Below are 72,089 nucleotides of genomic sequence, written 5' to 3'. Positions count from 1 at the left end.
GAGAGACCGTCGTTGAGAGACGTATCGAAATCATGGCCGAGGGCAATAAAATTTGTAGAGGAGAGACCCTTGGGAGGTTCTTGGATACAGGTCGCCGTTGCTAGGCGTGTCGATCTTTGGGTAAACATTGGACGTTCGCATCCGTGGTCAATGCTTTTTCAATATTCTTTCCATTTTTCATTTTCAAACCCCATTTTTGCTCGAACCGCCCTTTCGGGTTTTCGATTCACCGGGAGTAAAGTTCTTTTCATTGCCCCATTTTTGCTCGAATTGCCTTCATAGGTTGTCAATCGGCGGGGTGCTCATTTTTGCCTAAGCCGCCCTTTCGGGTTTTCAACTTAGTGAGCTCTTCACTTTCATTTTTTCAATTTTTCATTTCCATTCTGTTTTTTCATTCTTGCCATTGACCACAGATCATCTGGGGAGTAACTCGCTTGTAACATGTATTGAAATGGACATTGATATTCATTTATTCATGCATGTTTTATTGAAATGTACCCTATTGCTCGGGTTTGCTTTCAAAATAGACATAAAAGGTTTTTCAATTTTCAAAGATGTTTGTTTCGGACATTGACGTTATCAAATAGAAAGAAAATATTTTGTATATAGCATTGAAGGTAGAAAGAAGGTAGAATTTCAAACAACGAAAGGCTCAAATTGATGTAGAAGAGTGAAAGTCGCCCAAGGGCATGACTTCACGGATTTACAAAGCTTGGAAAATGGTAATTTTATGGGTTGGTGATACATTGAACACGATGACCGCTACATTTCATAGAAATTTTGAATTCACAAGTACGAAGCCTCGATGAAGACGATCATTGACGGTTGCAGATGCCCCAAGGGGTGATGGTGATTTGCCGGATATAGTTACTTGTCTTTTATTGTCAACCTCATTTTTGCATGAACCGCCCTTTCGGGTTTTCGGCTCATCGAGGCGCTCATTCTTGCCCGAGTTGCGTACAATCTCGGCGAGCTCTTTCATATTCATTTTTTTGTCCCTAACTTTTGCCTGGATCGCCCTTTCGGGTTTTCGATCCACCGGGAAGCGCATTTTTGCCTAGGCCGCCCTTTCGGGTTTTCGACCTACCACGCTGTTCTTTTCTTTTTAGACAAAGTATTTCTTGACTATATCGGCATTAACGGGATTTGGGAGTTCAACACCATCCATGTGTGTAAGAATCAAAGCACCACCGAGAGAAGGCCTTCTTGACAACATAAGGACCTTCGTAGTTAGGTGTCCACTTGCCCCTTGGATCGGGTTGTTGACTTATCCTTCTTTTCAATACAAGTTCGCCTTCCTTGAATTCTCGAGGTCGGACTTTCTTGTCAAACGCATTCTTCATTCGCACTTGATACAACTTGTCCATGAGTCATGGCATCCATACGTTTCTCTTCAATCGATTCAATTGATCATACCGACTTTGACACCATTCGGCCTCGGTTAACTTTGCTTCCATGATCACTCGAAGAGATGGAATCTCCACTTCCGGAGGGAGAACTGCTTCCATACCATATACAAGAGAGAAAGGAGTTGCCCGGTTGAACCGCGCACCGTAGTACGGTAACCATGCAAGGCAAAAGGTAGCATTTCGTGCCGGTCTTTGTAAGTAGTGACCATTTTACGAACAATCTTCTTGATGTTCTTGTTAGCAGCCTCGACCGCACCATTCATCCGAGGTCTATAAGGAGAAGAGTTGTGATGTTCAATTTTAAATTCTTCACATAAAGCTTGCATCATGCTATTGTTCGATTGGAACCATTGTCGGTGATGATCTTGTTGGGAACACCATATCGACAGATGATGTTATTCTTGATAAACTTGACAACCACTTGCTTGGTCACATTTGCATAGGAAGCAGCTTCAACCCACTTGGTGAAATAGTCAATTGCCACTAGAATGAAACGATGTCCATTGGAAGCCTTCGGTTCAATTCTTCCGATCATGTCAATGCCCCACATAGAGAAAGGCCATGGGGAAGATATAACATTGAGAGTATGTGGAGGTACATGAATCTTGTCGGCATAAATTTGACATTTGTGGCATCTTTTGGCATGTCTGTTGCGGTCACGTTCCATAGTTATCCGGTAATAGCCGGCTCTTAACGACTTCCTCGACATAGCGTGACCCGAAGCATGGGTCCCGAAAGTACCGTCATGTACATCATACATTAACTTCTCGGCTTCTTGTTTGTCAACACATCTCGGCAAGACCATGTCATAGTTCCTCTTGTATAGGATTTCTCCGTCCGAAGGAATTTACTAGCCCATCGTCTCAAGGTCTTCTTATCTCCGTTGGAAGCACCGAGTGGATATTCACGATTCCGCAAGAATTGTTTGATGTTGTAATACCAAGGCTTTTTGTCATTCACATCTTCATTAGCTTGATCCGGCATATTTTCAATAGTAAACACATGAGCGGGTCTATCAAGACGCTGCACTTTGATTACGGGCACATCATTCCAATGGTTCACCCGAAACATGGAAGACAAAGTAGCGAGAGCATCGGCCATTCGGTTTTCATCCCGAGGGATGTGGTGCAGTTCAACCTTTGTAAAGTATGTCAACGGACGTCTTGCATAGTCACGGTATGGGATCGGCTTCTCATGATGAGTCTCCCATTCACCCTTTATCCGATTAATAACAAGTGCGTAATCTCCATAGATGTCAAGGTGCTTAATTCTCGGATCAAGGGCCTCTTCAATGCCCAAGATGCATGCTTCATATTCAGCTATGTTGTTTGTGCATTCAAACGTTATTCGAGCGGTGAAAGGAATGTGGTGCCCCTGCGGAGTTACAATAATGGCTCCAATCCCTTTGCCGTAAGCATTAACGGCACCATCAAACACCAATCCCCATTTGCTATTGGGATCCGGCCCTTCATTGATCGGGGGTTCTTCACGGTCTTTTGCTTTCGGATACATGATCTCTTTATCGGGGAAATCAAACTTAATTGGTGGTAATCATCAAGAGGTTGACAAGCAAGATGCTCAAGAAGGACACTTCCTTTGATTGCTTTACGAGCTTTGTACACAATATCATATTCGGACAACAACATACGCCAACGTGCGATCTTTCCAAGAACGACGAGGCTTTTCAAAGATGTACTTGATTGGATCCATTCGGGATATCAACCAAGTTGTATGATTCACCATGTAATGACGCGGGCGTTTGGCAGCCCAAGCTAAAGCACAACAAGTTTTTTCAAGCATCGTATACCGAGTCTCGCGGTCGGTGAACTTCTTGCTCGGATAGTAGATAGCATGCTCTTTCTTACCGGTCTCATCTTGTTGACCGAGAACACAGCCCGAATCGTCTAACACCGACGGATACATAATCAAAGGCCTCCCTTCCCTTTGGCGGGACAAGGATAGGTGGTTCCGGCGGGTATTCTTTAATACTATCAAAAGCTTCTGACATTCATCATTCCATACAACAAGCCGATTCTTTACGAGCAATTTGAAAATTGGACCGCAAGTAGTAGTCATGTGAGATATGAATCTTGAAATGTAATTCGGACGTCCGAGGAAACCTCGACTTGCTTTTCGGTTTGAGGGGCCGGCATCTCTCGATGGCCGGACTTTGTCGGGATCAACTTCAATGCCTCTTTGGTCGACAATGAAACCTAGCAACTTTCCGGATCGTACACCGAATGTGCACTTGTTAGGATTCAACCGCGGCTTGTACTTTCTCGGTCTTTCAAACATCTTTTTCAAATACACAACATGCTGCTCTTCATCACTTGACTTCACAATCATATCATCAACATATACTTCAATCTCTTTGTGAATCATATCATGAAACAGAGTGGTCATACCCCTTTGATAGGTAGCACCGGCATTTATCAAGCCGAATGGCATCACTTTATAACGAATGTTCCCCACGGAGTAATGAAGGACGTCTTTTCTCTATCTTCAGGTGACATTCGTATCTGGTTATAGCCAGAGAAACCATCCATGAAGGAGAATACTTTGGATTGAGCAAGATCTTGTCAACAAGCACATCAATATGAGGTAGTGGGAAGTTATCCTTTGGATGGCTTTATTCGGATCTCTGTAATCAACACACATTCGAACTTTCCCATCTTTCTTTGGTGCCGGTACGATGTTGGCAATCCACTCGGGGTATTCGAGTTTGTCATGAGGAAGCCCGCATCAATTTGCTTTTGTACTTCAGCCTTGATCTTAAGAGCCATGTCCGGACGAGACCTTCTCAATTTGTTTGACGGGAGGACATTCAGGTCTTGTCGGTATCCGATGTTCCACAATACGGGGATCTAGACCCGGCATATCTTCATAAGACCATGCAAAGACATCTGGATAATCATGGAGAAGCCGAGTAATCTTCCTTTTCACCTGGCTCAAGTGCAGCACCAATCTTGATCTCTCGCTTGTTTTCTTCGGTACCCAAGTTGATAAGCTCAATCTCTTCTGGTGAGGCTGAATGGCTCTTCTCTCTTGCTCAAGTAGTCGAGTGATCTCATACGGTATCTCTTCATCATTATCCTCATCTTGACTTCATATACGGGGAATTCAAAATTTGGAGGAACCATAGGGTCACTTTGTGTTCAACGGGTTTATTATGGTTCAATGCATAATATGATTGGGATGATTTTAGAAAAAGTTTTTCATGCGAGATTTTTGAAATTAATAAGAAAATACGGATGTTTTGGTTTTTACGGCATTACCATTATTTCCAAGAAAAAGGCACTAAAAAGTAAAAAAACAAAGAGTCGTGAGAAAGACGACAACTTTTATTGATAACGGCAATGCCGAAACAAACGTGCCCTTACAATGATATCACTTTCGCCTTGGGCGAGAGCGAAAGGATTGTTATTTTGAAAACAAGAAACATGAGCAACAAGACACATTACATGGAAGCATGCATGACTAAAGGAACATCAATGGCTTCCCAATTTCTCACGGTGCCTCTGGTATAACAAATGCGAGCACGTGACCACCTTCGACGGCATCTTCGGTAATAGCATTGATGAACCCAAAGACCGTAGAAAGTTCCCTTTGAAACAACGGATGTCGGGGAGAATCCAAGGCCCTCTTTACGCTTGTTTTCCGAATGCGAATCACTGCGCGGCCTGCGGCTTGCCTGCTTGAACGGCCTTGGGCATCTTTCGGTGAAGCCATGCTAGCACCGGCCCTCCGGGGTTCTCGCACCCTCGACGGTCAATCCTTGAAACGACGTCCCTTCGGCGGACCTGCTTCAACACAAGAGAATGATGATACCTGGCTAACTAGATATGCTTCCTCACCATGCACGGTGACAATCTTACCATTCCTCATGAACTTGAGCTTCGATGCAAAGTGGAAGTTACCGCTCCGGCGTCGTGGATCCACGGTCTTCCGAGGAGACAGGTTTGTAAGAGGCATTGATATCCATGACTTGGAAAGTTATTTGAAATGTCTCGGGACCAACGGTGATTGGCGAGTCCACTTCCCCGAGAACATCCTTGCGGGATCCATCAAAAGCTTTAACCGGATAGCTGCTACCCCTCGGGGAAATTCCATGATGGCTCAATTGTCTTAGTGTGGATTCGGGCATTACATTCGAGATGATCCGGTGTCTACCAATACGTTGGATATCATATCGGACCCACAAGGCACCGAGATATGTAGAGCCAAGTTGTGGTGCTTCCACAGCTTCGGGAGCTCATCGTCACCGAACCCTAAGTTGTTGCGAGCGGTAATATTACTCACTATCCCATCAAATTGATCCACGAGACCTCGTGGTCAACATAAGCTTGCTCGAGTATCTTCATTAACACTTTCCTATGAGCCTCGAGCTCATGAGCGAACGAGGATGGATATCTTTGAAGGAGTACGTAGCAGGCGGTCAACAATCTTATAGTCACTTTTCTTGATAAGTCTCGGGATTTCGTCCAGATTGGACTCTTCAATAGATTGGCTTTCTTTGGGCCGGTGTTCTTGTCAACGGGAGGAGCAGGCGGGTGGAGTTACCGTGGCAATAGGTGTCACCACCTTCTTTTGAAACAAGGGTGGACGGACTTTTCCACTTCTCGGAGTTGTAACTTCACTAGCAACATTATCAACCGTAGCCGGGGATACGAGAGGCACCTCCACTCCGTTCTCAATCATGGTTGCATTGTATTTGTAGGGAATTGCTTTGGTAGAGGTATAAGATACCGGACCGAGGTAGCTGATCACCAAAGGCTCAACATTCTTTACCCGAGATACACTTTCAACGGGAGAGTCATGGAATACGGCACAATCACACATACATCACCGGCAATCAAGTACTTGTCATCCATCGGGCTCTGGATATCATTACGCACAACACAACAACCCATGGGATTTTGCGGACATTACGAACAAGAATCATGATCATGTTTGAACAAAGAGGCACAGCGAGTTTGACATGTAATGGCACCAAGGGAGTAACGACATTGCGGACATCCAACATGGGATCCTCTTGAGGAACGGGAACCCTTTCAAAGGCCTCAATCATATTGACGGCGGCATGGTTTGGAAGCGGGTTGTCAAGGACGTGAGGAACGCTATTCTCAAAAGTCAACCGTCCTTTTTCTATCGGATCTTTCACAATATATTTCGAGCAAAACAACCTTCAACATCATGGCCTTGAGCACCACGATGGAATTCACATGTTAGGTCTGTCGGAACCCGGGAGGCAATGGATTAGGCGGAGGCTTGCACAGTGCAGTGACGCAAAGGTGTCCCTTGGCCGATAGAGTTGGGAGCAGCTCACCGTACCGCATTGGTATTGTTGGAAAAGAAGGTTTGGGTCGGGGACCTGTTGTTCTTGCCGTTGCTTTGTTGAGCGGGGAGGCTGTTGTTGTGTTTGCCGAGGGATAGCATTGACGGGCATTGGTGGTTGACCGGTGGCGAGAGGATATTGTTGGTAGAATGGTGGGAAGAAAGGATGTTGAGAGTATTGCATGTATTGATAGGGCAAAGGTAGTTGCATGGCTGCTGCAGACGGGTTACCGGACACCATCCCTACATCGGATTCTTTTCTCTTGTGATGACCATTACCGTACTTCTTTGGTGCACTTTGGTTGATGATTCACCTTTCTCGAGGACAATAATACCATCTCGGACAGACCTCTTCTAGACGGGTTCCCATTGTAACCATATCGGAGAAGTTGTTAGGAGCAGAGACTATCATTCTCTCCTTATATTCCTTCTTCGAGTCTTCGGGAATGTCCGTGTTAACTCTACCTCATCAAGTCGAGGAGAAACACGGGCAGCTGCCCCTCTCCACCTTTGAGCATATTCACGGAATGTTTCATCGATTTACGAGACAAAGCCTTAAGAGAGTCCCTGTTTGGCCTCGGACGGGTATTGAATTCATATTGACCTTCAAAAGCGACGGCGAGTTCTTCAAAAGTATGGATGTTATCTTTGCTCGGACTAGTGTACCAATCTGTTGCATCATCGTCGAGCTACTGCGAAAGCAGGTGGATCATCGGTGCATCATTGTCGGCATAGTTAGCCATCTTTCGGACATACCGGATAACATGGTTATGTGGGCAAGAAGTCCCATTGTACTTGTCAAATTCGGCTCTTTGAATTTCTTAGGAACCTCAAATCGGGATACCAAGCATAGATCACGAGCTTTAGCGGGAGCACTATTGTTTCCCCGGCTAGCCTTGACCTCACGGAGTTCTCCGGCCAACTCCCTCAACTGTCTCTTCATAGCTTCCATTGCGGGATCTTGTCCACGCGGAGTGTCGATATCAATCACCTGTTGCACGGTGTGTACAATAGGGTCGGTAACAACGGTAGTTACTTGAGGCATAGCGGTAGACACAGGGAATCTGTCCTTGACCGGCAAAACCGAGACACCGGCGGCGGTATTAGGAGAGTAGTAAGCCGAGAGGCCATAAGGACGGCCGTTGGGCATAACAAAACGAGCATCGGTAGCCACGGTAGATAGTGGGATAGAGGGAATCACCTCGGCAAAGGGATTTGGAATAGAAGTGGCTGGCTGTTCTTGTGAAGCCATCATAGCGGACATAGCGTCATGAGCCTTGGCCAAGTCTTCTTTCATAGCGGCCAATTCGGCACGGAGTGAGCATTTTCTTCTTCAAAATTAGCCATCATCCTTCTCTTGTGAAATCTCGTTTGATGAATTCTATCTGGTTGGTAGACTTTGCGAACACGAGCCACTTTTCGAACTTGCGGCGGAAAAAACCGGGAGGCAATGAGCACGAGAGAAGTTTTTGTGGTCAATGAATGCATATGATGCATGAAATGGGTAAATGCATATGCAAAAAGACTCTTTTTGTGTTACCGAAGGGTTTTAGACAAATTGTGAACTTGTGAACATTACTAAACAATAATTAACGTAAACGGGAAACAAACAAACAACATATGGTTTTACAAGGCAATTTCAACATAAACAAATGGAAATAACAACGGGAAATGGAAATCCTCAAGCATAGGAAGTGGAAGCGTCGTCCTCGGACTCGGACTCATAGTCGCGGTATCGTGCATAGAAGTCACGGGCACCCCTAGCTCTCTTGGAGTCCCTCATAAGCAACCTATCTTTATCCTCAATCTCTCTCCTAGCCTTAGCTAACTCTTTCTTCGGTGTCAAGACCTCATGAGTCTGCTGCTCACCCTTTCCATCCAAAGTCATGATCAAGTTCTCGGCCTCATAGTATCTAGCCCTCCACCGATGCTTCTCCCGACTCTCCATAGCTAGATGCTCTGATACATCTCACCCGGGTAGGTGGGAGTAGAGGCAAAGGCATGGTAGGAACAGTTGCGGACACATATCTCATGGAGGGGTAAGGCATACCAATCTCCTCGGCTTGGTTTATCACCCACTTGTGTATAGGCCTCATGAGCGATACCGGACCTTACACCCATATGCTTCACCTCTTTCCTCCGAAGCTTAGTCCAAGCTTCCATGAAATCCTCTCTTATGCCTGTGGGAGCATTGGAGTAGTGGAAGAAGTAAGGAGCCGTAGCAAGATTGATGGGCTTATCTTTCATCGGGAAACCAAATTGTCGCAAAGCAAGTTCCGGGTTATAGTTAATTCCACCCGGGTACCAAGAAGAGGTACATTAAGAAACTTTCCACCACCAAAGATAATTTCCTTAACCCTAGAAGCGGGAGTGAGCCAAACCACTTCATTAGGAGTGAGAGCCATAATCTTACTGTGAAATAGACCAATTCTCCGGATTGTCATGGAAAGACTCGGAAGGTGCGAAATAAACCACCTATAGAGGAGAGGCACACAACAAAGAATGTACCCACGACCCTTGCCGGATCGATCATGTATAGCATGGTATGTGTCGGCTAGCAAAGTAGGAACCGGATTCTTGGAGTGGAAGATCATAATAGCATTCATGTCCACGAAGCCATCAAGATTCGGAAAGAGAACAAGCCCATAGATGAGAAGTGCAAGAATAGCTTCGAGAGTGTCCCGACAAGTGGTATTGAGGTTGGCTCTCCCAAAAAGATACTACGAAGTGAACCCTCGGATGCGTGCCTTAGTGACAAGATTCTTGGAGACATCGGTGGTCTTGAGATAGAGATCTTTAGCAATAACCAATGGAGGAGGAGGATTTTCAGGTCTGAGAAAGGTATCCCCTTAGCAATAGATAAACCCATCAAGGAAGAATAAGCCTCTAGAGTAGGCACCAACTGAAAGTACAGGGAAAGTAAAGCACCGATACTTCGGATCATAGAATTGCACTAGAGTGTGCACAAGCTTCTCATCCACATTAGTATGGAGAATAGGAAGTAAAGCCCCGTAACGATGTCGGAAACCGGTCGGATCCTCAATCTTGAGTGCCAAATCTCTCAAACTAGCCAAATCCACTTCCTTGAACTTGTAGGACTTAGTCATCTTCATCCCTACAATGTTTACAAATTCAACTTGTCTAAGCCCTTCGATAACAATGCATGACAAAAGGTTTATGCATGAATGCATGTATGCATGAATGCATGATTATGTTCAAGTTCGGAGAAAACATGGTGGGTTGAAGTTTCAAAGTCGAGGAGTCATGGGTGGACACGGCGTCCGGTGAATCTAGGGCTTTAGGATATAGTAACCGGGTTCTAAAAAGGTTCCCAAGTTGCAACCTCTCCAACGTATTTCATGGTGTCACGAGACAACACTCGCTCCATGATTACACGTGGAAGGTCTAGCTTGAGTGTAGTATCGCGTGACGACTAAAACTCGAGACAACACTCGGTTTAGCCTCCGCACTACGTCCTAGAAAAATGGCCAAGGATGGGTTTGGTTATCTACGGTTCATAGCGTCATAGAACAATTAGAAGTAAAGTGCCTAAACGCGACAACACGCGCCGACAACATCACCCCCAAAATGCCTCGGCTATGTGGGATTGATCGCATAATCCAAAACACGAGGCAACCCCCGGAATGAATTGTCGATTATATCCCTCCTAAATCCTAAGTTCACTCAGCCCGGGTGCGGGACTTTTGATATTCTCACCCCACACGTTTGCAAGAATTTAAACATTTATTCACATAGGAAAGCAAGTAAAAGAAACAAGTAAAAATACAAGCGCAAGCGTGGAAATAAAGACTAGGCGTAACTCTCGAATCTCCCCGGTGAAGTCGCCACTGTTTTATCTTGGTTTTCGGGTGTCAAACATTGATTACGTTTGAACCTTTTAAACCGGTGATATCTCATTTTTTCTTGGGAAGGGAAAAAGTAAGCAAAACCCTTGAGAATCGAGGTCCGGGAGTTGTTTTCGCTACGGGAAGGTGTTAGGCACCCATAACGACTATAGTAACCTATAGGAACCGTCTTTAATTTCTACGCGCGCGCTTTATTTTTAAATGCTATTTTGAAATGTTATTTACACCCAAAAATTTCCTAAGTGAAGAATTGGAGGGAGAAGAATGTTTTTTGAATTTTTATTTTAGTTGAATTGAAGGAATTTTGATTCCTTGCCTACGTACCCGATTAAGGGATCAAATCCACCGTAGTTCTCTTCCAAAAAATGTTTTTGTTTTTGTTGGTTGATTTTAAGTTTGAAAATGGATTTTGAAGAATAGAAAGAGGCCTCAAGGGCATGAGATTAGGAAATTGTGAGGTTTGATTAGTGATTTGCAAAAGGAGTCAAAGTTTGATTATTTTCATTGAAATTTGATTAAGAAAATGGAAAAGAAAATGCAATGGGATGTTGGATCCCAAGGTTTATTTGGAAAAGCTTTGAGTGAAGTTGTTCACATTTGTTTGGAAAATTGGTTTTTTCTAAGTATAAACCCTAGGCATTCATCTAAGCATACAATCCTAAACATACATCTAATCATGCATATTCTAGATATATTATAGTGATGTGTGTGCATGTGTCGGTGTTTGTGTCGGTGTACATCATTAGAGTCCATTGTCCTTTACATCATACCCTAGATACATTCTATGGCCTCTTTGCCAAGAAAATTAAAAGCATGAAAGTAAAATATTACAAAAAAACTCCTAAATTTTTACATTCTAAGTCTTGGTACAAATTTCAAAGTGTAAGAAAATACAAGGATGAAAATGTGAGATGGAAGATGAAATGCTCATGATGTATGAAATAATGAACAAATGGTTAGTAATATAAAGCAAAGAGTGGTAGAAGATGTAAACAAGAGAAGTACTAGGAACAAATGCAATGTTATCAAGCAAGGAAATAAAACCTAATCAAGAAAGAATGGTAAAATGTGCCTAATACTCATTACAATACCAAGGCAAGGCTATGTCCTATAATTCTCATGTTGTGACAAGCTTTTCAAAAGGTGTATTTCAGCCACAACATGAGAACTACAAAGCCATATCAAGCTCTTAAAGATTATGAATCATCATAAGCCTACTTTACCATTTATTCACATATTAAAGCATACACATAATCTTGCATCCCAAGAAATCAATCAAATTGCATTCTCTAATCGGTAAAGAAAAGACCATTCGAAGCTAACATGTTCACCAATTTGCAAACCAACATCCATATCAATTTAACAAAGTATCATACGAAACTATAGCAAACAAATCACAAGAAAAGTAAACAAAACACAAGTGACAAGTATACACATTTTTTACCAATTTTAAGATGTAAAACACTCACAAAAATACCAAAAACGCCTTGAAAACACACAAGAATTTTAGATATTTCTATGAAAAGATTTTTTTTGAGTCAAAAGAGGTGTGAAAAGCAAGAATAACGTGCAAAATAGCAGGAAACATGGAGGGGAAACAATGCGCGAAGTCCAAACCTAGGCCCAAAAGGATATGGACCCTGGATCATCCAAACGCATCGAAGCGTTGGATTGATCCAGTCCAACTAAACCTAGATACGATGGTGGAAAGGGGACTTAGAGCGAACCGGAGTGAACCGGTCCGGTTCGGCGGCCTTTATAAAGGCTGGACGGCCGGTCCAATTCATTCTGCAACTATCTTTCTCTCTCTATGTTGTTCTAGTGAGAGAAGCTCTCACTTCTCTCTTCCTCTCTCGTCGTCTTCTCCGACGGACACAACGGAGGAGGTGCGGTGGCTCGCCGGTGGCGCCGCCGCACCGAGCACCTTTTACGAAAACTTTACACCGTTGTGTTCGTCTTGACTCTCTCTCTATGATTCGATGCGATTTTTCAAAATTAGGCATGGATTCGAACAGATCTACACTTGAACTTACGACTTAGGGTTTTGAAAATTTCTTCGATTTCTTTGAAACTAAACCCTATCTGGCTTATTTTACATGCTTGATGATGAATTCATGCTTTAAATCGAAGAACAAACGGTGAACTTTCGTGATTTTTGAAATTAGGGTTTCGTTTTCACTTTTTCGAATCTTTTCGAAGTTTTCACTTCGATTCACCGTTCAAATTCACTTTTAATCCTTCGATGATGATGACAAACTAAACGAGAAGGATTTGCGTACTTACCCGAGTTGATTTGGAGATTCGGACGAACTTCTTCGGAAAACTTTGAATCTTGGATGTTCTTGATGCTTCGGTAAGTTCTTGCGCGTAAACCGAAAATAAATCAGATTCTTCACCTCTTCTTCTTCAGCGATCGAACTCAATCTTTGATTTCTTCGTCTTTCTCCACCGTGATCGTGTGGATTTGCTACTTTGGTGGCGGATTCACACTTTGGAATTCGGTGTTTCTAGTTCGATGATGAGGATTCGGTGATGAATCTCGAGAACTTCATTGAATTCACCTCAATTCTTCATTACGGTGAAGCTAGGGTTCATCAATGTTCTTTGCGTTCTTTGTTATTTCGGCTTTTGATCGTAGCGAATAGAGAGAGAAAGAGAAAATCGTTTCTGTGTGTTTGATGTGTTGGCAAATTGTGAATGGTGATTCGACACATTGCGGTGAATGCTCCTTTTATAGGGAGCCATGTGGCCTTTGACCCTATGAGTGGCCGACACGTGGTATTGGACCGACTTGGACTGGATTCTGGACTTGTTGTTTGAGGGACTAATACGCAATTTGCGAAAATTGGAGGAATGACTGTAAAATAAAAAAACTTAAAAAGAAAAAAAACCTGGACAAAAAGGACTATCTTGCAATATTTGGGACTTTGGGACTAAAGTGCAATTGACCAAAAACTTGAACGAAGTTTGACCTAAAAAAAACTTAAAATAAGATGAAATCACATGAAGGACCAAAGTGCAATTTTTAGGAACTTTAGGACTTAAAAAAACTAAAAATAAAATTGGAATAAAAAATGGTATTTTGACTAAACGTAAAGTGAAACGTCTAAAATTTGACAAAACGGACTAAAACGAACCAATGGTCTAAATGAGGTACTTTAAAGTACCTCTGCCGAAATTTCGTGTGAAATGACCAAAATGCCCACAGAGTGAAAACGACTAAAAATGTCTCGGATGCATTTGAAAAATGGATTTTTTAACGTAGAACTTGAAGCAAAGACTCATACAAGCAAGATAAGAAGACTCAGAGACAAGTTTTAGGATTTGAACAGAGTTTTGACACTTGAAAAGACTAAAATGCCCCTAGGGGCAAAAGCTGACCTAAAATGACTTCAAATGCAACTTTTGAAATGGATTACGACATGGAATGAAGCAAAGACTTATTCAAACTACTTGACAAGACTTAAACAACACTTTGAAAGACTGGGAGAAATTTTGACATGGGAAATGACTAAAATACCCTTGCACGTAAATTTTACAAATAACATTGAAATAAAATGCGAGAGAAAGATGCAATTGATCGAGACATATCAAATGGCTTGAAATGCAAGATAAGATGAATTGAGTTGGTATTTTTAGGTCCAAAATTAGGGTATAACACCGGGTACCAAGAAGAGGTACGTTAAGAAACTTCCCACCACCAAAGATGATTTCCTTAACCCTAGAAGCGGGAGTGAGCCAAACCACTTCATTAGGAGTGAGAGCCATAATCCTCTGTGAAATAGACCAATTCTCCGGATTGTCGTGGAAAGACTTCGGAAGGTGCGAAATAAACCACCTATAGAGGAGAGGCACACAACAAAGAATGTATCCACGACCTTTGCGGAACGATCGTGAATAGCATGGTATGTGTCGGCTAGCAAAGTAGGAACCGGATTCTTGGAGTGGAAGATCATAATAGCATTCATGTCCACGAAGTCATCAAGATTCGGAAAGAGAATAAGCCCATAGATGAGAAGTGCAAGAATGGCCTCAAGAGTGTCCCGACAAGTGGTATTGAGGTTGGCTTTCCCAAGAAGATACTGCGAAGTGAACCCTCGGATGCGTGCCTTAGTGACAAGATTCTTGGAGACATCGGTGGTCTTGAGATAGAGATCTTTAGCAATAACCAATGGAGTAGGAGGATTCTCAAGTCCCGCGAAGGGCACCCCCTTAGCAATAGATAGACCCATCAAGTGAGAATAAGCCTCTAGAGTAGGCACCAACTGAAAGTCGGGGAAAGTAAAGCACCGATACTCCCGATCATAGAATTGCACTAGAGTGTGCACAAGCTTCTCATCCACATTAGTACGGAGAATAGTAAGTAAAGCCCCGTAACGATGTCGAAACCGGTCGGATCCTCAACCTTGAGTGCCAAATCTCTCAAACTAGCCAAATCCACTTCCTTGAACTTGTAGGACTTAGTCTTCTTCATTCCTACAATGTTTACAAATTCAACTTGCCTAAGCCCTTCGATAACAATGCATGGAAAAAGTTTATGCATGTATGCATGAATGCATCATTATGTTCAAGTTCAGAGAAAACATGGTGGGTTTGAAGTTCAAAGTCGAGGAGTCATGGGTGGACACGGTGTCGGTGAAACTAAGGCTTTAGGAAATAGTAACCGAGGTTCTAAAAAGTTCCCAAGTTGCAACCTCTCGACGTATATCACGGTGTCACGAGACAACACTCGCTCCATGATTATCCGTAAGAAGGTCTAACTTGAGTGTAGCATCGCGTGACGACTAAAATTCGAGACAACACTCGGTTTAGTCTCCGCACTACATCCTAAAAAATGGCCATGGATGGGTTTGGTTATCTACGGTTCATAGCGTCATAGAACAATTAGAAGTAAAGTGCCTAAACGCGGCAACACGCGCCGACAACATCACCCCCAAAATGCCTCAACTATGTGGGATTGATCGCATAATCCAATACACGAGGCCACCCTCGGAATGAATTGTCGACTATATCCCCCCTAAATCCTAAGTTCACTCAGCCGGGTGTAGGACTTTTGATATTCTCACCCCACACGTTTGCAAGAATTTAAGCATTTATTCACATAAGAAAACAAAAAAGAAGCAAGTAAAAATGAAAGCGCAAGCGTGGAAATAAAGACTAGGCGTAACTCTATACCCCCGGCGGAGTCGCCGATTTGTTTTATCTTGGTTTTCGGGTATCAAACATTGATTACGTTTGAACCTTTTTAACCGGTGATATCTTATTTTTCTTGGGAAGGGAAAAAGTAAGCAAAACCCTTGAGAATCGAGGTCCGGGAGTTGTTTTCGCTACGGGAAGGTGTTAGGCACCCATAACGACTATAGTAACCTATAGGAACCGTCTTTAATTTCTACGCGCGCGCTTTATTTTTAAATGCTATTTGAAAATGATATTAAGCCTAAGAGTGTTCTAAGTGAAGAATTGGAGGGAGAAGAATGTTTTTGGATTTTTATTTTATTTGAATTGAAGGAATTTTGATTCCTTGCCTACGTACCCGTTTAAGGGATCAAATCCATCGTAGTTCTCTTCCACAAAATGTTTTTGTTTTTGTTGGTTGATTTTAAGTTTGAAAATTGGAATTTCAAGAATGAGAGAAAGAGGCCTCAAGGGCATGGGATTATGAAATTGTGAGGTTGAATTAGTCACTTGCAAAATGTGGTCTAAGTATTATTAAGATTCATTAAGATTCTTGTTTAAGAAAAGAAAAGGAAAATTCAATGGGATTTTGATCTCAAGGTTTATTAAGAAAAAAAATGTTTGAGTGAAGTTGTTCATATTTTTTTGGAAAATGATTTTTCTAAGTATAAAGCCTAAACATTCATCTAAACATACAATCCTAAACATACATCTAAACATGCATATTCTAGCTATATACCTAAAGTGATGTGTGTGCATGTGTCGGTGCTTGTGTCGGTGTACATCATTAGAGTCCATTGTCCATATTACATCATTGGCCTAGATACATTCTATGGTCTTGCAAGAATTTAAATTGCATAAGAGAGAAAAAAAAAGAAAGGAAGAAAAATATTACTAAATTTCCTAAGCTTTACACTCTAATTTTTGCATGAAATTAAATTGCAAGAAGATATGAGATGAGATGGGGATGCTTTATGAAATGATGAACAAAATGGTTAGTAGCATAGTATGTAATATGGTAAGAAGATGTAAGCAAGTAGACATCACAAAATTTCAAGATACACCAAAACAAAGGCAAAACATATCTAAAACTTGACCACAAAAGCAAAGCCAACACATAACTCCTAATCCACATATTTCGATCAATTTTTAAAGGTTCCATTTCAATTTTAACAATGAGGATTAGAGAGAAACATTAAACTAAGCAATTATGAAGCATTTTAGGTCTATTTTACCCTTTAATTCCACATAGGATTATTCACATGACTTACAACGCAAGAAACTAACAAATCACATTCCAAAACAGTAAAGAACAACTCTAAATCAGGGGTATACGCATTGCAAATTCTCACACCGAGGATCAATATACCGTGGCAAGATTTTGGGATCAAGAACATGCAAAATTTTCACAAGAAATCAACAAAGAGTAACACAAAGCCACAAGAAATCTCCCTATATATTTTTATCAATTTTCAACATACCAAAATATCATGAGAAACAAGCTTCAAGCATCAAAAAAATAATTGCAAGAGAATTCACAAATTTTTGGGGTTTTTAACAAGATTTTTTAATAAAAAGTGAGGATGATTGAATTAACAAGGAGGCGAATATTTCCATGTGTTTCCCATCAAGATTAACATTCAAGACACATTAAAATCTATTGAAAACAATAAGAAAACATTGAGTAAATTTTTTGGGAACTTTTTAAAGGATTTTAGTAAGAACAAAGGAGTAAACAACATTAGGCGGTGTTAAAATAGCAAGAAAATGCAACCGAAATAAAAAGCGCAAACAAAAGGGGCCCAAGCCCAAGCCTGGATAAAAACGGGTCATGGATCGGGTATGCGGCGGGTTGTAGACGTGGATATGGCATGGGTCAAGATAAAAGACAAGTTGTTGTTGTTGAGAGAGGACACACGTGATTTTTCTTCTCCATTCAAACATAACATTGCTCTTCTCTCTCTCAACAAACAGAGACCTGCACCGTCCCCCGACCTCCTCCTTCAACACTTTTCCGGCGGCGGTTGGCCGGCCAAGGGTGGCGGCGCCGCCGCTTGAACTTGTTCCTTTTCTTATATTATTGCTTTTTCTACTCTTTTCTCTACCTTATATCCAATTCTACTCTCCAAGTCCCCAAATCCTAACCTTAAGACACTAGATCTACGAATTATCAATGGATTCTTTCACACATAAATTTCGAAACAATCACGCAAGATCAAAAAGGAACGACGAATGTATGGCAACGTTACCTCAAACAGATCGGAGGTGAACAAATTGTGACGGAAGACTTTGCCGTAATCATCCCTTGCGCTTTCTCTCTGTTTCACGTTCTTCGCAGCTTCGTCGTTACCGAAAATTGCTGCCGGCCGCGACTCGAGCTTCGGTTCTGTTTTCACGATTTGGATTTTGTGTGAATCGCGAATCTTCTTGCTCCACGTTCGAATCCGTTTCGCCGTTCCGTTTATATGAACGTATGAATCGTTTGACGATGATGATCTTGTGATTTTGATGGTGAAAGTGTGAATTGGTTAAGGTTGATGATGATGGATATTGTAACGCCCGTCTTAATTATTTACTTAATTTAATGAGGATTTATATATTTATTTATATATATATTTATATGATTTAAGAATTTAAATAGTTTGCATGATTTATAGATAAATTATGTGATTTTCTAGAATGACGTGAAGTATATTGATGTTGTGAAGTTGTTATGTTGGTGTGACTTATTTTATTATTAAATAAAATAAGATATGAGAAATAAAATAAAAATATTAAAGATTGGGCTGCGTGGTGAGATGAGCAATTAGTAGTGAGAAGAGTAAAAAGGAGAGATAAATAGACGGACATAAGTTAGGAAAAGTAGTACGTACGTTTTTGGAGAAAAAGGGAGAAAAGTCGAAAGAGAGAAGAACCAAAGGAGGGCTGCGATTCTCGCTATTATCGAGGTAAGGGTGAGACTAATTTTCAATATTATTAAGAGTATGATTCTATAGGATGAATTTAGCATGATTAGGTTAAGTTTTGATGAGAATTGAGAATTAGGTTTAAGAACAATTTTGACGATTGAATCATGAACAGATGTTAGATTGATGCAAAATTAGTGTACGGATCTTAGATATTACTTAAGATGATAATTAGATGCTATATGGATGAAGGAATCATGAATATAGGTGAAAAGTTGTGATTTTTAGGTTTCGGCCGTACCGACATTCATCGCTCGCATCTGCGAGCAAGAACACTCGCAACCGCGAGCTAGAACCCGAACTCGCAGCTGCGAGCAATGCAACTCGCAACCGCGAGTGACTGTAAGCTCGCAATCGCGAGCGGGAATACCTCGCCCTTTGCGAGTAAAGACTTAGGAACCCGAGAATGCACGCTTTGCTCGCCATTGCGAGCGAGTTACTCGCCACCGCGAGTTAGGCCATTAGTTGCCCAAAATTGTCCCGATGCGATCCCTTCGCACGTGTAGTCTTGAGTTGACCTTAGAATTAAGTAAGATAGCTGTTTAGGATGTTTTTATAGACCTCGGTCTGTTCGTGTGACCGAAATTAGAAGTGTGGTTGCATGAATGTTATAATGATGCTTTATGGTATTTATGTTGATGTAATTCATACCTTAGATGATGTTAACGCATTCAAATGTTATTAAATGTTGTATCTTGCTGCTGTTCCCTGCTTTTATTCGTTAGTGTCTTGAAGTTGCATGAGTCGGTCTATGTTGTAGAATTCAAGGAGTGGTCCATGATTATGAGTCGTATGAGTTGTTTATGTTGAAGTCTAAGTTGTTGGAAGTTGAGTTCATTGCATACTCATTAAAGTTGGGGGCTTTAGGCCCGGCAGCCATTGTGCTCATTAAAGTTGTGGGCTTTAGGCCCGGCAGCCTTTGTGCTCATTAAAGTTGGGGGCTTTAGGCCCGGCAGCCTTTGTGCTCACACGTTGAAGAGCCTATTATGCTCATTTTGTTGTTGAATGGTACCACATGCATTTGCATATCAAGAAGTTTCATGTTGTTTAAGTTGTCAAGTTGTTGTCGAGTTGATAGAGTTGCATGGTCAAAGATGAGTTGTGTTGTCAAGTTGTTGTTGAGTTGATAGAGTTGCATGATCAAAGATGAGTTGTGTCGTCAAATTGAGTGTTAAGTTGATTATGATTTGCGATGAAAATTAGTAATGGTATTTGATGATTGTATTTGTTATGAAATGAAAAATATGCTAATTGTTAATCATTGATATGTTATTAATGTTTAAGTTGTTAAATGCATTTTATTAGATTATATGCTTAATGTATTGATTATGAAATCTCACCCCTTACGCGTATATGTTGCCTCGACCGTGGGTAATGTGCGGGTAATAAAGATTAGAGGCGTTCGTGAGTGGACTCCTCACTTGGTGTTTAGGTGCTCGATACGTAACGGGATGGGGGCTTGCTTTTACCGCTATTCCTTACGTGTCTCTTTTATGAACTAATTTATGAGATTTTCCAATAAGGCTTGCGTGCCAAGACTTTAAAATGTTGAACTATTTTCCGCCGCAACGAGTTTAAGATTTTTCATGATGTTGAATTTGAAGGATAATTATTATTATCTGTTTTGAGATGTTAAAGTAGTGTGTAGCATTCCGTTACGAATTAAATACTCTGATTTTAAATGAAATTTTTATGTTGGGAAAACGGGGTGTTACGGATATGGTGATTATGGTGATTGAATTTGAAGATTGGTAGTGGAATGTGGAAGAAGGAGGTTGTTGTGGTGGTTTGGAGGGTGGAGAGAGTTGGTTAGGGTGGTTAGGGGTGGTGGTTGAGAGTTGGTTAGGGAGGAAGAAGGTGGTGGAGGAAAGTTTGTTAGGGTGGTGATGGAGAAGAGAGTCACGTGAGAGAAGAAAGGAGGGAAAAAAATGGGAGAAAAAAGTTTATGATTTTTGTGGAATTTGTAAAAAAAATGATTGAATGTTGAAAATTGACCATAGGTTTGACCTTTATAGGTGATGTTGTAAGCCTTGGACCAATGACTAGCTGCCACATGGCACTGGACTTGTAACAAACTCTTATGGACCAATAGCGTTTGGACACGTGGCACTTGGACTCTAACAAACTAAAAAAGGGATTAAAATGCAAATAATAAAAGTGCGAGGACTAAAATGAAAATTAAAACTAAAATTGAAATGAAAAAGTAGACTGAAAATTAACGTAAAACGAGACGATTAAAAACAACAAAGCAGATTAAAACGGATCGAAATATTATGTGAAATGACCAAAACGCCCCTAGGGACTAAAATGACTCGAAACGACTCAAATGCAAATTTTAAAATGATTTTTTAACAAGGGATTAAAGCAAGAGTTTATACAAGCGAATTAAAAGACTCAGAGACAATTTTTAGAATTTAAACAGGGTTTTAACACATGAAAAGACTAAAATGCCCCTAGGGGCAAAACCGACTCAAAATGACTTCAAGCGCAATTTTTAAAATGGATTTTGACATGGGATTGCAATAGAAACTTATCCAGACTATTTGAAAGGACTCAAACAAATTTTCAAAGATTGAAAGAAACTTTAACATGAGAAATGACTAAAATGCCCCTAGGGGCTAAACCGACTAGAAAATGACTCAACCGATATTTTTTGAAATGAATTTTGACATGAGATTGAAACGGGGACTTATACAAACCAATTTAAAAGACTTAAACAATTTTCAAGGATTAAAATGAGTTGAATGCAGGAAATGACTAAAATACCCTTTCATGTGAATTTTGCAAATAATGTTGAAATAAAAATGCACGTAAATATGCAATTGATCGAGACAGTTCAAATGACCTATAATGCAAGAAAAGAAGAATTGAATTAGTATTTTTAGGTCCAAAATTAGGGTATAACACACACTTGTAGCACCTCACCTCGGCAACATTCACCTTAGAGCCTCCACCGGATTCTCTCTTCTTGCCTTTGTCCTTGTTGTACGGCTTCCCAAATCCATGACTCTTTCCTTTCTTCTCATTCGAGTCTTGTAGTGATTAACCTTAGCCTTTCCGGCATCATCAAACATACGACACTTATGCACCAAAGTATCAAAGTCATGGATCTCCCGAATACACATGTACCGATAGATGTCGGGCCTCAAACCGCTCTCGAACTTCACACACGTGGAAACCATAGCATCCTCCGCATTGATGTACGGAAAAACCTCGAAAGCTCCTCAAACTTCGCCGCATACTCGGCCACCGAACGATTCTCTTGCTTCAAGTTCAAGAACTCCACTTCCTTCTTAGTCCTCAAATCCTCGGGAAAGTACTTCCTCAAAAACTCGGTCTTGAACCTAGCCCAAGTCACGGCTCCACCGGCCTCAAGCCTTCCCTTAGCATTGGTCCACCAATACTCGGCCTCTTCGGCAAGCATATGAGTAGCCAACCTGACCTTCGATCCCACTAGTCACCATAGCACGAAAGATCCTCTCCATGGCTTGTATCCAACTGCGAGCTCCATTCGGGTCATACCTACCCTTGAACGTCGGCGGACTGTTTCGCAAGAAACGATCCAACCTCCGCTCCTCCGCCTCACCGGGATCACGATGACCAACCGTCGCTGCTCATTAACCCGAGCCAACACTTGAGCCATCGAAGTCAAAGCCTAAGCAATTGCGCCATCATCTCTACCACCGGCCATCTCACTTCTACACAAAACCAACCAACAAATAAGAACAACAAGACAACATCACAAGAACAAGTACCGAAGGTAACTCATTACCATTCGTATACTAACGGGGAGTATCAACATACACTAGTCTACTAGTACGGACAAGGCCCGACCACGGCTATGATACCAACTTGTAACACCCTATTTTCAAAGAAAAACAAGTAGATTCCCTACATCACGGTTTTACCGCCTTAGCCGCACTCATAAAAATCAAGTTTCAAGGATTAAAAACATTCCACAAGGATTGGGTCGACTTATAACTAGTTATGAGGGATTTTTCGACAAAACTTTTCAAGAGTATTTTCCCCATAACTTGAAAACTAAATATCATATTCAAGTCAAACCAACGCCTTTGGAAAGCTAAAAATATTATCTACAACTTTCATGTTTACACCAAAAACCAGTTCAAAACAAAACTAGGGATAAAGTCACGAAAACGCAAAAACGAGGAGCCCCGACCTGTGCGGTTCGCAATTGCGAGTAGGTCTACTCGCCACCGTGAGTAATCAGTTGCTCGCCGTTGCGAGTAAGCTTACTCGCCACTGCGAGTTATGACAGTTCAGTCTCGGGAAAAAGAATCATTTTCACCCCAAAACCCCAATTTTGACTTCCCAAAGCTCAAATTTGATCCCAAAGTTTGTTTAAACATTTCTAAACATGAAAAGACACTCAATTCCATATAAAATTTGCCCCAAAACATTATCTTGACAAAAAATCATCATTTGACCCATTTTCATCAAACATTCAAAAACAACACAAAGTCATAGCAAACTCCCCAATTATGATTACCCAATGTTTTAATCATCAACAACAACATCTCTCAACAACAACATCAACTAAACATCATGAATTCATCAACAATTCATTACAACAACACTTCATATTATCATTTTTGGACAAAAATGCAAAGCATACATATAACCACAACTTAAGCATGTAATTTCATCATCAACAACTCAATTAACATTTAATTTACATACTCAAACATTGCATCAAAACATGAACACGAATTTACAATCAATTAGATTCAATTCGGCAATTTCATAAAATGGGTAAAAAGAAAAGGATATGAATTATGGTTGAAACCTAACCCTCTTACCTCTAGCACCAAGATTCTCTAACCCAAGCTTCAATTTATTAGCTCCTAGATGATGAATCCCTCTTGCCTCTAACCCTTGTTCTTGTTCTTCCCTCTAGCCTCTATCTCTTCTCTTCTCAAATGAAAGATGAAATGAAAATGTTTGTAACCCTATCTCTTCACTAACATTAGTTTATAAAGGCTCACTTAATGGGCTTATCTCACAAACCTTAATGGGCCTAACCCATTTCTAATTCAACCTCCAAAAATGTTACTACTCACTTACCGGTAAAATATAACACTAACGGTCACTTAACGGTAATTAAAATAATTACTACACCCTCTAGTAACTTGGTAAAATAATAACTCTCACTAAACACTAAAAAAATAACTTTCTGCATAATTACAAAATTACCCCTACTCTCAAAATGACCAAAATGCCCCTAAGTCCAAAATGACTAAAATACCCTTCTAACACGGAATTCTACGATTCCCAACCAAAAATACATACAGAGGCAATAATCACATAAGAGCACATATAACACACATAAATAATAAATAAAATAAATCTAGCGAAAAATCGAGTACATTACTGAGTACCACACCAAGCAAAGCAACATCATCATCATCTTCTTTTTTTTTTTTTTTAGGCAAAATGTGAAAATTAAATAAAATAAAAGAGAAAGATACAAAGACCGGGGGGCATGAGACCTGACCCAGATACAATCCATAAGGAAATACATGCCGATAATCCATTCCATGTGGACCGGTCCTAAATTATTCTAACAAAATTCACTAGTCACGAGCGTAACCCGGCTAACCCGCGTACATGCACGAAACCAAGCTACAAAAAAAAAATGAAGAGTGAACTTCGCAACAACAATTAGGATTTTAAAAAAGGCGAATGGATTGACCGCCAACACGGTACCAAAATCCAAGTGCCAACAACTCCCTAAACAAGTAGCAAGCATATAAGCTCTTTCGAGCATGAACGACGCGTAAGAACTCGAATCGAGGGATGAGTCCGATACGTTAGTAACTAGACCCCGACGGGTTAATCGAACCAACAACCCATTACGGGTATTCGAAACAAAGGGCCACATCGATACCATCCGGTCTACGATCAAACAAACAACGAAGCACAAAAACGTAAAAAAACAAACAGTACAAAACCAACAATACGATCACAACAAAAAAACGCAAAAAAACCGAAAATAATACGATCACATCATCATCATCATCATCATCATCATCATCATCATTATTTTATTATATTTGAATTGGTCCAGTTATTTTGATCATATCTTTAATTAGACTCGGTCTAAGCTTATTTGGCTCAACTACCTATTACCTATTACGTGTGAGCCTTTTATTTTTCACGTAAACATCGTTTGTTCCTTAAAATTTGCTGACTATTAGGGTAGTCATAGTGGCTAAATATATGCTTTGAGCAACACACCACAAGGGCTCAAGAAAACATAAATATGACACACACCTACAAATAGAGAGAAGAACTTAACACTCCTCTACTAAAACACAAATTGTGTTATAAAATCTCCTATGTTCATTACAAGTAACCCTTCAAATATGATTCATATTAAGGAAGGACATGTTTAATCCCCGAGAGATTTGCGCTTACTATGAGGTGGTTTTCTGGGAAGATATTGACTCTCTTAAGTCATGTCCGGTATCAATACCCCAATATGTGAATTCGATGAGTTTCTTGCGCTTCGATTTGCTTTTATTATGATTCATATTTCTTTTTTAATCTCTTTTATTGCACTCACTCACTTCTATGTATTTTGCAGAAGCTGCTTCAGATGCTATTCAATCAAACCCTACTTTGTCACAGGTCTATCTTCGTAGGATATATAAATTTTATTTAAATCTGTATGTTAGTTTTTTTTTTTTTTTTTGTTGATAAAATTCTTATGTTAGTTTCTTTTCGGTTTAGTTTTGAATTGAACCAATTTATGATGAATTGTATTTATAGGACTGTGTGTATTAAACTGAAAGATTCTCGTACTGCTGGCGGAACCCTTGAAATGGGTGCCTTTATTGCACTGATATCTCAGATTTGAAATTTCAACTCTACATTGCTCTAGGTCAGACCATAATTTTTTCCATGAAATTTAATTTTTGTAGCTTTTATTTGGATTGTGCGATGCTCAATGAATGCGAATGGGTGGTTAATAAGCTAGGATTCTACGTGCTAAAATGCTAATTTGTTTACACCGTCTATGTAGTTCGTTGAATTCTACAATAGACGATGGTCAAGACGCGAAAATGAGGAAAAGGAAAACGACATCAACGAACTCTGAGCTGGTGCTGGATTCTAGCAACTTGCAGGTGTTACATTCCCTCCTCCCTCCTTCTTTGGCTGTGTTACATTTTTTTTTATTTTTGTTGCTGATCTTGCATCAAACTCAATAACGAGGATTGAAATTCATCCAAAATCTCAAAACATGATGTAAATTTTAAAGTTTTATTTTATTTAAGAAATACCATCCTTGGTCAAAAGGAACTTATCCTAACCAACAAAACACAAAACCCTACTAACAAAACAAAACAAAGCCTTATTAATGAAACAAAACGAAACAAAAAAATGGCAAATGATCATCCCATATACTATAGACGCCCCAACTTGCTAGGTATGGTTAAGCATGTTAGCATTGCATGGAATCTTAATTGTGGCGTAATTCATTATGAAACCATCACTATTCTGCTCTGCTTTCATGTTTGACACGTTAAATGACAACTTACTTTTGAGAAACAATGTCAATGTGTGATTTCAGGTCAAATGTTTTAATAACCATGATGTTGTCCATTTTAAATACGCCAAGCTCTTCCGCCCCCAATCCTTTGCGGTTGGGTTTATGCCCCAAGCAATCCATCCGTTTAGAGTTGGTGGGGCGACAATGAACAAACTTTATTCTATGATGTTCATTTCCGCCCCCACAACCTCCAGATGGTTGGGTTTCATGGGTCATAATTCCAACCCGCCAAGGTATTTTGGGGCGAAGTGATTGCCGCATTTAAAATGGACAACATTATGGTTATTAAAACATTTTACATGGAATCATATACTGATATTGTTTCTCAAACGTAGTCCTTCGACGTATGGAACATGAAAGCGGAGTAGGATAATGATGGTTTCATAATGACTTACATCACAATTCCGCACATTGCTGACACACTTAACCATACCTAGCAAGTTATAGTAAATGAGATGATCATTCATCATGGTTTTGTTATGCTTCATTAATAGAGTTTTATTTTAATCAAGGTTGTCAAAATCAGACCAGACCGGCCGGTTCGCCCGTGAACCGGACCTATGACCGTTTTGGAAGTCCCTCAAAACTGCCTTAAAATGTTGGTACCTAAAATGTTGGTGTAAGAGGTCAATTTCCTTATCTAAGTTGGTTCATACTCAAAGCACAAGAAGAAACAATGTCATAAATAGATAATATCAAAACTTATCAATCAAAAAGAAAATAAGAAAAATACGGCCAAATCATATGCTTTAAGATAAAGTTCACACACAAATATACGAGACTCAATGCAATTATGCGTAAAATGCATGCTCTAGTGAATTTGAAGCTGAAAATGTAAATGTCTACTCTCTAGTTTCTACCAGAACTGTAAAGAGAGTTTTCGTATGAAAATTGTGTTGAAACAAAACCTGATAAAAAAAGAAACCAATAAATGGGTGTCATGTTAGCTAACATATACCTCCTGCGGTAGCCTTTTGCTTTCAACCTCTTGCTAGATCTAACAAAATTGCTTTGTTTATTGATTTACAAATTCTTTTTTGTAACTTTTTTTTCACTGCTTCTTTTAGTTACGTATGTGGTATAATATATTGTTTATTAGTTTTCTGGTGAATAATATATTGTTGATTATATGTCAAATGAAAGTTGGTTTACAAATTTTTAGCTGAAATTCATTTCTATTATTGACTATTTTAACAAATCACGTTCCATCATAAAGGGATTTTAGCATTTAGTGTATATATTTTTTACCATAGATTCAATGAAACCATTACCTTTGAAAATTGTGTCACGGCATATTTGTATTATTTATTATTATTTTTTTTTGAAAGAAACAAATTTTAGATTAAGGTTAAAAAGCTTGCCGTAAAAAGCCTTTTTTTTTTTTGCTGTATTTTTACAATTTAAGAAAAGAAAATTGTGTCGCAACTTTATTTTTTGTGTATTTTTACGAGTCTTTGGTAGTTTGGTCTACGAAGTTAGATGTCAAGTGTCTTATAAATGAAAGTTTCTCTCATTTGTGTATTAGTTGATGTAGTTGTATTTTCTTATCTTAAAGTTTCCAATTTAAAGGATAGAGATATGACTATATTGGCCTTGTAGCTTTCTTTATGTTCCTCTTGTTTATTTTAAAACGGTATCCGACCTAGTGATCAACTAATTTGAGGGGTCAAATCCATAGTCCACATTCCATGCACCCATAGTTTTAAATTGGTATTGCGGACACGATTGCACTGTGAAAGGATTTGAAATTTTCACAAGCAATATAAAGTTGTACTACCGCGCAACTACACTATTTATCGACTATAGCATAATCTCAATTTGCTCTGTACATACTGATTGGGAGGAGCTTAAACTAAACAGTTCGGAGATAGTTAAAGGTAAGATTTTTCATTAGATCCGAAACATACTGATTGGTGCAAATGTCGTTATCGGTGCTATTGCAACAACAATACTGCAGCTGCAATTGTAATTGCACACCGCAATTTAAAACCATGATCCGACCCTTTAATTACATGCAAATAATTAAGATTTCTTCACAAGTCATAATGGTATACAGTATATATTGTATAATATGTATTAGTTTTCCTTTTCTTTTTCTTTTTTAAGAAGAAAAACTAGTTGTTAACCCGTGCTTCGCACGGGGTGGTTTGCTTTTTCGGATAATTTTGTTGGCAATCACATTTGTTAACGGTTAAAAGTGAACTGATTGTGAACATAGATATTACATGCTTATAAATATAAAAAATCATGATCCATAACATATCAAATAATAGATAGGTCTGCCATAAATGAAACCGAAGTAGAAGTTATACAACATAGATTCTAAAGTAGTGGTGTTTAATGGATTACAAAGTTAAATTTCCAAAACGGCCTCATCATCTTCAATCCCAAAGGTAAGCACATTCACCACCTAAAGGTTTCTCGGCATTTTCCCTGCCAATAGTTATCTATTAGAGAAAACCATTTAGTTAATCTAACTATTTTTTTGTTGTCATTAATAATTTTTTTATTGTTGTCCGGTTAATGCGAATATAATAATGATGTTTTTTGCCATGATTGAGTCACACTTGAATTCCAATCTGGTTCCGGGAGTGTTGCGATTAGATAAGCAAAATCTTTTCCATCCATTTCCGATTATAGATGTGGTAATATTTGTTTCGGGGCCATTTATGAAAAATAATTTACATATTGTAATTGTGTTAGCGGTACAGCATAGTCTTAAATATCTTTTAAAAAATTTGTTACGAAGGAAAAATGAGCAAATTACCGAATATTCCACAGACATTAGAAATATTTACCAAAATTTGTTTATTGCTAAAATTTATTAGTATTTGAACCTGAGTCGCTACTAAAACAATAAATTGTCAAAATACAACAACATTGTGTTGCGGAAATTTTGTGGATACCGTCCTTGATTACCGAGTTTAAAAGTGAATTTTCAAACTCCTATGACTTATTGCGACAACCTAAGTATCATATCCCTATTACATAATGCAGTGCTTCATATTTAGGACCAAACATATGGAGCTCTAAATCTTTGATGAAGAGAAAGTAGCCAATTAGGAATCTCATAGTACATCATGTCCCTGCCGATCAAAATACGGTTTACTAATACGCGAGACAAACCCATGGTGTTTGATAAGTTTGCACTTGATCGACCACCTTGAGTTTGAGTTGAAAAATGGAAAATGGACAACCAAACATTAGAAGCATCCAAGAGCAATGATCATCTCTTAAAAAAAACAATGAATCGTTTTGTGGTATAAGGAAAGGGATCAAGGACCCTAAGTGCAAGTCATGTAGCTCTTAAAAGTGTTGAAAATGAATGAAAAGAATAATAAATATGTTTGAAATTAAAAGAACAAAATGACCTTAGAATTTAGAAAAGGGCAACACCGGTGGTAAAGAGGTTCCTCATTGAATTCATGTTGGTGTGAGTTGCAATTTTTTCAGTCAATTTCAAAAAGTTGAAGAAAATTAGAGAGACTAAAACAAAAAGTTGGTATATTTAACCCTTTTATGGATTAATTTCACTAATGAAAGCTACATTTGAGGATTAAATTAATCGATGAAAGATACATTGATAACCAAACCGATTGATGAAAGATGCATATATGTATGTTTTCATACGATCGAGAGACTATTGTGACAACCTCTCACATATTTAAGGACCACAAAGTATGTTTGCTGTGTTATTAAAGAAGTTTTAGCTTACAATTAAGCTGATAGGAGAAAGAGAAAAAGGCTTAGCCATGAAAAACCCGAAAATATATTTGGTGACTTATAACTATATCAATAAGATTAAATATTCGTCTTGTATTAAACACAAAATAAAGAGCAAGAATTGGTTACAAAATTTTTCCATCAAACAATGGTGGAACACTAACTTCAAAATCTCCTTCCGACATCTGCAGCACCTTTGCAATAGATGGCCTAATAATTGGATTAGAGCACAAGCACCACAGTCCAACCATAGTCATTCTCTCAAACCTAATGAAATCATTAACAACTTCAACATCATGGCTAAGAATGTCTCTCGGTTTCCCCTCTTTTGCCCAATATAGAACCCAATCTATAAGTATCATGTCATCACCACCTTCCGTTCCATCTTCAACTTGATGCAACTCAATGTGCCTTCTACAAAATAAGATTTCAAGCAACATGACACCAAAGCTGTAGATATCCATTTTTGCGGTGATAGGTGCATTTTTGAGCCATTACGGTGCCAAACATCCCATTGTCCCTCTAACATTTGTGCTTGTTCTACTTCGTCTTTCATTAGCAACTTGGCCATTCCAAAACATGCTTTAATTTTGAGCTATAGTTTACTTGCAAAAAGTGATATGCAAGAAAGTGTACGATGGTGTTTAAACTTGGAATGAAGAGTTACAATTACAAAATTAAGTACTGCTAGATCAAAAATACGCTAGTATAAAAATTCTATTGTGATAATATATGTATATGATATTTTTTCAAAGGAAAAAGTCCGATACAATGTGTATACCAAAATGCATAATGAATATGCAAATCATTTTAAAAAAGGTTAAGAATTATTAAGACATCACCGTCGAGAAAGATGCTCGGTGAGTGGTGACAGTGACAACAACTACACTTAATATATAGAAACCGTGAATATTAGCTCATACTATCTCTCGTAACACCCCGTTTTCCCAACATAGAAATTTCATAATAAATTATCGAGTAATTCACATAAACGGAATGCTACATCTCTTTATTCATAAAATTTTAACAAAATAGATAATAATTTATCCTTCAAAAATTCATCAACAAAATATTTAAAAACTTCGCAGTGGATTTAGTTTAATAATAGAAATAGTCTTGGCACGCATGCCTCATCTTAAATGATCTCATAAATTCTTAGTTCAATAATAATTCTTAAACTTCAAAAAGGCAATACGTAAAGGAACGAGAAAATAGTATCAAAATCCCCATCCCGTTACGTATCGAGCACCTAAGGACACGGTGAGAGATAGTCACCCACGACCGCGGCTAATCTTGATTACCCGCAAGTTTTCCATACGAAGAGCAACATTTTCAAGCGAAGGGGTGAGATTTCTCAAACAATAATATTAAGCTCATAAATCATAAATTACATTTAACAATATAAACATCTTATAATTTAACATTTACAATCAAATACATAGACATCATCATTTCATCTTAGCAATATATCATCATATAGCAGTCAAAATCATCGTCACATATCATCAAACTAAGAGGCATCACAAAGTAATTCGTTAAAACATCACAACTTAACAACTTGACTTGACAATGCATCTAGACTCGACTATGCAACTCTTAACGTCTTAAACCATCTTGAATCATCATGAAAATGCAAATGCATGTGGTACCAATCTAGGGCATAAGCCCTCGTCGCTATTGAGCAAAAGCTCCTAGGGCATGAGCCCTCGTCTGCAGTTGAGCAAAAGCTCCATCGTCGTGGTTGAGCAAAAGCTCCATCGTCGTGGTTGAGCAAAAGCTCCAGGGCATGGGCCCTCATCTTTAAATGAGTATGCATGGACTCAACATCTTACGTCTTAGAAACTTCATGAACATCTATGACATCTTAACATTTGACAACATAACATCTTAACAACTTGATGACTTCATAATGACTCGACGACTTAACAAACTCTTTGACTTAGACCGACATTTACATCTTAAATAAGATCAACAACAACATATGCAGCACTTATAAAGTCACATCATATCGGCATCATAACTTAACGGTATCAAATGATAAACATCAACATCTTAAACATCGCATCAACATAAGCATCATAAATAACACATATTTAAATCACACATCTTAAAATAGCACATCATTATATGGCACATCTTTAAATCACACATCTTCAAATAACACATCTTTATATAACACATAATCAAATAATACATTTAATTCACATCGTTAAATCACACATCATTAAATACACATTATCAAATAATTTCATCTAATACACATCATTAAATAAATTATCAAATACACATCATTGAATATAAAAGAAAATCGATTAATTCAAAGCTTCAAACCATGTATATCTAAAATAAGAGTAAATTTCTAGAAACAAATTGAACCTTAATTAATAAACTAAAATGGCCAAAAGGTAATAAAGGGGTATCACATGCATGTAGTGATTGTCTTAACAGGGAGCAAATGAGCAGATGGGCATCGAACTCATGAAAAGAAATTCGAAGGTGCTCCATATTCTATATATAATAATAAACACATTCATGCAATGAATTTCTTCATAAAAAAATAAACAAAATAAAGGATTATCGATTCACAAAATCTTTAGAGGAAATAACAAAATCCAATAAAATTGGTCTACAGGTAGAATCGTAAATCAATATTTATAACCAAAACCAATTTTCAATAGACAGAAACCTTTCGTTGTTTTTGGTAATGCAAAATCCACTTGTTTTCATCTAAATATAACTTTATAAGTAATTAATATATGAATATATGCCAAAACTTTACGATAATATGTTGATCATAGAGAAAACTGTACAAAAACTTATGATGCAATTTTTTTCCTTCTTCTAATATTCAGGATAGAAAACATCAATTAATTCATTAATATATTTTGAAAAAAACGATGGAAAACAAAACCCTTCACTACCCATATGATTATACAACCCTGAATAGAGACTCCCCTTACAAACTCAACCTAAAGCATGTTAGACGAAATCTAATGATTCACGGACCTAATATTAGTGAAAGATAGTCTCACCCTTACCTTAGATAATTTTTTCGAAATCAAAAGCGGCATTCTTCGTTCCTAGGGTTCTCTCTCTCGAGTTCTCCTCTTTCTCCTCTTTCTCCAAAAAGCGGTTTAACGTAAAAACTCTTTCTAACCTAAGCTTCCTTATTTCTTATACTACTCACTCTTCCTAAATCTATTTAGGCCCAATAACTTATTCTTCTTTCTATTCTAACCTTCAATTCTACTTACACTAATAATTCTCATATTCTAATAAATAATAGAATAATGTCACTTAATAAAATACTAGCACCTCACATATTTAAAATAAATCACATAAATAGATTCTAACTTAATAAAAATAATTAAATAAAAGGAGGGCGTTACAACTCTCCCCAACTTAAAAGAATTTCGTCCTCGAAATTCAAAGCACAAGAGAAAATAAATTTAGTTATTGCTTCTTCAAACAAAACACAAAACCACATCAAAGTTAGTCGGTTAAACATGATCACTTAATAAAACATAACTACTAACTAGAAAACATGACGACGCGACACAACGACTCATCTACTTGGCCGGACGGACCGCCCCGCATTGATACCAATTGTAACACCCCGTTTTCCCAACATAGAAATTTCATAATAAATTATCAAAGTAATTCACATAAACGGAATGCTACATCTCTTTATTCATAAAATTTTAACAAAATAGATAATAATTTATCCTTCAAAAATTCATCAACAAAATATTTAAAAACTTCGCGGCGGATTTAGTGTAACAATAGAAATAGTCTTGGCACGCAGGCCTCATCTTAAATGATCTCATAAATTCTTAGTTCAATAATAATTCTTAAACTTCAAAAAGGCAATACGTAAAGGAACGAGAAAATAGTATCAAAATCCCCACCCCGTTACGTATCGAGCACCTAAGGACACAATGAGAGATAGTCACCCACGACCGCAACTAATCTTGATTACTGCAAGTTACCCATAAGAAGAGCAACATTTTCAAGCGAAGGGGTGAGATTTCTCAAACAATAATATTAAGCTCATAAATCATAAATTATATTTAACAATATAAACATCTTATAATTTAACATTTACAATCAAATACATAGACATCATCATTTCATTTTAGCAATATATCATCATATAACGGTCACAATCATCGTCACATATCATCTTACTAAAAGGCATCACAAAGTAATTCGTTAAAACATCACAACTTAACAACTTGACTTGACAATGCATCTAGACTCGACTATGCAACTCTTAACGTCTTAAACCATCTTGAATCATCATGAAAATGCAAATGCATGTGGTACCAATCTAGGGCATAAGCCCTCGTCGCTTATGAGCATAAATATACTCCTAGGGCATAAGCCCTCGTCGCTATTGAGCAAAAGCTCCTAGGGCATGAGCCCTCGTCTCTGGTTGAGCAAAAGCTCCATCGTCGTGGTTGAGCAAAAGCTCCATCGTCGTGGTTGAGCAAAAGCTCCAGGGCATGAGCCCTCATCTTTAAATGAGTATGCATGGACTCAACATCTTACGTCTTAGAAACTTCATGAACATCTATGACATCTTAACATTTGACAACATAACATCTTAACAACTTGATGACTTCATAACGACTCGACGACTTAACAAACTCTTTGATTTAGACCGACATTTACATCTTAAATAAGATCAACAATATCATATGCAGCACTTATAAAGTCACATCATATCGGCATCATAACTTAACGGTATCAAATGATAAACATCAACATCTTAAACATCGCATCAACATAAGCATTATAAATAACACATATTTAAATCACACATCTTAAAATAGCACATCTTTATATGACACATCTTTAAATCACACATCTTCAAATAACACATCTTTATATAACACATAATCAAATAATACATTTAATTCACATCGTTAAATCACACATCATTAAATACACATTATCAAATAATTTCATCTAATACACATCATTAAATAAATTATCAAATACACATCATTGAATATAAAAGAAAATCGATTAATTCAAAGCTTCAAACCATGTATATCTAAAATAAGAGTAAATTTCTAGAAACAAATTGAACCTTAATTAATAACCTAAAATGGCCAAAAGGTAATAAAGGGGTATCACATGCATGTAGTGATTGTCTTAACAGGGAGCAAATGAGCAAATGGGCATCGAACTCATGAAAAGAAATTCGAAGGTGCTCCATATTCTATATATAATAATAAACACATTCATGCAATGAATTTCTTCATAAAAAAATATAAACAAAATAAAGGATTATCGATTCACAAAATCTTTAGAGGAAATAACAAAATCCAATAAAATTGGTCTATAGGTAGAACCGTAAATCAATATTTATAACCAAAACCAATTTTCAATAGACAGAAACCTTTCGTTGTTTTTGGTAATGCAAAATCCACTTGTTTTCATCTAAATATAACTTTATAAGTTATTAATATATGAATATATGCCAAAACTTTACGATAATATGTTGTTCAGAGAGAAAACTGTACAAAAACTTATGATGCAATTTTTTTTCTTCTTCTAATATTCAGGATAGAAAACATCAATTAATTCATTAATATATTATGAAAAAAACGATGGAAAACAAAACCCTTCACTACCCATATGATTATACAACCCTGAATAGAGACTCCCCTTACAAACTCAACCTAAAGCATGTTAGACGAAATCTAATGATTCACGGACCTAATATTAGTGAAAGATAGTCTCACCCTTACCTTAGATAATTTTTCCGAAATCAAAAGCGGCATTCTTCGTTCCTAGGGTTCTCTCTCCGAGTTCTCCTCTTTCTCCTCTTTCTCCAAAAAGCGGTTTAACGTAAAAACTCTTTCTAACCTAAGCTTCCTTATTAATAATACTACTCACTCTTCCTAAATCTATTTAGGTCCAATAACTTATTCTTCTTTCTATTCTAACCTCCAATTCTACTTACACTAATAATTCTCATATTCTAATAAATAATAGAATAATGTCACTTAATAAAATACTAGCACCTCACATATTTAAAATAAATCACATAAATAGATTCTAACTTAATAAAAATAATTAAATAAAATCCCTCAAAAAAAATAATTAAATAAAAGGAGGGCGTTACAATCTCATTCAGCCAAAAAACACACACATTAACATTTAGAGTAATATTTTATGTCTGTTTGTCTGTTTTTGTTACTCGAATGCATATAATTTTTTAGTGTTGCTTGGTTGAGGGCTACCTCACCGATTTTTTTTAACTATTTTCGAATTTTTATATTTTTAAAAACTTTTAACTATTTTATCAAAGCCTAACCAATGAAAACCCTATTACCAAAGCTACATGATTTATATCATTTTGACTTTCGGCTTCAACATATATAAATCCTTTTACATGATCTACAACAAAGGCGGATATTAATCGCAATTTAGTATCCAGTTCTTTCAGGTGAACAAACTTCGCATCGGACGGATAGCCGAAAGCCTCTCTACCTAATTTATATCATTTTGTGTTTTAGCTTCAATGTATATAAATCTTTTCACATGATCTACAACAAAGGCTAGGGATGTCAAAGGATACCCATGGGTACGGATAATATGATACCTGTCCCCGCCCCGTATCCTCGTGGGTACCCACTATACGGGTACCGTGGGTATTGAGGTATCCATGGGTATCCATGGGTACCCATGGAGTTTTGAATTTATTTATTTTTTGGTACAAATAATAACGTTTTTTAATTCCCAAAAAACTTCAACTTTTAAACATCCATACATAATCCACTCAAAATTTCATAAATCATACATAATTCATAGAAAATTCATGATTCTTATATAATGTATATGTTTTATGATGTGAATGAAGTGGAAACGGTGAACTTAATAAGATGAATTAAAAATAGGTTATTATTGAGGATTTTTAGGTGGGCGGTAAAATTTTCTTTAATAAGGTACCAACTTTAAGTAATAAGATATGATATATAAAGATATATTAGTAATTTGCTTAATTTATTATCGGGTATGGGTACCCGTGGGTATGGATGGCGGAGCCCTTCATGGGCTGAGGTGGGCCACGGCCCACCCCCAAAAATTAAAAAATCAACGATTATAGGTATATTTTGCGAGATTTTATACAATTTTGTGTCGAGTTTTAAGTTTCGGTTGATCCAAATTTCCGCAAAGTGATGTAATGGCCCACCCGAAAAATTTAAATAATTCAATTATAGGTCTATTTTGCGAGTTTTTATACAATTTTATGTCGGTTTTAGGTTTCGGTGGATCCAAATTCCCGCAAAGTGATGTAGTGGTCCACCCGAAAAATTTAAATAATTCAATTATAGGTCTATTTTGCGAGCTTTTATACAATTTTATGTCGGTTTTAGGTTTCGGTGGATCCAAATTCCCGCAAAGTGATGTAGTGGTCCACCCGAAAAATTTAGATAATTCAATTATAGGTCTATTTTGCGAGCTTTTATACAATTTTATTTCGGTTTTAGGTTTCGGTTGATTCAAATTCCCGCAAAGTGATGTAGTGGCCCACCCGAAAAATTTAAATAATTCAATTATAGGTCTATGGTTAATTTTAATGGCCCACCCTAGTTTTTTTTTCTAGCTCCGCCACCGGGTATGGATACACTCCAATCCGTGTCTGTGTCCACATAATAATGTGTAGTCAAATACCCGTTTATTATACCCGTGGATACCCGTTTAGCTACCCGCTCCATACCCGTGACAGATTTTACCCACGGGTACCCGTGAGCATGTGTATTTTTGTCACCCCTAGCAAAGGCGAGATATTAAAATTTAGTACCACGTATATTAATCCTTTCACATGATCTACAACAAAGGTAGATATTAAGCGCAATTTAGTATCCGGTCCTTTCGGGTGAACAAACTTCGAATCGTACGGATAGTTGAATGCCAATCTACTTGATTTATATCATTTTGCCTTTCAGTTTCAACGTATATAAATCATTTCACATGATCTACAACAAAGGCGAGATATTAACCGCAATTTAGTATCGAGTCCTTTCATGTGAATTATACGCACTTTTAAAAAACTTGTTGTAAAGGAGAGATGTTCAAATTACGGAATATTACCATTCTTCGTAAATTTAAGAATGAAGGTCGCATAATCCAAATATTTGTGATGCATGGTCTAAGGCATGGGGTTCGGTAACGTATTTTGTAAAAAAATTGTTTCGAAGGAAAAATGAACAAATTAATGAATATTGCACAAAAATTATAAATCTTTATCAAAATATTTATGAAAGCTTTATCAAGAGCGAGAAAAACATCATAAATTACATATTAGTTAAAATTATAAAAGTGAGCGCTACCGTCATAGAGTTACCAAAAAGGGATTAACACCAATATTTACATGACACAAAATGAACGAAAGAAACACATTAAACTCTTTAGCGTCTTGTGTAGGAACTTGGTTATTAATAATTTGACCGTTAAAAAATAAAAAAATCTCTTTGACGTCAAAAAAGTAATATCAACCGAGCAATATTCGGTCTCTTCACATATGCTTAGTAATATTCGGTACGGAAGATTACATTGAAAGGATAGATGGTAAAAATATTTGGGATCATTAAATGACAGCGTGAATAAAAATATTTGTGAGATTGTGATGATTAAACGATATTGAAATTAAATATATAAGTGATAAAAAGATAATAAAATTCCTTTGAAAAAAAAGGTAATAAAACTAAATGGAATCTCCTTAAAAAATTAATGGAACGGTTAAAAAAATAAAGTTAAATGGAAGAAAAAAACATATTGAAATATAATATTAAAAAATAAAGAAAAGGTTCCCGGCGTGAGGTGAAAAGAGGTGTTTGTCAAATAAATTGTCGAGAAGTAGTTTTTTAAAGTAACATTCAACATGTTATGGTCAAAGCTCATTCCATCCAATTTTATGCGTTCAAAAAAAGTATTTTTTTTAGTAAGTACTTAATTGATATTGTATTCGGCTTAACTTCTCCTTAAAAATGTAGAGAAGTTTGAAAAAAGTCGGGTCAAACGATACCTTAATCTCCCACAACGGCAATGTAGAAGCAATTGAATTTGGGAGGAAAAATTGAAGAATAGTTAAAAATATAAAAATTGGAAAATAATTAAAAGTTATTAAAAATATAAAAATTAGAAAATAATTTTAAAAAATTGGTTAGGGGCAAAAATGAAAATTCACAGGCCAACCCTAAAAAAAAAACCACCCTCCAATAATTGAATTACCAAAATGCCCTCCTAGGGGCAAATTGGTAAATTCAATGGACATTTCCTTTTATATATAGTTTCCTTTTATATATAGTATATAGATATATTACTCTATACTAACAGTACAATAGGATAAAAGTCTCAAACAAAAGACAACAAACATGGTATGAACGTCTTAAACCAGATTTTTTTACTATATATAAAAGGAAATGTCCATCCTCTTTGTATAAACCAACCCCATGATATGACATAACTGAAGCACTATCACAAACATGGTATGAACAAATAAACATAGTTATAATTTTAGAAAATAAAAGTGATCGTATGTAAAGAGAAATAAATACCGATACATGTTAGATACTTGGACACGCCTTCATAATAAAAGTGCTAGATATATTAATAATGCAAATAAAACTACCATATCAATGTATCATCACAAATCAAAACCATAGAAACAGAACCACGTAAGAAATCAAAATTACCACTAACTTGTTCTGCATCAACTATGATCATAGCATTGTCTCACAGTAACCACATATCATTACTATTCATAAAATAGTGTTTCATTCAAGCAATCTTAACAACCTCAATAGTTCTTCTAGGCTTGTTAGGGTTCTGAGGTGGAGGCAATTTCTTGAGAGCAGTAACAGTAAGCACACCATCTTGACAAGCAGCCGAAACAGCATCCGCATTAGCATCTTCAGGAAGAAGAAACCTTCCAGTGAACTTCCCAAACCTTCTTCTCTGCTCCATGTTCAGGTACTTGACACCACCACCTTCTTCCCTCTTCCTTTCGCCGGTTACCACAATCACATCATCATCTTCAACTTCAACCTTGATATTATCAGATTTAATTCCCGGCATGTCCATCTCGAACACATACGAGTTTTGATATTCCTTCACGTCTGTAGGGGTGGTTACAGCCATCAAACTAGGATCAACCAATGGTAACAACGGTTCCGGCATGGTTGGTGTTGGTTTGTTATCAACATGTGGTTCATCACTATCAGAGACTTTCTCGTTAGGGTTTATCTTTTCTTTTTTAGCTTCAGGTTCAAATGGTTTATTCTTCTTGAAAGGTGGAGGAGGAGGAGGGTGATCCGACGACGAAGATGAGTTGGTTTCTGACGATGAATCGTCAGATTTAGATTCCGACGATGAAGAAGGTTTCCTCCGTGACCTCCGCACTATCTTTACCATTGAGAATAGGGTTTGGGTGAGCAACAGTTGCAATGTGTAGGGATTTGAGAATAGGGTTTATTAGTAGCAGTATATATAAACGACGAGAATAGGGTTTGGAGGAGAATAGGCTTTGTTTGTTTCAAGTCGGTTCCCCCAATTTATTTTTTATTTTTTAAAACTCACTAAATATAGGATTTTTGTACACTAAATCCTATTACTCCAACAAAAATTTTTAATCTTTTTCATTAAAAAGGCTAAGAGAATAGATTAATAAACAAAAATAAGTCTCTATGTACCAAAGGAAACTTAAAAATCCAAGAACTTACACAATACAAGCCAAGCTACAACATATAGCTAAAATAAATAAAATTAAGAAACAACCTTTAAACACAACAAAGTGTCCAACCTAGAGTAATCAAAATTGAACAAAATGTAATGCGATTTTAACCACCAATAAGTTTAGAGTTTGACCTTTTCAGATAAAGCTAGAAGATGATCGGTCTTATTATGAAAAATCTTTGCATTGCGCTCCTTCCAAATAATGAAAAGTACGGAAATCCAGGTAATATTAAAATCCCGACTTTAATTTTCGGAGAATCTCCCTAACCCACCGAACTGAAGAGTATAATCTTGTAAAGTACCATGTGGAACCATTGTTATTCCTAATCATTCAGAAATCAGATGCCAAAGATGCCCATAAAAATCACATTTAAAAAATAAGTGATCACTTTTTGAGGATATGATGGTATGTATTATTATTTTCTTTACTATTTTCATACATATATAACTAGAAAAATATGTTTGGAATTAATTACTTTATGTGTTTATTGTATCTATAGCAACTGTATTCACTTTTTGATCCCGTATCTGGGCACACAAGTTGGAACAACAAGGCTTAATTTCTAAAGAAATTGATGTACTTGAACAAAATTTCTTCGCTTACCTGTTTGAGGTATTTTAGAGACTTCTATACTTAATATAATGAGTTTAATTGGTATATATGCATAATCATTTTAAAAATTATTTACATCGTGAACCAATCACAACTTATATCATGCAAAAAAATCCCAAATTATATCATGTGCGATTTTTTTGGTGTTGATCCGGAGTTCAGCCAAGAGGTAAGTAAAATTTGACTAAAAATTGTTTCACCCGGGAATCGAGCTCAAGTTCTCTTGATTAATTAGTCTTAAAGGTCCATAAAGCAAGTTGGATCAATGATTCTGATTACATGAAGAAAAAAAAAGTTGAGAGCCTGATTGAAAGAAAAAAAATCACTGCATATATATATTTGAAAACTTAAATTATTTGATTCTTTACGCAGGTAATGAAAAAGAGCAACTTCAAGATTGCAACTGATGATGAAATTAATGTTGCACTTTCTTGACAGTATCTTCTAAGTCTTCCCATCAATGTTAATGAATCTAAGGTTTGCAATTTTTTTTTTTTTTTTTGTAATTCAATATATATAATCATAAGGTAATTTGATGCTTGATTAATGTACTTTTAGCAGTTGCTAATCTTTGTGTTTATTTTTGTTGAATGTAGCTTGATAACGTGCTTTTGAAAAAATCTTTGGAAGCACATCCGTTTAATAATCTTCCAGATGTGCCAGTGTTTTTTTTTTGAATTCACAACAATTGAGACCTCACTGCTGCTGCTGCTGCTGCTATTATTATTATTATTATTATTCTTATTGTTATTGTATTATATTTGAATTGGTCCAATTCTTTTGATCATATCTTTAATTAGACTCAGTCTAAGCTTATTTGGCTAAACTACCTATTACCTATTATTTTTCACGTAAACATCGTTTGTTCCTTAAAATTTGCTGACCATAATGGTAGTCATAGTGGCTAAATATATGCTTTGAGCAACACACCACAAGGGCTCATGGGTTATAACATCTCCTATGTTCATTACAAGTAACTTCCAATATGATTCATTACAAGTAACCTTCAAATAGAATATGATTCATGTTAGGGAAGGGATATGTTAAAAAATATGAGTTGATTTGGGAAGATGTCGATAGAGGCCATGTTCCTCGGCAGTATTATCATGACTCTAAAGTCATGTGCGGTATATCAATACCCTGGTATGTGAATTCGATAAGTTTCTTGTGCTTCGAGTTGCTTTTGTTATGAGTCATATTTCTTTTTTAATCTCTTTTACTGCACTCCCTCACTATCACTTCTCTGTATTTTGCAGAAGCTGTTTCAGATGCTAATGAAGCTATTCAATTAAACCCTACCTTGTCACAGGCCTATCTTCGTAAAGGGTATATAAATTTTATCTAAATCATTATGTTAGTTTCTTTTTTGGTGTTATTTGGATTGTGGGTTGCTCATTTTGCGGTTAATAACTTGTTTACACCATCTATGTACTTCTTCTGTAACTTGTTTATTTGGATTGTAGCTTTTATTCTACGTGCTAAAATGCTAACTTGTTTACACTATCTAGGTAGTTTGTTAAATTCTACCAAAGACGATGGTCAAGACGCGAAAATGAGGAAAACGACATCAACAAACTCTGAGCTAGTGGAGGATTCTAGCACCTTGCAGGTGGTACATTCCCTCCTCCATCCTTAACCATTACCCTTAGGGCATTGGTTAGCAAAACCAAATGTTTAAATTGGCAACATCTTACATTTTTTATATTTGTGTTGCTGATCTTGCATCAAATCCAATAATGAGGATTGAAATTCATCCAAAATCTCAAAACATGATGTAAATTTTAAAGTTTTATTTTATTTCAAAAGTTAACTTTAAGGAGGTAGACAAAATTTTATCAGTTGATGTATTTTGGAGAATGAAGTAAATTTAATATATAGGTTCTAAGTATCATGCCCCTTGGTTCATTAAAGTGAGGAACCTAATGTTTGACTCAAAACAGTCCTGAATTTTCTCAAAATTCATTTAGCTCTATAGATGTAAATTCTCCCTCTATCAGTTCTATGGCATTTATGCAGGGCTGTCCCCGACAATTCGGAGGCCCTATTATAATTTTCACATCGGTGTGAGGTTACTGCTGTGGAAAATAATATATCACATCGGGTACATACCTGATGTGAAAAGTAGTGGTCATATCACACCACCTATAGTTACATCGGGCATGTAAAAAGTGTTTTTCGGGCGATGTGATGGTGAGGGACTTAATTGGTCCATAACCCTATAATCAACCTTACAAATAAGCCGTGTTTTACTCCACTATTATTTTGACCACATGTTGATATGTCAAAACTTTAACCTATCGAAGCACACTATTTAATATAGAAAATATACCACTTTCATGAGAATGTGAAAACCTTCTCTTCTTCTTTTCTTCTCATATTTTATGTTTTTCCTTCCCGAGATAAACTTGAGTTGTTACTGGAACCTCGTATATGATTATACTCGAGAAGAGCAAATTGTATACGAAGATTTGGGTGTATGATATGGATAAATCTGAAGGACGGTGACGTTGTCACACCTAAGGTTATATAATAATGGTTTATTATTTTGCAGGTTTAACATGAGTTGTTGCTAGAGGATATTGATAGAGTTGTATCGGGGGCCAAATTACGCAACAATATTAAAGACCGATAAGTTTTCTTATCTCTACATTTATTTGTCCTCGTTAATAATTAGTTGTCACTAAATATAACTATTCACTACTACAAAATATATATTTTACATCATGGGGGTTTTAGTTTTCACATCGGTCTCAAAATAGCGAAGGGAAATATACACCTTGTGAGTTTTTACATCGATTGATATATGCACATGAGGGGAATTCTTAATAGCATGTACCATTTACATCGGTGGATATTTGGAATGAAGGGAAAAAAACGCGGTGTCATTTTCGCAATTAGAGCGAAAGCTTTGTCTATTTTTTTCACATCGGTGGTGTGAACTTGTACGAAGGAAAAAACAAACTTTTACTTTGACCAATCCATTATCTATCGTATTTCACTTTCCCTTCCTCATTTTTCACTATCGTAATCTCAGTTTCAATCACCGTCCAAGCTCACCCAATCTTGTTTCAATCTCGAGTTCCAATTACAATCACGGTTCCCAATCTCGTTTCAATCTCGTTCCAATTACCAAACGCAGCGCAGCCTCACTTGGATTTTGTTAGGGTTTCAATCTCGTTTCAATATCGTAAGCCTTCTTCTTCCTCTTTTCTTCTTAACTTCTCTTCAAGGTTTCCATCCCTTCGAGTTTTCTCCGATCGATTTTGTGTTATTTTGTGTTCCTTCGTAAGATATCGTAAGATCTGTTTGAATGTTATAGGTTTTGTATAGCTTAATTGTTTATACGCATGATTCCCGAACACAATCGTTTCAATATCGTATGATTTATTTGTTGAACGCGTTTGTCTAGCTTACGAATCTTACAAATCGTTGTTGAACGCGTTTGCCGAACACAATTGTTGTTGAACGCGTTTTGAAATCTTACGAATACGATAGCTTAATTGTATAGCTTATTATTATTTTCCCTCATTTTATTTCAATTCACGAGTTTGCTTATTTACGTATTCTGGATTTGTATACCATTTTTTGAACGGAAAATTGTATACCTTTGTTGTGTGTTTTGAGTTCCATTTATGCTTTCAATTTGGCATCGCATGTTTCGAGCTTTCCAATTTCCACATCCCGGGTTTTTGTGGATGCAGAACTGATTTCACTGTGAATTTAGATTACGTGAATATTAATATTGCTGCAAATTTGGTTTTCTAGACATCGATTTTAACTTTTCTTGCTGCAATTTTGTATTTTTGGTGTATGTCTGTTGTAGTTTTTGGTGTAAAGCCCTTTTTAGTGCCTCCGGTTCTTTGGGTTTTTAGTAGGTTTGGAGTAAGTAGTGTTTCGGGCTGTCGTCGTGTTCGTAGGCGCCTTTTGTTAGTTAATTTTGAGGGTAGCCTTCCTTTTTGTTTTTATTTTCTTTATGTCGGCTGCGGTATTATTATACTTTTCGAGTTTTCGTAAAATATCTCGCATTTGAGATATGATTGAATGTTTTTGTAAAACATTTTACATATTAATAAGTACATAGTAATTACATTCTAAAAACAAAAGATAACATTCCAATTCTTTTCTCAAATCTTGTGGTAAAAGAGCTTCAATTTCTTCTTCTTCTTTACAATATGAACAAAAATTATTGATATAGTTGAAGGATCATAGGAACCGGTACGGACATGTATATATAAACATTCCTTAGGCCTTAAACTATGATTAAAGCAATCAGAGTTTTAATATTTAACTCTTGTATTATATATTTGCTTACGATGTGTTTATTTCACCAACTCAACTTACGGAATCATAAAAAGTATTATATCAATCATATTGAAACATAAAGAAAGAATAATTCATTAGAATCGATATCGAAATTGTTGAAACTTAAAAAAATAATACAAAGTCAAACAAAGAAATTAAAAATAATTATCAAGTCGGTATTATCAAGCTTATTGAAATTAAAATATCGAAACCAAATCCAAAGAAGCCAGAAAAATTCAATATATATGATGAATATACCTTCACCACAACCGAGTTTAACACTCTTGAATTGAGTTTGAGTACGTAAGAACTGAAGCAAAGTAGTTGATGGATCAACTTTGGATAACTCAAACTTTTCACCATTAACACAAAAAATTAAACTTGTTGTTTGATTCTGCTCACTCTTCTTCACTTCCATATTAGTGTTGTATGAGCTACAATGACTTTACTTTATTTTTAAATTTTACTATCCATTTAATGAGGTTAACGTATGGTACTTTTTTCCGGCCATTTTAGTTTGAGTTACCGTAGCTATATATATATATATATATATATATATATATATATATATATATATATATATATATATATATATATATATATATATATATTCTTGTGCATATCTTGTGAAGATCATGATGTTTAAGTTTCATTGTTTGACCACCGCCAATTATCATTATTATGGCTTAAAACACTTTCCCTTCCTCACTTTTGATTTGATTTTTGTAGATTTCGTTTGATTTGACCGTCCTTCTCACTTTACAAAAACTTCTTCTCGATCGAGCACTACCTGTACGAGAAAGGAGTATCAGTGATCTTCATCGTCCTTATATTCTCACGGCAAGCAAGTATCAACTCGGATAAGGTTTGTGTTTTTTCTTCTTCTTACTTCACCATGTATGTTGGAGCGATTACCCATGTTCAAGGAAATCAACTACCTTGTGTGTTTCAAGTATTGCTTACAATCAATGCTCCATTTCTTTGAGTCCCACCACCGTTGTGCTTACAAAGTGTTCGACGTATGGGATTTTTGTACTGTGATCCTTACTCTTTGTTTTCGATTGTCACATTGTAAATCTCGGATGCTCCTTGATTGCCGATATTGTTTATTATTACGTGACTTGTCCAGCTCAATTCTCTCTTTTGGTTGATGCCGATGTTAGGGGATTCTTGCCCCACGTTTAGTTTGTCTTCTTTTTCAGGCTTCGACCCTATGTAATTAAAAAAAAACTTAGCCACCATACTCACAATGACAGCTTTTGCGTGTCATCTAAGAGATTTCTAGCTAGTAGTGATCTCGTACCTCCGCGTAAGTAGTTACGTAGCTTAAGCACCAAGTTTTTTACTTGGTCAAACTCCAAGTCTTCTAAGTTCTAATAGTTATGTAGGCATCACAATTCCTTGATTCGGTGTGTTCATTTTCGGTGCGTCATTATGGATCGTAGTTGGATGAGAGCTAATCGATTAAGTGAAGAGTTTGATAATGGAGTTGAAGAATTTCTACGGTTTGCTGAACAAAATCTTCCAAACAATGATGGACTTTTCCCGTGTCCTTGTGTTTCTTGTGCGAATCGGGAGCCAAACATTACAAAGGAAGAAATAAGGGGCCATCTAGCTTGGAACGGGATTTGTCAAACTTATACACAATGGATATGGCACGGTGAAGCAATACGCTAAGTGTATCCCAAAGAGAGAACGTTAGTGTAGATATGGATGATCGATCGGAAGACATGATACACGATATTGGATAAGAATCTTTTAAGAGAGCGCATATGTACGATACTTTATGTAAAAACAAGGAATAACCTTTGTATCCGGGATGCACAAAGTTTACACATTTGTCGGCTATTTTAAAATTGTTTAATTTGAAGGCAAAAAATGGATGGAGTGATAAAAGTTTCACCGAATTGCTTCGGTTGTTGACGAAATGCTTCGGAAGGTAACACAATGCCGAATCGTTATTACGAGGCCAAAAAAATATTGTGTCCGATGGGTATGGAGTATGTAAAAATACACGCATGCCCAAATGACCGCATCTTATATAGAAAAGAGTTTGAAAAACATGATCATTGTTCGAAGTGCAAGGTGTCACGCTACAAAAAGAAAGACGATGATTCTAGTGATGATGCGAGCACAAAGGGTCCTCCTGCCAAAGTATTTTGGTACCTACCAATAATTTCAAGGTTCAAGAGATTGTTCTCTAATCCAAAGGACGCAAAGAACCTTAGATGGCATGCAGATGAGAGAAAACGTGATGGAAAAATTCGCCATGTAGCCGATTCTTTGCAATGGAAGAAAATAGATTCTTTGTTTTCAACTTTTGGCGAAGAGAAAAGAAACCTTAGACTTGGACTTGCTACTGATGGAATGAATCCATATGGTAATCTAAGTAGTAAACATACTTCATGGCCCGTTCTCTTGATAATTTACAACCTACCTCCGTGGTTGTGCATGAAGCGTAAATATATTATGTTATCGATGATGATTTCGGGCCCATATCAACCAGGTAATGACATAGATGTTTATCTAAGTCCATTGATTGATGATTTAAGACTTGTTGTGGGAAGAAGGAGTTAATGTTCTTGACGCGTACTCCGGTGAACATTTCAATATGCGTGCCATGTTGTTTTGCACCATCAACGACTTTCCGGCATATGGTAATTTGAGTGGGTACACGGTTAAAGGGCATAAAGCGTGCCCTATATGTGAGGATGAAACATGTTTTCATCAACCGCATCATGGAAGCAAGGCTTGTTTATCTTGGGCATCGAAAATTTCTAAACCGTTATCATCCATATCGTAAGATGAGGAAAGCTTTCAATGGTAAACCGGAGTTTGGTTTTGCTCCAAAGCCCTTGACCGGAGAGGAAGTTTATCAACGACAACAAAATGTGGAGGTTACCTTTGGAAAGCAAAAAAGAAGCTGTTGTGAAAAATATATGGAAAAAGAGGTCGGTGTTCTTTGAGCTTCCATATTGGTCTAGTCTTGATGTAAGACATTGTATTGATGTGATGCATGTAGAGAAAAATGTTTGTGATAGTATAGTTGGAACACTTCTCGACATTAAAGGCAAGACAAAAGATAGTTTAAATGCTCGTCTAGATTTAATGGAGATGGGTATAAGGCGGCGGTTAAATCCACAACAAAGAGGTAACATAACATTTTTACCTCCGGCATGTCACATTTTGTCTAAGAAAGAGAAAAGAAGTTTTTGTGAGTGTTTACAAGGTATCAAAGTGCCGCAAGGTTACTCATCAAATATCAAGAGGCTTGTAGCAATGGATGATCTCAAGGTAAGCGGCTTAAAATCTCATGACTCTCATGTTTTGATGTAACAATTACTACGGTGGCTATTCGTGGAATATTGCCTAACAAAGTTAGGATAACTATAACTAAGCTGTGTTTATTCTTCAATGCAATATGTAGTAAAGTCATTGATCCATTGAAGTTAGACGAGTTGGAACATGAGGCTGCAATTATCTTGTGTCAATTGGAGATGTATTTTCCTCCTTCATTTTTTGACATTATGGAACACTTGATTGTTCATTTGGTGAGGGAGATTAGACACTGTGGTCCGGTTTATTTAAGATGGATGTATCCGGTTGAGCGGTGCATGAAGATCTTGAAAGGGTATACGATGAATCTACACCGTCCGAAGCATCAGGTTGTTGAAAGGTACATTGCAGAAGAAGGTATTGAGCATTGTTCAGACTATTTGTCAAATGTGGATTCTATAGGAGTTCCCAAGTCTCGTCATGATGAAAGTTGTGAAGGTACGGGACAAGGTTTAAATGTTAAGACCATGTTTTGGGATCCGATCCATCCGGCGCATTTGTTTATATTGAATAACAACCGATGAAGTTCAACCTCACTTATCTACTCACAAAAATATTGTAAAGAGTAATTACCCTAAGATGAATGAGAAAGGGTTGTTAAGAGAGCATAATAAGAGTTTTTCCGATTGGTTTACGTAAAGATTTGCTAATGATGAAGCGCCTCGATACAATTAAATGGTTGGCACGTGCACCTAAGTTTAACATTATAACTTGGAGTGCATATGATATTAATAAAACTACATTTTATACAAAAGCAAAGGATGATAAAAGTACAATGCAAAATAGTGGGGTTATGGTTGTGGCTGAATCGATGCACTTCTCAAGTTCCAAAGATAAAAACCCTATAATGACATCTACACCATACTATGGGGTAATTGAAGAGATTTGGGAGCTTGATTATACTTTATTTACAGTGCCTATATTTAAATGCAAATGGATTGATATTAACAATGGTGTAAGAATTGATGAATTAGGATATACACTAGTTGATCTTTCCAAGGCGGCTTATAGGGACGAACCCTTCATTATGGCATCTCAAGCAAAACAAGTGTTTTATGTCACGGATCCTTCTAACAAAAGGTGGTCGGTGGTTCTACAAACAAAAAATACTCGTGGTAGTGATGAAACTCTTGATATCCCCGAGATTCCTTCTTCCTCAACAAATGTTACTACATCTATTGATGAGAACGAAGTAGACGATGTGCACGCTACTCGTTCGGATCATGAAGAAGGGATATGGGAGGACTAATAAGGTTTTAATTTTTATTAATAGCTGCGCCTCCTGCGCTAACTAGCTGCTACCTTCTTTGTTGTGCTTCTGTTTTCCCGTCCTGCCAGTGTTGGTCTCGCCTCGGGCAACTTTGTTGTCTCGCTGCCCGCACAGTCCAGCAGCTAGTGCTGCTATCTCGCGCCGATCCTAGCAGCAATTTTGGGAGGTTTTTTGGGGTTACGGGTTGCTGTTTTGAGGCTCGGATATGGCCTTTGAATTTTGATGGTCCTTATTAGATTTGATTCATATCTTTTGCCATCTTTTGGGGTTGTGTGGTGTTTAGTCTTTAGTGTTTTTCTTCCGTTTCTTTTATGGTTGGTTGTTGGTGGTTTGTTTTTGCCGGGTGATGTAACGCTTATAGGCGGCATCTTGTAGTCCGTTTCTTTTGGTAAATGAATGCAATGAATTGAGTTAAATAGATACATGGGTGATTCAACCAACATTGAGTTAAAAATCTGTGTATGTGTACATGTTTTAAAATCTGTGTATGTTTTCCTTTTTTGTCAACGGATACATGGCCGATTCAACCAACATTCTTCTTTCGTCTAGTGAAATTCCAAAAAGAAATGTTAGAGGTGCCACCAAGATGAAAAACATGACCAAAGTTACGAAATCGGGTGTGAAACCAATGGTCAACTTTAATCTAGAACCGGGAGGTGTTATGGTCCAAATTGCGAGTTTAGGAGTTATGCGGCATTTCTTGCTCGAAGTAAGTGTAGTATTTTAATAGATGATTGGAGAGCGGTTGATGCAAGCACAAAAGATGCAATTTGGGTTGATCTTCAGTGTATTATAGTTGTATTTTTAATTCAGCATTTACTATTTAATTATTGTATCTATTGATCTTTAGGTACTAACTCCAAATATTTGATGTATATAGAAGCATTTTATTATTCCGAAAGTGATGATCCAAAAAATGATCCATTGAAGAAAAGATGGATGGTGTTTTTGGGGGCGCGGTGGAACGGGTTTAAGGCACAACTCACATCGGAATATATTACACATCCCAATCCCGAACGCCCTCCTCCGTATGTTACGTATCCTTTTATTAAAGAACATATATGGAAGAGGTTCCTCGAGTCTCGAAATACCGATGAATTTAAGGTTTGTAGTAATTATATTTGATTTTTTATTGTACATTTTTTTAATTTAATCAAATCAATTTAGTAATATTTTATTTTTATGATAGGCAAAAAGTCAAAAGGGTAGGGCGTGTGTGGCTAAAAATATTTATAGACATACATTATCACGTGGAGGATATGAACTGCTTCGGGAGTAAATGATGAAGGAAAAGAGAAAAGTGCTAGAAGAATCGGGAGATGTAGATGATATATTAAGTGATGATCTAAGTCTATCTCCTCCGTCACGTCATGATACATGGAAGAGAGCAAGACAAAAGAAAGGGGGAGAGTATACATTAGAGGCTGCAAAAGTTGTTGCCGACAAAATTGTAAGTTAGTGATTTTATGTAACAATGATTAGTGTTCATAGTTAACATAAACTTCAAACTCGGAGGTTCTCTATAGCTTATGACAGAATAGTAGCTATATAATTGGTTGTGTGAAACAGAGTGTTTGCAACAAATTTTAATTCTTGACCGGTTCGGTAAACCTTCTCTCGTAGTTTGAAAAGAATCACATTGTGTAGTACTTTTCGTAAAGTACCTTTCATTTATAAAAAACTGAATTTACTGAATTTTATGTAGGATTCTCTAGTTGAAGAGATCGCCAAAGGCACCTTTGTTCCACAAGGACGTGACGATATCTTAACAAGGGCAATTGGGACGAAAGAGCATGGTGGTCGTGTTCGTGGTGTTGGACCTCGGTTACACTACGAGCAATTACTTTGGAAGGTCTTCACGCCTTACCCAAACCATAGATGTTAACCGGCATCTCTCACAACTTCAAACAAATCTGGAAAGACAACTTAAAGAAAAATTTGATGCACAATTTGAAGAAAAGATGGCCGTCGAACGTGAGTTGATGCAACAAGCATTTACGGAAAAACTTAAGACTATGGGTTTCTCCCAAACCTTGCAAACAAATGAAGAAATTGAGCATAGTAGTCCTGAAAAAGTTGTTGTGCATGGAAGCACAAAAGGTTCTTGTACCGCTGCACAAGAAAATTACAAGGAGGACTTGACCATCGACAATGTTCAAAAATTGTTGTGCATGGTTTTGAGAAGTGAAGAAGATATACGCATACCATTAGAACATGAGCCAAATACCGCAAGGTTTTTTATTCCAGAAGTTGTATTAGACAGGTTGTTGGTGGGTAATGCTTGGCTTGACTTTTCTATTCTACAACTTTGGTGCACGTAAGTACATTTTCTTTTTTCCTATTATCAATATGGATTAGTAGTATATCCACAATTCAATATTTAAGTGTTAATTTTAAATTTGTCTAGGTGTATGCATCGTCTTTGTATCTCGACAAATAGATCGAAAGTGTTTGGGATTTTGGACCCGGTATGCTTGGATTTTAATCCAAAAGATCATAATACTAAAACTAAAGTTCAGGGACACATACAAACTAGGTTGCGTGATTTGAACAAAGTGTGTTACTTAGCACCATATCTATATAAGTAAGTATATATTTAAATTATTTTTCTTATTTATCTTTGATAGCTTAAACCTTAATAATTGTTCTTCTACGTGTGCGAAGACACCGGCGATTAATAATTATTTGTCCCAAGGACAATAGTTTAGTTATCCTTTGTTCAATGCACCAAGATCTTAATGAAGCAATGATTAAGATTGTTTCAAAGTAAGTGTATATTTTACGTTGCATTTGATATGTTACTTCCTACAGCACTAAAATGTATAACTTTGATGATTTTTTTAATTTGGTTAACATATAGAGCTTTAGAGGTTCATCAACTTGCTCGGGGCAATAGAAAGAAGGTTAAATGGTTTCGTCCCAAAGTAAGTATGGTTCTTGTTTATCCTTAATTGTTCCCCGTATATTTTCCGTATGATTGTTTCTTGTATTAAAAGTGGAATGTGTTTGTACGTTGAACTCTGTTGAACTCTGTTGAACATGATTAAGATATGAATTCTTGTTTATCCTTTTACTTGTACATTCACATGGTAGTGAAACAATATAATCTTGGAACTCTGTTGAACATGATTAAGATATGAATTCTTGTTTATCCTTTTATTCTTGTTTATCCTCCATAAAAAATTTACAATCTTCTCTCTCACTCGGTAGCTTAACATAGTTAGAAATAGTAGCCAATTGAAAACATATAGGTTTAGGGAAAAGCAAATTGTTGTCACCAAGGGTGTGTTTGTTTCTTAGCTGCTCCACTACTAAATCAATTAAGCTAGCATGTCTAATGCTAATTATAATGTGATGATATTATATGCTTATATAACAACATCTAAACTTTGAAAACAAGACTAAACTCAAATTATTTAGAAAGGGTAGTCTCGGTAAAGTAAAAAAATTCACCGAGGTAGCTAGACTTAGCTTGATTACATTGAAACAGTTGTCCCATACGAACGCAGTTAGATCTAGGATTTCATTACATGGACTCACATGCTTCGCTTATAAAAAGCTGGAGAATATGTGTCTTTTTTACACTACTTAACCAATAATTCTTTTGTATAATACCTTCATGAATAGATACCGTTGTAAACTCAAGTCATTATAGAATGATAGATAATAAACTATTTTTTTTATATGAACTAATCACTTTATAAAAATGGTCATTCATTTGTAGCCAAGAAAGCAACCTAATGGCAATGATTGTGGATACTATGTGATGAAGAATATGCTAGATATCATCTATGCTAATGTTACTAAGTCTTGGATGGAGGTATTTTAATTTTATGATAACATGTTTATACTATATGTATTGTCAAATATAAACATATCCTTATTAATATTAATTACTTATATTAACATTGTAGGTCTTCAATGATCCAACGCCATTAATCGATGATGGCTTATATGATTTGCGAAACCAATGGGCAACTTGTTTTCTTGACTTGTATAAGGCTTAGGATTTACATGGTATGTTTCAAATCCAATCTCATAATTTGACATTTGTAGAGAGTAGAATTTTGAACGGACTTGTATCCGTGTTAATGTGTGGTGGTTTTGGTGTGTCAAGTGCGTACGCAGTTGAGATAACTTTTTCAATTGATTTTTTTTTTTTTGTAGCTGAAAATTGATTATGATGTGGCTGAGATGAGACATTGCCGATGCTTACGGCGAGATGAGATGAGATGCTTTTTGCAGCTGAAGTTTAGCGTATTTACGATGATGATTCCGTTGTGGATTATTTTTTGTTTGAAATTTCTACTTAAGTTGTTGGATTATTTCTACCTATATTGTATTCGAGATGCCTCTTTTCTAGCTTGGAATATTGACGTGGAAAATTGAGGATTGATTATGTAATATCCAATTAGATAATATAACTCTTTTTTTGCATTAAAATTATCCATAATTTGTTTTCATTTTATTACTATAAAAAAAAAGCAGGGGTCAAGCTTATTTGATAAGCCATTTAAAAAAAAAATTCACTACAGTGGATTTGAAAAAACTGATGTGAAATATACGTATTTAACTTCGGTGTCGAACGTACAACTGATGTGAAAACTGTTGGGTTAATTTTCAAAGTGCGTCTATTACATCAGTGCAAGCGGACCTGATGTAGAAATTCAATATTTCACATCAGTTGAAACCTGATGTGAAAGGATACTGACTTACCACATCATATCGGTTTACATCGGTTACAAACTGATGTAAAAAGTCAATTCCAACTGATGTAAAAACTAATTTCTGTAGTAGTGATTATTTTTTGACATGAGAGCAATGATTAAGAGAAATTCTAATATGGTCACATGACCAAATAAAAAGTGTTTGGTCACACACACATAAAGAAATATTTTTAATAGTAAAGAGGAAATTGATAAAAAAATGATTGAATATTTTAAGAACCATCTTTTTATGTATGTGTGTCCAAATACTATTGATTTGGTCTTGTAACCATGGAAGAATACCTCAATGATTAAACCTATCATCAATTAATGAATTTAAAAAAGGAATATAAATTGGAATAACAAAGACCAAATTGAGTCAAAATAAAAGCTTGACTAAAACCCATTTTTATCCCAAAACATATTAGAGACTGTTACGAGGTTTTCCTTGAAATATCACATGTAAAACAAATAAAAATGCAGTAGTTAAAAGCAATCACCACAAAACCATAAAGATATTCATCATAGGAATAACATGGTAGAGATACTCAATATAAGAATAACTTGGCAGAGTATGATGTGCCAATTTTCTTCAAGACCACTATGATTAAGAAAAAGCCACAGAAATGAAACACACATTTAAAAGACACCATCAAAATAAATGAAAGTGTGAACACTTTGAAGGACTCACATGATCAAGTATAATCAAAGAATCAAACAAACAACTCTTGTCCATCTATTGATGGATGAATCAAACAAATACACAAAAGTAAGAAGATGATTTAGAATAGCCGAACCTGGAAATACCAAATTCATCGATTCCTTTCTTCAAATAACTAAACATAATCATATCAGAAAAATCAAGAGCATGAACTGAGTTTCAACAACAAAGTACACTACAAAAGTTCTATATTTATAGTTGTTAAGTATTCGAGTAATGGCAATCATTATGTAACGGAAAAAATAGAATGCATAAGAGTGAAGGTGAAATTGGGATGAAACGGCAAAAATTGGAGGCGGCAATATCCTAATGCATAAGAGTGAAGCACAATTTACTTTTGAGACACAATGTCGATATACGATTTTAGGTAAAATGTTTTAATAACCATAATGTTGTCCATTTTAAATGCAGCAATAACTTCCGCCTCCAACATTCCTTAGTTGGTTAGGTTTATGCCCCATGAAATCCAACCATCCGGAGGCGGCGGTGCGTCAATGAATAGCACAGAGAGGCTGGAGTTTGTTCAAATGTACAACTGAACAAAATCCAGCCTCTTTTTGTTGTTCATTTCCGCCCCACCAACTCTAGATGGTTGAGTTTCGTTAGGCATAAACCCAACCCTCCAATGAATGTTGGGGGCAGAAGTGTTTACCACGTTTAAAATGGACAACATTACGGTTATTAAAACATTTCACATGAAATCATATATTGATATTGTTTCTCAAAAGTAGTCCTTTGACGTATGGAACATGAAAGCGGAGCAGAATGTTAATGATTTCATAACGACTTACGTCACAATTAAGATTCCGCACAATCCCGACGCACTTAACCATAGCTAGAAAGTTCGGGCTTCTATAGTAAATAGGATGATCATTCATCAAGGTTTTATTATGTTTCATTAATAGGGTTTTGATTGTTTTTTTTCTTTTCATTTCATTAACAGGTTTTTGTGTTTTTGTTGGTTAGGATATGTTCGCATTGACCAAAGATGGTATTTCTTATATACCCTGAGCTACGTATCGAGTTTCTAGTAACAAAATTACTAGGTGATAGGCCACATACACCCTTGTCAGATGGAGGAAATTGTGACTACGCCTTATATTAGGCCTTTCTCTTTCAAAATCCATACAAAAGTCAAGTTGAATTAAACTAAATCTATACACAAATTTAGTATCCAAATAAGAAGTTTTTTTTTTTTGTTTAAACTAAATATAAACTTAGTATTAAATTGAATTAAACTAAATGCACTTGAAATAAGTTTAAAAACTTTTTTATGAATATTTAAAACAATTCAGCTCCGCATGGGAAAGTGTGAGCACCTACCCTATCGTTGCTAATTGCTATGATCGATTGGAATTGTGAATTCATGTTGTGATTTCCACAAAGGAAATGTGGAATATTCTTAATTCTCTTATATGATTCACGATTCAACTATTGGTGTTATTATTTGGTGCCAATTGCTTGTTCGGTGCTTGATTTTTCACACGATAATCTAATTATTCCTTTACAACAAGCTGCTGCAATTGATCACGTGGAGACAATTTATCATTGTATTATGTGGTTCTCGACAAGCACCTCCACCCGACCGATAGCTGTTCAAGCTGCTGTCATGCCTTTCGATTGGCAGGCGGAGCTTTCAGCTCAATCGGCCTTCTCACCAGTCGCACGGTTGCATAACTACTCCACACTTGCGATCACAACAATATCGTTTGCATATAAGGATTTTTCTAAGCAGACTGAACCAGTGCAAGTACATCCGAAGGTTACTTTTGCGTAGGCTTTATGTGGCTCAGTAACGACAATTGATGAGCAACTACCAGTTCCAATTATCAAAGGTGATTCTCTCAGTATTAAGTTTACACATGCAGAATATGAAAAGGGAATTGATGAATGTAAGCAGCGATAAAAGGAGATTATTGTGGTTACTTGGAAACCTCCGACTGCTGGTTGGGTTAAAGTTAATATTGATGGTTCGCAAATAGGTAGTTTGGCTTCCTGTGGAGGTATTTTCAGGGATCATAGAGGGACCTTCCTTGGCAGCTTCGCTAGTAATCTTGGTGATGTGTCGGTGTGTCGGTTTTTGAGGCTGAGCTGACAGGTATTATTCTTGCCTTGGAGTATGTTGCTTCTCATTCGTGGCAAATTCTTTGGATGGAGAGTGATTTGACTTCTGTTGTTCAGGCTTTTAAGAATGTCGACATTATTCCTTACCGTCTTCGAAATCAGTGGCATAATTGTTTTCATTTGGGGATCCAATCAATTTGCTCTCATATTTATCGTGAAGGAAATTGTTGTGCAGATAAATTAGCTGAGTATGGGCACTCTGATTTGGGTATTGTTTGGTTAGGTTAGGCACTTATTAATCTGATGTTCAAGAAAACTTATGAAATATTCTCAATTCATTCTAAATATTAGATAGTTGGGTTTTAAGTACCATCATAGCTACTATGACATATTTCCATTATATGTGTAGGTTTAAAGATTAAGGAATGCTTGAAGCATCAAAGAACGAGAATTCTGAGCATTCTAACACGTTATGAAGTAAGAAACACAAAGTGGGAGCTGAGGAAACTCAATCAACTATGTGAATGTTCATAGAAACTTGGATTATCAAAATTTCATGCAATTTCATCTCATTGTCATATCTTTGTATTTGCTACCATAAATATCTGAAGCTAATTTGCTTTTCTATTAGGATTAGGTGTAGTTAGCTATGAATCTTATGTAGACTATGGTCTGACTAGTTATATATAATCTTTATTTCATTATATCGATGCGTTATTCCTTTTCTAAATGCTTTTCTGACGTTAAACTTCAAAGTTGAACTTTTGATATAGATAGTGTTTGACAAAGACTTTTTACTTAAGGGATCTAGAATAATTTTATCTTTAGATGTTAGTTGCTAGACATAAAACTAGATTTACAGTCACATACCATTGTCAGAACTTAATGTTATTGTTTCAATCTACCGAGGGAGACATCATAAGTTAGTAGGAGCAATCGTTTTCTCATCGCTTGCCGAACACATAAATGTATGATGAGCGACAAGTGAAGATATAATTGAAATATTGAAAGTGTATACTCGATCAAGAGGATACTTTAGAGAAATAGTTAATGAAAACTAATTTCATGACAACTTTTTAATTATCAAATTTCATTACATAGTTGATTTTGGTAAAGGGATTCTGTTTGGTCTCTCTTTTGTTTTTTGAACGAATGTTTCTTATACTGTTGGATTTAGTTTTAGAAAAATAATAGTAATGAGTACGTTTCAAAATCTACAATTTACAATACTTAATTCATTTAGCGTTTGGTTTCTACCTCAAACTTTCGAGTTAGACTGAATCATTGTCGGAAATTGCAGATCACGGAAAATAATGGTTAGTTCAAATTCCGCTGAACAATATTGATATAGTTCCAATATATCTCCTATTTTACAATATTTTCTACTAAATAACATATTAAGGCAGAATTGTAATTTGTTTGAATTCCGCTATGCAAAAGCACTATAGCCAGACTGAATTTGTCAATGAAAAACCAATTTTTGACAGGATATTATTTCCTAAAGCAATTTTGGAGCGTTTCAAAAGTTCAATGTGTCTGTATTTCTTTAACCCAACCACTCAGTATGTGTTTCTTACTCTTTTTATCTATTTGTTTTCATTGTGATTCAGATTATGGTTATTTGTCTTTTAACGGTTATTTGCACATGAAAATAATATTACTTTTGTTACGGATAGTATTTTTTTTGATTATTATGGCATTCATAACCGACAGTAATCAATTAGTTATAGTTGCTGACTTGCTGCTTTTCTTGCATTTTGGTTTCATGCAATATCATACACAATTCATAGTTATGTTTAAAAGAACCTTTAGCATTCTTTTCAATCCGAGAAATCGTTTGTTTCTATAGTTATGTTTGCATAGGATACCATTCAGAAGGATGCTTAATAATATACAAAATATCCTAATGGTTCAAGGAAGTGGCTTGTATACAAGAAAAGAGCTTTAATTAGGACACATCTCTAAGGGGCTGTTTGGTTCTAAAGATTGAAGGAGGATGGATAGCAATACCATGGAAAGTTTTCTGTAATTTGTGCTTTCCATGGTTTGGTTCACTATTAGAGAGGAAAGAAAGGTACTGTTTTCGTGGGGCCCATATGTTGAAAGCTTTCCGTCCCCTGATGCGAAGAAAGATTGGTGAAAAGTGTTAATGCCCTGAAATGACATATATATCCTTCATTTTCCACATTTACATTTTACCTATCATTTTTCATTTTAATTTAGGCTTTTGGGTTATAGCGTCACTTGTTTTTTGATTTTTTATATTATTACTTCATAAACATTTTTTTAAATATATTACTGGTGCAGTGGCAACTTTTAATAAAAATTAATTAATTGCAAAAATAAAATAATAATCAAATTAATATTTATTCTACAAATATATACATACATAAGGATAGTTATGTCTTTTATGAAATATACATCTTTCTTTCCTCACATAATCTAGTCACTTTCACTCATACCAAACAACCAAAACAATCATCTAACTTTCCACTCACTTTCTACTCACTTTCATTCCTTCAACAATCTTTCCTCTTACTATCTTTCCTACTACTTTCTTTTCTCTTCCAAACAAAGCCAAAGTAATTTGACGCAACACAAAGTTGCTTTAGGAGTGATATGAAGAAGCTACGACAAATAAAGAATGAAGAGCTGCTAGAAAAAGATTTATTTACAACAGAAGTTATTGCATAAAATATAATGAGACTTTTAGAGTGTCTTATAAAACAACCTTTATTTTAGTTTTTTGATATAAAATAGGGCCAAATGCCAGCTATTTTAGTTTATTTGAATCAGCAAAATATAATTATAAGCCCCTCTATTCAATCACAAGATGTTACCGAATACGGGTGGAAATTATCTATTTGTTCATTGTGTTAATTTACTAGTAGTTGCTAGCTATAACTTATGTTTGTCATTGTTTATGATATTATTGTGAATTTTATATTCATTGAAAGGGACCTGGAAACAAACGACTTAATCTGATGAAGTAGTTTGGGAATAACTATGATAGGAAGTTCAATTGTGTCCTTCCTGCGATCAATTTTTTCGTTACTCAATGTAAAAGGATGTTCAATTGTTGATGTTTGGTAAAGGGATTCTGTTTGGGCTCTTTTTTGTTTTTTGAATGAATGTTTCTTATATTTTTGGATTTAGTTTTAGAAAAAGAATAGTAATGTGTACATTTCAAAATTTACAGTTTACAATATTTCATGTTCGAGTTAGATTGAATCATTGTTGGCAATTGCGGATCGCGGAAAATAACCGTTTGTTCAAATTGCGCTGCACAATAGTGAGGAGATAGTGCCACTATAACTGTAATTTTACAATATTTTCCGCTAAATAATGTATTGCAGCACTGTTTCAATTTGTTTAAATTCAGCAATCCAAGATTATGGTACTATTTAACAATTTCAATTTGTTTAAATTTCTGATGATTATGGCACTCATAACGGCTGCTTTCCTTGCATTTTGGTTTCATACTATATCTACTAGCTAATGTACCTTTAGTATCCACTTCAGTCCGAGCTATTTTAATGGCTATACTCTTATACTTTCTTTTGTAGTTAACGAAGAGAAATCATTTCTTTCGATATCTACAATTTGCAGTGTTTTGTTTGTATAGGATGTCATTCAGAAGGATGCTTAATTATATGCATTATGAAAAATATCCTAATGGCTCAAGGAAGTGACTTTTATACAAGAACAAAAATCAAAAATAAAAAGCTTTTTAGGACACTTCTCTGATTATGCGCGACGTGTGTCGTACGGGTATCATATGAGAATCAGGACATTGGCGTGTGTCCGATGGGACACGCCTAATTTGAAGAGTGTTTGTGCTTCATAGTTACTAATGTTATATAGAGATTCAAGGAAATGAATGACTTGTATTCAAGCTCAGTTGCACATTCAAGGAAGTGACTTGTATAATTTCCATAAGATTTGTGCCTGAAATTCACTGATGGTAACATATGTTCAATGGCTTTTATCTAATGACCTGAACGCTTCAAATCAACATCTGATCTGATGCACATGTTCCATACGCAAGAAATCCATTCAATATGATAATCACTTTTTGATCAATGGCTTTATGAAAAACTGAGATGAAGTTTCGGTTAATGATCCAAATGGTATTTTACTCGCAAACAAATTATACATAAAAAACTGATCAAGTGCAGTAAAAGCTTTGTGATGCTACGATAAATTGTATAAATTGTATCATGAGGGTATACAACATTAAGCTTGAAATTTCCACAGAACGTTGCACAAATTTCCCAATCATAAGGTAGAAACTTTGTTAACCAAAGGTTGATACATTTCATAAAATTCATTAGCAAATAAAGCATAGGTGACATCGGAATTCAGATTAAGCAGTAACAATGAGGTTAATAAAATCTGACACACAACGAATCCTTTTGGAAAACTACACATTAATCCAACAAAACAAACTTCTTGCTCCAACAATTATAACGAAATAAAGGAAATTCTTAGGCACTCAGTTGTGCTTTGGAACCTTTCGATTCTAGCTATTTCTTCAATTCCAAACTTGCGAAGATTTCTTTGAACTGCAACCACCTTCCTTCGATCTCCAGTAACCTGTGGGCATAAAAAAAAAAAAAAATCAACCGTGGCTAGAAAAGTAAAGACTGAGCAGCTAGATACCAAAACTTCGATATTGGCAACATAATGGACACAAACACATTCCACGCATCTTGATTTTACGGGTTCTATCAAAACTAAACTCAATATATATGAATCTCTAGCATATACAATTAAATTATGAAATATTTTTTACCTGTTTTTCCATAAAAATTTATCAGAATTCATCATAAGCATCAAGTTTAGGAAATAAGGCCTTCATCATCTACTCTTATATTTTGTAACAAGAAGATAATGCCTTAATGATTTTGATCAAACTATATCTTTTCCATAGCGTGCTATATTATAACATTTCTACTAAATAGAAATCACATGAATTGAAACTGCATCACTACACCAAGACATAATCACACAGTGCAAAAAAATAATACGAAGGAAGAAACACCAACACTACCTAAATTGAAACTGCTGCTTCTGTCATATATGCTAGAACAGCCGCGGCAATAAAACTGATCCATTACTATACAGACATAAAAACAAACGAAACTTTACAGCGGCTTACTTACAACATACAACTATACTAGAATTAGAATTGGAGCTTGTCCTGCCAAATAGTTAAATTTACCTACAAAAGCACTCTAAAGCTTAATCAGAGATCTAACAAGAAAACTGTTAAGAATCACTGACTCAGCTACCTTGTTACTAGAAATATCCTAATTACTTCAAATATCTAAATTACATGAAATTTGAGATCCATTATGAGAAATATCCTAAATTACTTAGAAATTTTATGTCTGTTATGAGTTTCGATATAATCACTTCAAAACACCAAATAGAAGTCAAAAAAAACAAGTCAAGAAAAATGCTCTTCTTAGTTAGAACATTTTTGACAGATTTGTGACAAGTGAAATAATATTACCACACCAATGCGATCAAGCTTAAGCAAGCAACAACAAACAAATGACACAGCGATGAAAATTGAACGAGAGTTGGTAGTGAAAAGACAGTGAGTAAATGCACATTTGTAAGTTTACATTTTAAAAAACTAATTTCTCAGAAAAGTAAATCTTAAAACAAAAACAACTTACATAGTTCAAACTTCAGCATAGCATTTGAAGAATACTAGCAAAGATGGCATCCATGACGCGAGAAGAATTCCCTATTAATCTCATTTAAATGTAAATCATCCAAAGAAATCTCTCTAAGTTGTGTGCAGTTTCTTACCACATGTTTAACTCCCTTCTTTGTGACCCTTTTACAATTTTCCAGTAACAGTTTCAAAAGCCCGCGACAATTCTTTGAGATCGAATAGAGTGTTTTATCATCAACTTTTGTATATGACAAGTTCAACACCTCCAGCTGGGGAACTACAATGTCTATTCCTCGTAGCTTTACTCTTGAACATCCAGTTAAGTTCAACTTCTTAATCTTACAACATGTCTTTAAAACTTGACAAATACCTTCAGATATACGCTTGCACCAAGACAAGTCAAGATGTTCCAAATTGGGGAAACAGGAAGCTAACCTTAAAATCTTTTTATCACGTAACCATTCATTTCTACCCAAATAGAGAGACTTTAATTGAGGGTATACACCAGAATGCTCAACACTCTCTTTCGAAATAGCTGTGTTTTCCATTTTGATCTCACTAAGTGAAGGACAATTTCTAACGAGTGAAAACAAGGCTGATTCTGTGAGCCTCGTACAATCATTAAGGCTTATAGACGCCAAATCACCATGAAAGAAAGACAGCTTGGCAACATGTGTATCATTAAGGAAAAAATGCACTCAAGATTCAAATGTTGAATAAATAGACAATTTGATAACAGATAGTGAATTCCATTGATGAAATTGGTTTGATTGTTGACCAATTGACGCTCCGAGAACAACAGAGGGGGAATTCCGATAACGAAATTAATTTGATAGTTGAGCAATGGGTAAAGGAGTTTGAGTTCTTTAAGCAATGGGAAACACTTGGCAATGAGTAACAGGTTGTTGTTGTCGAAAAACATGCCAGCACAAGTGAGAGAGGTCAAAGTTGTTATGTTTTGGGAGAAAGCTTGCAACCCATTTGCAGGAAAGGTGTGGTTGTGGATAACGGGCGATGTGAGTTTCTTCAATGGGAAACAAGAGATTAAATGAAGAATGTTGTCGATGTCAATGTCGCAGCGGAGAATAAGGGAAGTGAGGTTGGTGAACCTTTTGAGTAGGCGTTTGAGGAAAGGGACTGTTGAGGAATAGACAGTGAGTGAGAATATGAGAGAGTTGGTTATGGAGAGGAACTGTTTGGAGACCAGGGATAGAGATTTCAAACGACGACGACGACGACCGTTGTCGTTAAGGATGAGTTGGATAATAGATTCCCAGCAATCATCAGGTAAATATGAATATGTTCTCTTTTTCCTTTTCATTGGTATGAGCGTTTCCTTTTCATATACTGTTGCAGCTGGTTCCGATTGATGATTATAGGGTTTATGTTTCAGGTTTCCAATCAAATTAGGGTTGTAAAGTAAAATACTGTTAGCTATAGAATAAGAAATGGGCCTTGTTTGTAAAATACTCATAATTATCTCTAGAAAATTGCCCATCTCACTTCAAGTTTATATCTTTGACTACCTAAAATTACTTTAATACCTGCAACGGCAATTATCTGCCGGTCATTAAATCTTGAACTCCACATATTTAATTCATGTTTTGTTAAAAAATTCTAAATTTAAATTTTTTTGGGAGAGATTCTTATAATATTATAAATTTTTTTGTAAAATTTTATTCAAAAATATGAACTCCACATATGAGTTTACTTTAAAGGAGGGACCAAAAGTGAAGTTGGAAAACATTTGGGGGACTAAAAGTTGAAGAAATTTTTAGAGAGACTAAATCAAAAAATTGACATATTTATAGGGATAAAAAATATATTTAACCCTATTTTTAAATGGCTCAAATGCAAAGGAACTTGAAACCTCAATACTAGAGAACTCCCATACTCCTCATGATTGCAAACACAAAGATAAACATATTTCACTCGTTCAAGGATTTTAAGCTATGGTGCTTTATAAATTAGTTGTACATATTGCTCTAAGATATCCAATATACTTTTCATTGTATATCAAGTTTGGTTATAATGGAAACAATACTCAAGATGTTTTTGAAGTTTGTGGTGATTCTTGCTGCTATTGCAGGTGTTCTAGAGGAGAAATATGCAACCCACCTCCTTGAGAGAAATGAAGCCATAAAACTCAGTTTCTCTTGTATTATTTTTACACCAATCATTTTGTATTTACAAAAAGTTCTTCTCATATCTAATAATATCATTAATAAAATTGGTGAATAAATTTTATGCAATAATAGCGTAAAAATATATTTATCTTCAAATATTCTTACCTCTTTAGTGTACTTTATAATAATACTTCTTCTTTGTGATGATCATTGTACATGATGGCCAATAGATTTAGTTTAACTAATACTAACCATAACCAGGTGTTATGATTCAAATATCATATGAGAAAATACACTTGGCCAAATGTAATTGGTTGATGTAAGTGGACATGTGGCTAGTGATTGTGCATAAATAGGGAAAGGATGATCATTAAGGATTATGAAGAATATTGATGAAAGTCTCTCCTCACTCCCTTTGGTACTCTCTAGTAGAGTAATGGTTAAGTCTTAGACTTAATCTTCTTCTATCTTTTCTTTAATGTTTCTATGTACCAAGAACATCAATTTTAATTGAGTTCTAATCTATCAATATTACCTTTTATTTCACAATCAATTCACAATTATCATTTTATTCCATTATCAATTTTAGAAACCATTACATTGGTGCTTTCATTGAGCAAATCGATGGATGCAAATGGAAGCCGAGCATAATGCTCGATGGGCACAACTTGCTTATTTGGATGGACCAGGTTACAATATCATGGATCGAATAGAAGCCAAAATGGATTTGCGACGCCAATACTTCTCCAGAAGCGCTTCCCATGGTGTTGAGAACTCAATTCCACAACCTCCGACACAAGCATGTACATCTCAACTCATTTCTTCCATGGTTGAATCGAAACAACACAATTCACGTATGGCTGAATCTGCACGTGAAATCAGAGATTCATGTGCAAGAATTCTCAAGTTGTTGCAAGAAGAAATTGCTGAATCAGAATCAGGAGAAGTTTCCCTTTCAGATGCCATTGAGTTTTCTCCATCCGCTACGCAAATCGAGGCCGCCTCAACCAACAATGACGACGTTGACGATGATTCATTGGATCTATCAGCATCAAATGTCGTGTTAGCGGAGGAGATCGATGCTTCTGAATCGTTGATGATGGCTCTCTATGTTTCTGAGGATTCGCTTCCTTCTACGAACCTGATGGATACAAATTCTGTTGCGCATCAAAACGCTGCCCTCCTTTTCCTTCCAAAACAAATCGAAGTTCCTAGGTATACGAAGAGAAACCCAATAACTGCTGTGTTTACTGATTGCAATGTTGTCGAGGATTCTTCAATCATCAGCAACTACATCGCAGAGGTGATAGAGAAAAGTGTTTACGACCACCCTGTCGCAAAATACCCAGTCTCGCCTCCGCCGCCGAAAACCACCAGATCGAAGCGTTCAAAGTATGACTATGGGATTTCATTCGAAGTGGAATCACACCATGCCACGACCACCGCCTCACCCACCTGACGCCAATCATAGAGCAGAGGACTCCATTATTCCGTTTTCTTGTTTGGAAAGAGCAGTTTGTACACCACCTGTTTGGAAAAATGTCAGTGTTAACGCTCATGGTGATATCTTGGCCTTGCTGTGCAACTGTATAATGTTGAGAAATCTAGTTGGTTCTAAAAACATACAGAGGTTTATGGTTGAGGAAGGCCTTGTGTCTATGTCCATACTTTCGCTCTCTTGTTTGGAGATGGTAGTTTGCCCACCATCTGTTTGTGAAAATGTTTGTGTGAATGATTGTGTCTTCATCCAGCTATTGTTGTTCATGTTGTTTCAGTCTTTACCACCGGTTCGACATCACAGCGAAAAGGATCATGAACAGGTAATCCTTGTTGTTCATCTTAGTGTTAGTATTTCTCTAGACTATGACTATACAATGAATGTCTTTGAGAAGAGTGAGGTTTATGGTTATGGTGTAGTGTTGTTCAATGTCTTGATTAGTAAACATGTTGATGCGAAATGGCAGCAAGCACTGCAACAATCACATTCACACATGCTAGGTTTTACACAAGGTGATTCTAATGATGAATACAAATTGAGGGAATGGGTGAACCTTGTCATTCTAGCTAGTTATACAAATAGAAAGAAGCCATGTGATAGGAAAGTAGTTACAAAATTTGAGAAAGCGCATACAGTTATGATGATATATAGTCTGGATGCTAAATTTTGGTGGCTTTTTTCCCAAACATCTATAGTGCATCAAGAGAAGCTATATGGATACATAAGTAATACAATAGATGCACAACCTCTCTTGTTTTTTCAATATGTGATCCTGTTCACTTCATTTCTTTCGCAAGCAAATGGAGTTCTTGTGTATAAGATACCCCTGTTGTATGTCATTGTTGCAAGAAGCTACTCTTGGGGCTTTGCTACAATTTGGGAACTTGTTATTGATCGGAACATAGTACTGAAACAATGGAGTTATGGTGGACGAATTGATATGTGTTTTATTCCCGTGGTTAATAGATGGAAAGGGGTTGGCTTCATTCACATGGTTAACATTAGCATTTTGGGTTCTCCTATTGTTTATGGTTCATGTTCTAAGCTCTTTGGTACTAGTGAGAACCTGCACAGTCCACTAATTTCATTTTTATGCTGTATTGCAATGATGCTTCTTGAAGTTATTATGAATTGTCCATTGAATTTGCTTGCTACTTGGTGCTATGAGAATTGTGGGTGCATTATATTATGTGAGATTTATGCAATGATAGGGAAAATTGAGAGTGTTGTGCTGTTTTATGCAGCTGACATTGGTCTTCGACTTGGGATATCTATGTTTTGGATACCAAGAGAAGCAAGAGAAGACACTCAACACCAAGGTTTTGTTATTGTCAAAAGGATGGTTTACAAGGCTTATCCCACTAACTTATGGTTTGCAAATGGAGCTTTCATAGTAATTAAACAACTGCACCACATGGTTTTAAGGCTAGTTATTCATCTTTTCTTTACAGCTGACAATGTCAATGTTGATTTTAATTATGTTTGCATGGGAAATTGCTGTGAGGGGTTAGCTTATGAAGAACTAAAGTTGCTAGTTCATCATGATATAAATGCTACTATTGATGACATCAAGGCTGAATTGTTTCCAATGGTCACTCCTGACACCGAGATTATGCAATGGGCTGGTAGCTTAATTGTTAAACATAACCCAAGATATAATACTCTACCAATGGGGTTCAACAGCTCCACTACACCTACTGTTGTGTCACCTTATATTAGTACCTCTCATCCAAAAGGAAACCATGGTTCTCTAGTCTCATCCTATATAGTTGTTGCACTAACTTTACACCAAACCTACTATTTTCTACATTTCAACTCCCTTGATGGTTCTATATTATGGGATCCAGGTGGTGTCAACATTTTTTTTACCATGCCAATGGGTCATCACAATGCAAACAATGGCTTACACACTCAAAGGTATGGGACCCGGGTGGATGTTCTCATGTTCATCTCAAGGTTCTATTGACTTGGAAGCCACTTGGTTAGATACTACTATTCCTCAACAACATTGTCTTAGCTCCAACCTTGAGGACAAGGTTGATTTTAATGGGGAGTAATGTTATGATTCAAATATCATATGAGAAAATACACTTGGCCAAATGTAATTGGTTGATGTAAGTGGACATGTGGCTAGTGATTGTGCATAAATAGGGAAAGGATGATCATTAAGGATTATGAAGAATATTGATGAAAGTCTCTCCTCACTCCCTTTGGTACTCTCTAGTAGAGTAATGGTTAAGTCTTAGACTTAATCTTCTTCTATCTTTTCTTTAATGTTTCTATGTACCAAGAACATCAATTTTAATTGAGTTCTAATCTATCAATATTACCTTTTATTTCACAATCAATTCACAATTATCATTTTATTCCATTATCAATTTTAGAAACCATTACACCAGGTTCACATTTTTTATATCGAAAAAGATCTTATATCTTTAATCCCTAAAAAATGATATGGTATTTTAGAAGTTTGATGAACCATATTATATTGAAGGGTTAAATATATTTGATCTCAGCCCTTTTATGCATTTACGAATGTCCATAAATCAATTTATGTTTTGAATGACTATTGACCTTCATTTTTGGAACTCTGTCTAATTTCAAAGCTATTTTAAGACTTTAATTCTAAAAGTAAATGTATATTGTGTCCAATTGCAACAATAATAGTCATGTATTTACCCCAAAATGTAAATTTACTTGCGTGTAAGGTGGAAGGATTAATATTTCATTTGTTCATTCCAAGTCAAATAGAGCGACAATATGTTTATCCTCTTAATGTGGTGGCTTTGTTGTAATCGAGTGAATGTAGTGGGAAAACAAGAACAAGCATAAATTAAAGCAAATGAAGTAGCCTATAAAAAAGAAGAAATGAAGTGAAGTACGAGGAAGAGAGCAAACCCCTTCAAGAGTCTGAATGGTGCCAATCTTTTTAAGTTTATTGGTTGTTAGTTTTATTTGCAATCAAATTGTATTTTGTTCATGTCGGTGATTGATGTAATCTATACCTATTAATAAAGCCACCAGACATGAATCAATGAGGGAAGTAGTTGTTTAAGCAAGCTTGAAAAAGAAGGCACTAGATAGATCAAAGTACCAAGAGATGGTGCAAACAGTATGGAAACAAAGCCACATAGTGGGATGAAAAGGCCAAGTAGTGCAGGGATGAATATATACATGCTCAAGTATTATGACACACAATTTGGAATAGTCCCAAAATTATGGCTATTTTTGTTTGTTCAAGTCACTCGAGAAATTTGTGGCCTTCATGGTCTTTATTTGGTGTTGTTGTAGTCATCACTACATCCTTTTATTTTAACTTTCAATTTGTAAAAGCTATACTCTTTAAGAAAGTCTTTCAAATATCATTCATGTATCTTTATTAACTAAAAGGAATGTGTTGAAATAAAAGACGGCTAAAAATTAAGTAAAAATATTCTATATATGAATAGTTGTTTTAATGTTATTTTCTTCTATTTATGAACCCAAACAGAATATAAAGAATTGTAATATATTTTTTTATTTGTAGGTTCATGAAAAATATATATATACATTGCATGCAAACTTAAAACAAAACCAATATTTTCACAAGAAACATAGTCAAGTCTATACATACGTTTGCGCAAGAGAAAAGCGGACGGACAGGCACGGGAGTGCCCGTCCGGACGCTAGTATATAGAATAAGATATGGGCCTTGTTTGTAAAAAAATACTCATAATTATCTCTAGAAAATTTCCCATCTCACTTCAGGTTTATATCTTTGACTATATGAAATTACTTTAATACCCCGCAACGGCAATTATCTGTTGTTCATTAAATCAACCAACAACGTAGCTTGCATCTTGGTTTATTAGAGTCGCAAATCCAATTTCTTCCATTACATTCAAAACACAAAAATCAATTTCCAAACCTCTCTTAGATCAACAAATATGTCTTTGATCCTTAAAAATATATCAACTTTCGTTTAGTCCCTTTAAAAAATTTCTTTAATTTTTAGTCCCTATACAATTTTCAATCGCTACTTTTGGTCCCTACTTTTAAGTCAAATTTTGAATTTTTTAATGAAATTATGCAGAAATGTGTAGAATATTGTAAAAATCTCTCAAATTTTTTTTGAATTTTTTAACAAAACAAAAATTAAATGTGGATTTTTAACCTCCAAAAATATAAAAATTCATATTTAATTCATGTTTTGTTAAAAAATTCTAATTTTTTTGGGAGAGATTCTTATAATATTATAAAAAAATTTTGTAAAATTTTATTCAAAAATATGAACTCCACATATGAGTTTACTTTAAAGGAGGGACCATAAGTGAAGTTGGAAAACTTTTGGGGGACTACAAGTTGAAGAAATTTTTTAGAGGGACTAAATCAAAAAATTGACATATTTATAGGGATAAAAAATATATTTAATCCTATTTTTAAATGGCTCAAATGCAAAGGAACTTGAAACCTCAATACTAGAGAACTCCCATACTCCTCATGATTGCAAACACAGATAAACATATTTCACTCGTTCAAGGATTTTAAGCTATGGTGCCTTATAAATTAGTAGCACATATTGCTCTAAGATATCCAATATACTTTTCATTGTATATCAAGTTTGGTTATAATGGAAACTATACTCAAGATGTTTTTGAAGTTTGTGGTGATTCATGCTGCTATTGTAGGTAACTTAGAACGTGCTTGGGTTAGGATTTAAACCCTCATATATTTGTAATCACTATTCTAGTATATCTTTTTTTCAAAAGTGTAATTAAACTCAAATGAACTTAAATAGTAATTGGGATAGGTTTTAACCAATTCTAACAATGTCCTAAAGTTTGGTTCGACTTTTTTGAAAACTTTTGCATGTTAATAAACTCGAACAAAATTGATAACTGTTGTGTGCAAGTGTGAGTTATATGTCCCACATCGGATAAAAAAGTAAAGGTTGAACACCTTATAAGTAAGAGGACCCATAAACCTA

At 36.1% G+C, this 72,089-nt stretch overlaps 3 protein-coding genes, 2 long non-coding RNA genes and 2 pseudogenes across 6 annotated transcripts; 5 read left to right on the top strand and 2 right to left on the bottom strand.

The window, feature by feature from the left end:
* The first annotated feature begins 25,078 nt into the window (after window positions 1-25,078).
* On the top strand, window positions 25,079-25,938 carry LOC146914080 (uncharacterized). Its single transcript, XR_015013884.1, has 4 exons — window positions 25,079-25,236; window positions 25,358-25,401; window positions 25,543-25,654; window positions 25,796-25,938. It is a non-coding gene; the product is annotated as an uncharacterized LOC146914080 (long non-coding RNA).
* A 13,776-nt stretch (window positions 25,939-39,714) lies between these two features.
* Window positions 39,715-40,496, bottom strand: LOC146914079 (17.3 kDa class II heat shock protein-like). The gene has a single exon (XM_085717007.1). It carries the CDS (start codon window positions 40,475-40,477, stop codon window positions 39,845-39,847), a length of 633 nt encoding a protein of 210 aa, XP_085573133.1. The 5' UTR covers window positions 40,478-40,496; the 3' UTR covers window positions 39,715-39,844.
* A 1,918-nt stretch (window positions 40,497-42,414) lies between these two features.
* Window positions 42,415-46,789, top strand: LOC146914078 (uncharacterized). The gene is made up of 5 exons (XR_015013883.1): window positions 42,415-42,554; window positions 42,668-42,737; window positions 42,920-43,020; window positions 43,963-44,598; window positions 46,443-46,789. It is a non-coding gene; the product is annotated as an uncharacterized LOC146914078 (long non-coding RNA).
* An 851-nt stretch (window positions 46,790-47,640) lies between these two features.
* Window positions 47,641-49,573, top strand: LOC146914077 (uncharacterized; annotated as a pseudogene).
* Window positions 49,574-49,804: 231 nt separating this feature from the next.
* On the top strand, window positions 49,805-50,298 carry LOC146914076 (uncharacterized). Its single transcript, XM_085717005.1, has one exon. The coding sequence runs from the start codon at window positions 49,825-49,827 to the stop codon at window positions 50,296-50,298; it is 474 nt and encodes a 157-aa protein (XP_085573131.1). The 5' UTR covers window positions 49,805-49,824.
* A 1,863-nt stretch (window positions 50,299-52,161) lies between these two features.
* LOC146914075 (uncharacterized) lies at window positions 52,162-54,553 on the top strand. Its single transcript, XM_085717006.1, has 7 exons — window positions 52,162-52,636; window positions 52,727-52,903; window positions 52,984-53,085; window positions 53,180-53,243; window positions 54,044-54,139; window positions 54,234-54,336; window positions 54,487-54,553. Exons 1-6 carry the CDS (start codon window positions 52,281-52,283, stop codon window positions 54,324-54,326), a joined length of 888 nt encoding a protein of 295 aa, XP_085573132.1. The 5' UTR covers window positions 52,162-52,280; the 3' UTR covers window positions 54,327-54,336; window positions 54,487-54,553.
* A 7,667-nt stretch (window positions 54,554-62,220) lies between these two features.
* LOC146914074 (uncharacterized) lies at window positions 62,221-64,820 on the bottom strand (annotated as a pseudogene). The gene is made up of 2 exons (XR_015016570.1): window positions 63,498-64,820; window positions 62,221-62,406 (listed from the first exon to the last, which is right to left on the bottom strand). The product of XR_015016570.1 is annotated as an uncharacterized LOC146914074 (transcript).
* Window positions 64,821-72,089: the final 7,269 nt, after the last annotated feature.

Source organism: Medicago sativa, chromosome 6, assembly GCF_051527215.1.
Source record: "Medicago sativa cultivar Bolivia chromosome 6, Bolivia_mono, whole genome shotgun sequence".
Classification (NCBI taxonomy): Eukaryota; Viridiplantae; Streptophyta; class Magnoliopsida; order Fabales; family Fabaceae; genus Medicago; species Medicago sativa.
The sequence above is the reverse complement of the archived record's forward strand: the minus strand, read 5'-3'. Positions and strand labels throughout refer to the sequence as shown.

Excerpts from the sequence above, each read along its gene's own strand:
- LOC146914079 (XM_085717007.1), bottom strand. The coding sequence starts at position 40,477 with ATGGTAAAGATAGTGCGGAGGTCACGGAGGAAACCTTCTTCATCGTCG.
- LOC146914076 (XM_085717005.1), top strand. The coding sequence starts at position 49,825 with ATGCAAAATAGTGGGGTTATGGTTGTGGCTGAATCGATGCACTTCTCA.
- LOC146914075 (XM_085717006.1), top strand. The coding sequence starts at position 52,281 with ATGGCCGTCGAACGTGAGTTGATGCAACAAGCATTTACGGAAAAACTT. Across the intron at positions 52,637-52,726 it reads ATTCTACAACTTTGGTGCAC|GTGTATGCATCGTCTTTGTA; the intron begins GTAAGTACATTT and ends AAATTTGTCTAG. Across the intron at positions 52,904-52,983 it reads TTAGCACCATATCTATATAA|ACACCGGCGATTAATAATTA; the intron begins GTAAGTATATAT and ends ACGTGTGCGAAG.